General features: G+C 51.6%; 1 protein-coding gene across 1 annotated transcript; it reads right to left on the bottom strand.

Moving 5' to 3' along the window:
- Positions 1-21,630: 21,630 nt before the first annotated feature.
- On the bottom strand, positions 21,631-62,395 carry QSOX1 (quiescin sulfhydryl oxidase 1). The gene is made up of 13 exons (XM_043520763.1): positions 62,055-62,395; positions 52,288-52,388; positions 44,726-44,774; positions 44,151-44,253; positions 41,802-41,892; positions 39,828-39,973; positions 37,019-37,153; positions 34,771-34,900; positions 30,051-30,173; positions 29,744-29,891; positions 28,470-28,646; positions 26,788-27,023; positions 21,631-26,682 (listed from the first exon to the last, which is right to left on the bottom strand). Exons 1-13 carry the CDS (start codon positions 62,293-62,295, stop codon positions 26,062-26,064), a joined length of 2,301 nt encoding a protein of 766 aa, XP_043376698.1. The 5' UTR covers positions 62,296-62,395; the 3' UTR covers positions 21,631-26,061.
- Positions 62,396-68,472: the final 6,077 nt, after the last annotated feature.

Here is a 68,472-nt window from a genome sequence, read left to right as displayed (position 1 = left end):
TTCTGTGGTGACAATACCAGTTAAACAAAGTGGAGGAAGGAAAAAGGATACACAGCCATGGATGTTAAAAAGAAACAAGAGAATTCACTTGAGTAGCTGTGCAAGAGTCTTTTGAGATGTTTCACTGCTGGAGAGCTTCTATGGGTGCTTACACTGGTTCACCACAATGAGAGTAAGCACACCGACATTTCCCCAGTTCCCCTTTAATTCAGGGGAAGGGAGGGAGGCAGACATGAGATCCTAGTCTAAGACAAGGGGTGAAGTTAATTCCTGAAGTAAAATCATTGACGTTTAGTGCAGTTAAATACCAAAGGTGAATTTGGCCCACCCAATTTAAAAAGTGTAGGGGGAAAATGTAGAGAATTTCCACACACAGAACACTTGTAAGGAATATGGCATAACATAACCCATATTGCCATAGATCTGTCTGTCTATCTATCAGAGTCTTCTGCATGAGAGAGGTCTCCAAATGTTGACCTTTTCCTGAGACATAATGTTGAATAGACAATATAACAAGAAAGAACAAAATGCCAAAGATAGTAGGGGAAAAAAACCTCCCATGAGATTCTTCATTATAAACAATGGAGCCATGTGACATGGTTTCTATCAATATTAATAATTATGCTAGCACCCACTATATGGGAGGTTACTATTGGGGATAGATTACTGTAGTGAATTGCAGAAATCAATGCATTAGATCAAAATCTATCTTGTTACATCCATAGGCCATAGATGGAGAACATTTCAAAAGCTCTGTGTCTGTGTATGTTTTTCAGGATTCCTATGGCACATGGCTTCCGGAGCCATGCAAAGACATAATATTAATTCCATAGTATGCACCTACTAAACTGGTACAAAGTCAGGCTATTCCAGATGAGGTCAGATTGACAAAGGCTGGAAGGAAAGCCGTGCAGGAGAAGGAAAAGCATGTGTGTGCAGGGGGTGATGGATAAAATTGCATAAACAAACTAGGGGCAACAGTCAGAGGGAATAACTAAGAGGGTATGGGAGAGATGACATACAGGATCCTGAAAAATCCCTTCTATGGAATGAGAAAAGTGCTAGCCTGCAAAAGACTTGCTCATTGGCTCTGGAATTGTCCAGTCTCATCAGGGAAAAATATACATGAAACAAGTGATAGCTGGGGAAGGGAGAGGGCAGGAGAGGAAGAAGGAAATGGAGTAGAAGTGGCAGCCAAGCATGAGACTTTAAAGTTTAACAAATGTCCAGTATTCGCAGGTATATGGATTTTTCCAGGCCTATGTTCCTTATTTTCCGCAAAGTAAATGCAGGATTAATGGACACAAACACTTCTGCTTTTTGCATCTATCTACTTCTGTGTCCCCATCGCCACAAATAACCGAGTGCTTTATGAACAGCAGTGAATATGTTCTCACCACACCCCCGTGAGGCAGTTCAGTACCATGTGCCCCACGTTACACACAGGGAACTGAGGCACAGCGAGATCAAGTGATTCTCCCAAGATCGCACAGTCTGTGGCAGAGGCCACAGAACCCAGATCTCCTGAACCCCAGCCCAGTGCCTTGAATCACAAATACCCTCCTTCTTCTCTAACTTAATTTATCCCCAGATCCCCGTTAGTGGAAATACAATCCCTTCCATGCTACAGGATCTAAATACAGGAACAAAGTCAGTCAAATGGAGTAGGATCCGCTCATATTCCCTTACCCTCTGCTAACTGAATTACAGTTTAAAGGAACAGTCAGAGATTTTTGTTGGTAAAAGCGGATAAACATTGATTTCACCTTACATGCACAGACTGACAAAAATGATTTCCAGCAATAATAATCCAAATTCATAGACGGGCAAAGTAAGAAAAATGCAGCTTGAGAACTTATTAAAGTTTTATTTAAGGCTATTTACTTTTTTATGATGGTGACAATTTGTGTTTTAATGGTCCTAAACCTTTCACTTTTTGAAGCTCAATGTCTACTGTCGTTCAATAATTGTCTGCTCCCCATCCCCCATAGTTTCCTGCAACTGTGAAAATTTAAATAGATAAAAATTGAAAAAATGCTTAAACCCTTAATTTTGCACAATGGTAAAAATTTAAATAGATAAAAACATTTTAAAATGCATAAAAATAAACATCAATGTTATCCATCAAAATTATTTTAAAAAAATCAAACTCTGCAGAGTATATACATAAGAATATTCAAATAAAACCTCTTATTGCAAGGCAAAGCAAATTATTTAAAAAAAATTAAAGTGCATTAAATAAGAATGCTGCATTGCATATATAGGTCATTCCAGTAGGAGTCTGGTAGTGAATAAGAATAGAACAATTGTGCTTATTAGAACAGGCTAATTTAACTACAGGCTCAAGATGGAGTCTCCCAAAGCTTTGCAAAGAACTCCACCCCTAAAAGATATTGAGTGACAATACACTCAACCAGTGGAGCATAGGCAGAATCATGACATCATGAGAAGACCTCCCTCTGGCTGTACATAACTCTGAGGGTACAATACAGTGTTACTCAGAAGTGTTGCGCGCCCAAAATGCCAACTGAAGTTAGTGAGAACTGTGAGTGCTTGGCTCCACTGAAATTCAAGCCCGAAGCAACTACCGAGAGTTGATTAATCTTTGTGCATGTGTCACATGCATCCACCAACTCAAAGCTGATGATGCAAAGTAGGACAGAGCGAAGCAAAACATCACAGCATTTCAAAGCTATCATAAGGCAAGTTGTGCTATTTAAAACCAAGTGTTGCTTACTTTAAAAGTAGTTAAATCTGCTCTTAAATTGCCCTCCACACACACAATATATTTTCCCACCCTGCAGATATGGGGCTGATATCCATGTGATCAATGCATTTGTCATGCACCTTTGAGCCCTCCTTATAATAAGGATATGAAACTCAGGAGAGCTGGTAAGATGAACTTTATTTCCTGGACTCAGTGACCTGACCTGGGTCAAGGCTAATACCCTGACACGTAACAGGGGTCCAGATACACTGACTCTAGTAGTCACAGTTACACTCCTCTGCATTCTGCCAACTAATAGATACATACAAATGTATATTAGCCAATCTCTATTGGACAGCTCCCAAAGAATGATAACTACTCACTAGAGCTTTCCTTTCTGACGCGCAGAAACATCGTCCAATCAGCACATGGGAATCAAACCACAGTCTCTTCAAGGCAGTAGGCTCTACCTGTAAATCTCTCTGAGAATTACGCCGCAGTCACTGAAAGGCCCTGGGATCTCTGTGCTAAGCCAGGCAGAATCAAGCTGCAGTCTTTCAAGTGCAGGGAGATTTAGAAGTCAGCTCCTGGGGTAGGGGGAGCAAACCACTCTCTCTTCAGCACAGTAGGAATGACACTCCAGCCTAGCCCTGCACCCCTCAACTGGGCCCCGGCATCCCAAGTGCATTAAGACACCCACAGAGTGCGGCCGCCACTAGGGAATGGAGCTGCAGTCTCTTGAGCGCCGTGTGAGCTGCATCTCTGGGAATCATACAGCCGTCTCTGGAGGGTGACTATAAGCACAAGACAGACCGCTAGGAAATTGGAAGGCAGTTTCCTAAATGCAGATCTATAAGCTGGGCTCAAAGCGCAGCAGAACACACAGACTCACAGCCATCACCTTCCTCCCCTCCGAGATTCCCATTCACATTTGAAACCTGTTTCTCTAATTATTCCATTGCTAGTGGAAACCAGCTCATTCTTCTTCCTCTCCAGAACTCTTTGATTTATCTTTCTGTCTGGATAACAGCTTCCACCCCACCCCCTTCTCCTTGGGGAATTCAATTTTCATTCATTTTTCTGCTTTGCTAGATTGATATAGACCCTCTGCCCTGGTCCATATTACTCATCGCAGCAAAGAAAAAGCAAGGAGGGCAATACAGAGCCAAACCTCAAGGGAGCTTCCTTCTTCCCCGGGGGAGCCGCAAGGAGCTGTCCAATGAAAGAACAGGATCTCTCTTCCCCCTTGCGCTCTGACTCTCCATGTCTGACTTTCCAGTCATCCGTCATCCATTCCTCTACCCTCCTAGCCTTTCTTTTGTCTCTTGACCTTTCCCTCTGGCCATCTGGAATGTGTGCTCTTATTTTCTGGTCGTCTGTCTGGCACAGCGCTGTTACCGGGACACAGAAAATCTATGACACAGGTGGCAGGGTGTGGTGGGCCAGAGAGACAAGAGACCTGGTTCTGCAGCTGTTTTCTTCACCAGCAAACTCCCTTCTTTCCAGCAAAACTAAGGGTGTTTTTTGGGGGGGGCAGGGGAATCCCATTTCCACATAAAGTACAAAATAGTTTCAGGATTTGCTTTGATTTTTGAAAAATTGACCTTTTGGAGGGGGTGGGGAAAGCAGACTTTTTTGTGGAAAGAACTGGGCAGTTTGTACAAGTGACAACCCTGTGTCCCTGCCAAAGAAAGGGAGTTTCACTGGGAGAATTGGTGCGTCCTCCCAGGTATCGTGTGTATACACCTCAAAGAACTCCTTGGAAGAGCTCTTTAAACATGATTCCATTAAGGGTGAAACTCACCCCTGTGCAGAGCTCCAGCACAAAGGGGCACATCCTCAGCTGGTGTATTGTCATTGCTCCATTGTGGAGCTATGGCTGTTTATACCAGCTGAAGATCTACCCCCAGAGCCTAAATAATCAGGTTCCAGTGGGATTTAGGTGGTGCACAGGCCAAGTGATAGCTCTCTGCAATGGCAGGAGTTTCACCTGCTCTGAGCTACAGTATATCATTTTCTAGGGAGATGCCCTTCCCTCATTTGTTCGGAATTACAAGAGAGGTTTGAATGAAAACAGGGCCTAGTATTCTCTACTAGTAGTAAAAACTCCCTTGTTCTTGCTGTTTATTCTCCCACCAGAAGTCATAATCCTCTGCTTGTGGTCTCATAAGTCTCTGCTTTTGACATCCGAAGCAAATGTTTTAGCAGCTCATTATGATGTCACAAGCGGAGGATTATGAGGTCGCAAGAACAGGAACATGATTTAAGGTAGGGAATGAGCAGAAGCCCTGTATTCTTGTAAATGTACAGCAGATATAAAACCAGAAACGCTCTGGAAACCCAGAATTATTTTGTTAGGGTAGGGAGTGTTGTCTGTTCTGGGTTTTCTATCGCACCTGACACAATGGGGGCCTGATATTGATTAGGGCTTCTGGGTTCAATACAGGAGTGTAGTCAAGGGTAAATGAAGGTAGACGAAGCTTACCCACTTCTCATTTGGGGACTACATGAAGTTTAGTTGAGGTTAGTTTACCAACTTCTTTTTTTTTACCCACTACACCACTGCTTCAGTAATAAATCAGAAGAAATCTATAAGGAGAATTTATCTCAGAGTTTCCCATGAGGCACTGGTGGCTTCTGATTGCAAATTCTTTGGTGTAGCAATGTATCCAGCCCCGTGTTTGTACAATGCTTAGCACAACGGACCCTTAATGCGAACGGGGATCTCTAGCTGCTACTAGTAATATTAAGGAATAACACAACTAAATAGGACCCTGCCACACCTGTGTACATTTAATGTATATAAACACACACCCACCTTAACAATTTGTGTGTGTGAATGTTAGCTTTGTTCTTTGTACAATCAGAAAACCTTGGCGCCAGTTCAGCAAGGGATTTAAGCACATACCTAACTTTAAGCACTCATAGGAGTCAGTGGGCCTGCATGTGCTTAAGTACCTTGCTGAATCAGGGCCTGTGTGAAGACAACTACACCCAAGGCTGGAAACAGTAGAACCACACAGGGCAGCATAAAGAGATTTGAAACAAAAGGACCCTTCTACCCGCGGTGGCCCGAGGGCTGGTATTCTGATGTCAGCTGGGCTCAAGTTTCATTCATTCCGTGCTAGCATGCGGTGTTGTCGTAGCTGTGTCAGTCCCAGGATATTAGAGAGGCAAGGTTACTCCAGGGTAAGATCCAGCCCTCCAAAAGCACCCCACTAAAGGGCCTTGTCTGCATTGCAGAAAGGCTCACAGACTGGTAAGGAGATAAAGCCCCTTTCACTGCTAGGTCAGCCACTGACATCCAGCCCAAGTCAAAAGACACCACAAGTCACTGATGGCTGTTCACTGGCTTATAGGAAAGGAGCGTGGTGGGTCTCAGCCTGGTTCCCACTGTCGCTGTCAGGCATAAAACATGCTGCCAGTTTGCGCCGAGCTGCCAAGGATGGTGGAGACTGAGCTACCTTCCCATCCCCAGAGGGGGTCTGTCCGTGTCGGGGGCTGGGGCACATGGGTGGGGAAGCTTCAGCGCTGCTGCCTGGAGTGGACCTGTCCTGGTGAGGACACAGGACTCGGCTTCCAGGGCTGTCAGCTGATCACCTTTCACCAGCACTCAGTCCACTTAGAGAAACAGTGCTAAAGCCCAGGGTGGGCAAATACTCCCCAAGGGCTTCCACGCACACACCCGTCCCCTGCCCACGGTAACTAAAGATCAGGCAGGGCCAAAAGATGCCCTCAGTCTGCACTGGAGAGACAACTGATGAGGTCAGCCTGTGCTATGGCCCTCGGGGTTACTCTCCGCTTTCACAGGGGCTGTTTTCCCTTTAAGAGGAGCAGTGGACGGGGGAAGGGGAGATAAGCAATCAGCTGAAAAACCAAACCCGCAAAGAGCGTGGCTCCAGCCCAGAGCCTGCCGCAACAGAACCAATGTGAAAGATCGCCCCCCCCCCACAGTAATGTTCGCAGCCATCAGAGCCGAGAGACAGAAAACAATCCAACCCCAGCCCTTCTAAAGGGAATCAAGGACTGTTCAGAGACAAGGGCTGGGCTGGCAGGATCCCCTCCATTCTGCAGCTCCCCAGCACCCACGAGCCTCGGCAGCAAGCCCTTACTGATCACACAGGCAGGAATACATGAACGCTTAGCCATAGCTACAACACAGAAATGTTTTATACAGAACATTGCAGTAGCCCCTCCCCCACTCCGCCAGTGCTATCCATTCTATACTCCCTCATCTTGCGTACCCCCTTCCTCGAGAGAGATGTGGATCCAGGTACAGAGTATTTACAAACACAGACGAGCTTCTGTACTCACCAGAGGTCGAAGAAAGAGTCTCCCATTTCAGGAACTGCAGAGCAGGAGGATGCTATTTTAATTGAAAATAATTAAACATTAGCTGAATCCATATTTGCTCCAATACACATGCATCAAGGGGCCTGGGTCCTTGGGGGGACTTATTTAAATGCCCCAACAACAAGCTTAAGAGGAGAAGAAAACAAGGTGGAAAGGGAAAGGGAAGAGGCAAGGGTGGCAGGTCTCCCAGAAGAGAAGGTACTTTGATCCCGCTCTGAAGCTGGGAAAGTGACTCTGTGTGTGTGTCAGGGGAGGACGGGCGAGGGAGGGGAGCCTGGAAAAACCACCTCAGAGAAAATTAAATTGCACTTGAGGGCAAATTCTATTAGGGAATAGCGACTGTCTCTCAACAGCCTGTGTCCATTTAGGTAATTAGTCGCAGGCCAGGAAGCTCCATCCAGAAGTTGGTCGGGTGAGGGGAGGAGGGGACTCTCCTTTCTTCAGAGGAGTTTGAGTTGACCCATGCAGGCCTGCCATTATCCTACTCTCTGTCTTACTACTGCTTACCTGGGCCTCATCAGAGACCCAGGTCCCACATGGCCTTGCTGTTCCTCCATGTTCAATCACACCTCTTGCCCATCTGAATCCCACTCCGTCCTACACAGACCGGATACTATAGTATCCCTCTATTCTACCTCTCACCTGTCCCTAATTCCAGACCCAGACGGGCTGTTGTCTCAACTCATACCTGACCTTTATGTTGCACGACAATTCCCTTCTCCTAATCAGGTCTTTGCTCTCATGCTTCCCCCTTTATATTATTATGGTTCCTGATGTCTCTGGATCTCCTGGGACTGTCAAAATGAGTCTTCATTCATCACTAGAATAAGCCCATTCTCCCAGGAAGTCGCCTGGAATCATCTCTTATTGTAAGATGGAGAAATTGGAGGGAGTAGCTCCGATTCCAGCCCAGGGACCTTTTCCATATTCCTGCATGCTCTCTCCACCCATGTCGCAGGGAATCTTTTCCCTTTTCAAAGGGGCTGCCAGAACAACCACACTCCCAGCATGACACCCAGAAAGAACCTCTATTCACAGATTACAGAGACATCCAATTCAGAAGTCGAGCAACCCTTAATAAAACAATGCTACAGTATTCCACAGTGACCACCCCAACACCACATCTCATAGTGTTTCCCACCATTGCAGTAGAATATTGCAGAGTTTTCCTGCGATGTAGAACATACACACAGAGAAGTTAGATGAAAACGTAAAGTACTCCTACTGGAAGGTTGCAGCACAACACTACTTTATTTCCTAGACTACAGAAAGATAACACACAAGGACTCCAAAACAGAGAGAGACAAAGCAGGCTGCTCCCTAAACAGAGAGGCTCAACTCACCCCATCTTGCTCTAGGCTGGCTGTTGACTGCCTGACTGCTGCTAGGCCCAGATCCCACACTTCTCTACAGGCTCCCCCTCCCTCAACAGTCCTGGAAGCAGGAGCAAGAAAACCCATGGAATTTTAAGTGACAGATTACAATGGGAATACTATACACCACATTTCCTTTAGAAACAATCTCTTAGTGAAGACATTGACAGCGACCTCACAACAGTCTGTGCCTAACCTCAATCCAGCAAGATGGGGCAGTGAGTTAATGACCTCAACACAGGGCCATCCCTTGAGGGGTGCAGGGCCCGGGACATAGGTGCCGAGTTTCTAATCTGCTGGGGGGTGCTCCCCTGGCTCTGCACAGTCCCTGCCCCCAACTCCACCCCTTCCCCCAAGGCCCCACCCTGCCTCTTCCTGCCCCTGCTCTGCCTCTTCCCTGCCCAGTTCTGCCCCCTGCCCCAAGCGCCCTCACTCTTCTCCCCTCCTCCCAGTACCTCCTGATGCTGCAAAACAGCCGATCCACGGCAGACGCTGAGGGGGGGGAACGGGGGACAGACACTGATCGGTGGGGCCCATTGGCGGGTAGGAGGTACTTGGGGGAGGGGGGGATTCTGGTATGGGGGCTTCTCCTTGTCCCCTGTCCACCTGCCGCTTGCCTCCTCACCCCACTAGCCCACCCGCCTCACCTCCCTACCCACCTCCTGCAGGGCCCCCAAAGCGCAGGCCCGGGGCGGTTGCCCCAATTCGCCACACCCAAGGGACGTGTGCCTCAATGCTTCCTTGAGACCAGCCCAGCAAGGCAGAGCTGCTGACCTAGGAACTTCAGAAAGAGCTCGGTCTTAACCTTATTCCACTAAGATAGCGGCCCTCAGCCAGTCACCTTACAGAGACCTGTGTCTTCGTATTGCTCCTACGAGCTAGCATTGCTGAGTCGGGTTTAAAGTAGGGGCGTGTGTCGGAAGGGAGCTTAGCTTAGCTCCTCCTCCTCCTCCCCCTTCTTCTAGTCATAGAGGAACTCTGCTCCCTCAATAGCTGAATCAGAATGAGCTCCTGGAGGCCTGCTTCGTATCTGTGTCCGCTGCGAAATGAGCACAGCTAGAGAACCACCAGGTGCCCCCTTATGGCAGAAGGTGGTAGTGCACTCAGCGGTACCATTGTATATTAGATCTCAGGGGGTAGCCGGGTTAGTCTGTATCCACAAAAACAACAAGGAGTCTGGTGGCACCTTAAAGACTAACAGATTTATTTGAGCATAAGATTTTGTGGGTAAAACACCACTTCTTCGGATGCATGGAGTGAAAATTACAGATGCAGGCATTATATAATGACACACGATCCATTGTCTACAGCCAAGCCCTAAGATACAACTGAATTTGCTCCAATCCCTCAGACAGAGACAAACATCAACAAGAGCTTTATCAAGCATTCTTAAAACTACAATACCCACCTGGGGAAGTGAGGAAACAGATTAACAGAGCGAGCCGGGTACGAGAAATCACCTACTACAGGACAGGCCCAACAAGAAAAATAACAGAACACCACTGGTCATCACGTACAGCCCCCAGCTAAAACCCCTCCAGCACATTATCAACCATCTACAACCTATCCTGGAAAATGATCCCTCACTCTCACAGACCTTGGGAGGCAGGCCGGTCCTTGCCTGAAGCAAATACTCACCAGCAACTACACACCACACCGCAGAAACACTAACCCAGGAACCAATCCCTGTAGCAAACCTCGTTGCCTACGCTGTCCCCATATCTACTCTAGCGACACCATCAGAGGACCCAGCCACATCAGCCACACCATCAGAGGCTCATTCACCTGCATGTCTACTAATGTGATATATGCCATCATGTGCCAGCAATCCCCCTCTGCCATGTACATTGGCCAAACCGGACCGGACCTATGTATGGACACAAATCGGACATCAGGAATGGTAACATACAAAAGCCAGTAGGAGAACACTTCAATCTTCCTGGACATTCTATAACAGATTTAAAAGTAGCTATACTTGAACAAAAAAACTTCAGAAACAGACTTCAAAGAGAAACAGCAGAACTAAAATTCATTTGAAAATTTAACACCATTAATTTGGGCCTGGGAGTGGCTGGCTCATTACAAAAGCAGCTTTGCCTCTCCTGGAATTGACATCTCCTCATCTGTTATTGGGAGTGGACTACATCCACCCTGATCGAATTGGCCCTATCAACACTGGTTCTCCACTTATGAGGTAACTCCCTTCCCTTCATGTGTCATTATATAATGCCTGCATCTATAATTTTCACTCCATGCATCTGAAGAAGTGTTGTTTTACCCACAAAAGCTTATGCTCAAATAAATCTGTTAGTCTTTTAAGGTGCCACCAGACTCTTTATAGTATATTAGAGATACTACACACCTCTTATAACATGGCTGACAGCTTGGGCATTGTTGGTGGGACTGAGCCACCCCAGCTGTCTCTAACTTGAAGTGTGGTTTGTAGACACCACCATCAGAATCATGCATGATAAGAAAGTTGCGTGAATAATAACAAAAGATACAGTCAGTGCTTCATGAGCTAATACATTGGCGAAAACCCAGACCCTGCTGGCTCAGCTGCAATGTGGACACTGTACAGGTATGCTCCATCCCAGGGCATAGGGTGACAATCCTGAACTATATCATAGTTATTGAAATAGCAAAACAGATGACGGTAAAAAAGCCCTAAGGAAAGGGTCATTTGTTGGCAAGTCCGGCCTGTTTAGTTTAGTTTAGTTGCTCCGTTCTGCCTCAGTACAGAGTGGCCAGCACCCTTTCTGCTCGCCTTGGCATGAGCCCTGCGTCTGGCTCATTTAGAGCATGAAAAGCTGCATGGTGCATATTCACATCTTGCAGCAGAGCACAAGCAGCAGTTGAGTTCGCCTTTCTTGAGCCAGCCCCGAGGAAGAAGCTACCAAATTGCTTGCGTGTGGTTAAGTCAGGGCAGTTGTGCTGGCCTTGAGGAAAGCCTGGGCCAGGTTCTTAGAAGGAGCTGGAATGCCCCAATCAGGATTTTAGAAAGTCTGGTTATTGGCCTCTCTTTTTCCTGCCTGCACTGGCAGCTGTAGTTCCCTCTGTAAATCTCACTGCTCTGCCTGGCCGTAATGCTGAGCTGAGCAGAACTTCCCTGCAGCTCTGAGGTGACTGGCTTTCTGTAGCTCCATGGCTGTCCCATCCTCTTCTAGCATCCCCCCAGGTGCACACCTGCTAATTCTATCTCCGCTCATGTCCACAGTTGCCCAAAGCAGTGGGGACTGAATGATTCAAAGGCTTGGCAATGGGCTGTGGAGACATAGCTCTTGAAGGGGCTGGCTCAAGTCCAGGAGTGGATGCAAATTGTCATCTAGCAGCTGTTTGTTGACAATTGAGTTAGTTGGTCTCAGTCCAGTCCCGTGTGGACAATTGTCCATAGAACTACAACTAGCACTCGCTGGCTGTCTCAGCAAGAGAGGCCAAGGATGGATGTGCCTGGAGACCCAGTTGCCCGTCCTTATAGAAGTGTGCTCTCCAGGCTAGGGCGGAGGAACAGTGGCTGGAGAGCAGCAAGGAGGAAAGCTTGCATGGTTGCTGCCGATGCACTTTTAAGAGTCTAGGAGGCTGCTGTCAGCAGGGCAGCTGCAAATTTGCGAGGGGGAGAGGTTGCAGCATGTGCCCGAGGGGACACACACACTGTACTCTCTCACAGGGACTTAACAGTGTTCTGTCTTGGATTTTTGTTTCCCTTCAGCTCACTTGGGCTGAGAATGTGTGTGTAGCTGGCGGGGGCGGGGGGGTGAAACCCCTTTGGAGTCTGCCAGCTTCTGGAAAGCTGAACCCAGACTCTGGTCCTAGCCACTGAACTACAGCAACAATGGCTCCATTTCCCAGCCTGCCGAAGGTCTGGGGAGAGGAAGGAGAAGACTGGAAATTCCTACAAAAGCCAATGAGGATGGATGGAGTGATTTATATAGACAGTTTGCTGGGGCAATGGGGAGCCTGGACTGCTCAGTCCCTCAGTGGGAGGGACAGGCTGCCCTAGAGACAATTTTGGAATTCTTACGGTTTCACATTGGGGCTGTTTAGGTTAGGAGCAGCACAGCCTGGGGATACTCAACTCCCACTCTCCACCCAAAGGGAGATGTTGAACTGTTGTGGGATTTAGTAGGCGATCAGGGAGTTCCAGCCCTATGGAGACCAGCAATCAGGGCGTGGGGGCAGAGAGCCAACCTAGTGCCAGCTGTCTTGACCTAGCCGAGACCGCCACAGCACTCCAGCTGAGAGAGGACTCCACCCCACCCAGGGGTGAAGATACTGTAAGGAAATGCCTTTCTTTTTGTTCAAGCCAACCAGCAATCACAGCACTCATCGCAGGATTTATCCTCAGTGTCCTATCTCCCTGGGCCAGTGCTAAGGAGATAGCTGAGGAGTTGTGTACAGCAGTGAATGTAGGGAGGTGTGGAATTTGTTACATTGTTGATGTGTGAGTATTTTAGTTCATCTTAATCCTTTCCATCCCTAGAGCCTTTGTTTCCTGTCCCCAGTACAGTCGCCTGTGTTATAGTGGTCTTCCTGAGTGTGGCATTTCATTCGTGGGGGCCTGTATTAATACATTTTGTTGTTTGGGTACTGGGTTATATTAGTTATTGTCCCATGGACCAGCGCCCCTTGTGGCCCAAGCACAGAGAGGTGTCACCACGGGTGGAGGCACCAGGTGCCAAAATCAAGACCCCATGTGAGGAGACAGGGAGAAGCAGCACTAATTAGCAAACACCAGGCTGGAGGGTGGAGCCGTGCCTCAGGAGAGAGGCTATATGTGGGTGTGCGGAGAAACACAGCACCCCTTTTTCAGCAGCAGCCCCCTTCAGGGGAAGGAGGAAGAATCCGAAGAATGAACCCCAGAGAGCAGGAGAGCTGATACTATGGGTGAGAAAGGGTTGAATGATGTGGTGGGGGAGGGGGAAGAGGAAAGGCTGGAGGAGGATCATGGAGAGACCATGTAATGCAGGGGGAAGCAAGCGGCACAAAGAGATCAGCAGAAGGGTGGGGTCAAGGTGGATAGAGACAACTCAACCTGGGGGAGAGGATGGGGGGATAGAGGAGGGGGATGGATAGCATGGAATGAGGGAAACACAGGATGAGGAAAGAAGATACTACCTTTTAAAGAAGGGTACGGTGCCAAGGGGAGGAGAGAGAGACCCAAACAGGAAGATCTGGAGATGGGAGGGCAGAAGAACAGGAATAGGGCCCAGAAGAGAGAGTTTAAGGCAGGGGTCTCAAAGTACCAGCCCATGGGCCATCTGCGGCCTGAGAACCTCCCCACTGGGGCCCGTGGAGGAGAGACACAGGCAGACGTGCTGCTGGCAATCTCTGCTGCAGGCGCCACCCCCCGCGGCTCCCATTGGCTGGGGGAGAGGGACAGAGATACCATCACTAGTTGCTGGGCAGAGTCAGCCATGGTGTCAGCATCATTAGTTGCCGGGCAGAGTCAGCCATGGAGGCAGCATCACTTTTTTCCACAATGAATATAATTTAATAAGTCAGAATACCGAACACAACTATCTGATGCACCCCTTGCTGCAATCCTGACGGTTTCGACTGCTCAGTCACTGAGGCCAAACATCAGCAAACTGACAGAACTGAAGCTTTGCCAGGTGTCTGGCAAACAGTAAAAACCCTCTGGCAGGGGAAGAATTGTGTAAAGTTGTATGACAGTTTTATTATTTCTAAGAAATTCAAAATAAAAAATACAATATCAATGTTTTCTTTTCTGAACACCTTCTTCAGTGACATTATTGGCTCGCTGGGAGGATTTGAAGACTGGCACTGGCCCTAAGGTAAACTGAGTTTGAGACCCTTGGTTTAAGGAAACACACACCATGCAGGTTAATGAGCCGAGCGCCATCCCTTTCTGCCCCTTCCCCTTGTCCTGCTCCCATGGCAGACATGCCGTCCCTTTGTCCCTTTCAGGAGGACGGGGAGGAGGGCTGTTCTGGGCACTCACTCTTGGGCAATTGCTGCCCACTCAAGATTCTGTAGTTCACTAACTGGAGAAAAAAGGACAGAAGGAATAACCTAAAACACTCCAGCAGGAGGGGGCCCTCCAGAGACTTGAGCTGTTTGTCCAAGACTCGAGCTGGGCAAAGGTTTTTGGACTTGCCGTTTAATTTTGATCGACCCCAAACTATTCACAAATTTGACACAAATCTTTTCAGCCATTTACAAAATGGCTGCAGGAGAAGATGGTGCCCCCACCCACCCATAACCTTTAGCCTAGTGATTAAGGTACTCACCTGAAATGTGAAAGACTCAGGTTCAACTCCCCGCTCAGGTCCAAGAGGTGAACCGCTTGGTAATAGTGACCATAATGTAATTAAATTTAGCATCCTTTTAGGGGGCAAAATACCTAAGAAACTCACTACAGCAGCATTTAACTTCAAAAAGGGGAACTATCCAAAAATGAGGAAGCTAGTTAAATGGGAATTAAAAGGAACAGTCACAAGAATAAAATGCTTGCAAGCTGCATGGAAACTTTTAAAAAACATAATAATAGAGGCTTAAACAAAATGTATGCCCCCCCATAAAGAAGACAGTAAGAGGAACAAAAAAAAGTGGCACCATGAGTAAACAGCAGAATAAAAGAGGCGGTTAGAGACAAAATGACATCCTTTAAAAATTGGTAGTGAAATCTACTGAAGAAAATAGAAAGGAGCGTACACTCTGCAAGTCAAGTGTAAAAGTGTAATTAGGCAGGCCAAAAAAGAATTTGAAGAGCAACTAGCAAAGATACAAAAACTAACCGCAACAATTTTTTAAAGTGCATCAGTAGCAGGAAGTCTGCCAAACAATCAGTGGGGCCACGGGACAAGTAAAGTGCAAAAGGAGCACTCAAGGACGACAAGGCCATTGTGGAGAAACTAAATGAAGTCTTTGCACCGGTCTTCACTGCAGAGGATGTGAAGGAGATTTCCACACCAGAACCATTCTTTTTTAGGTGACAGATCTGAAGAACTGTCCCAGACTGAGGCATCAGTAGAGGAGGGTTTGGAACAAATTGATCAGTTAAACAGTAATAAGTCACCAGAACTAGAAGGTATTCACCCAAGAGTTCTGAAGGAACTCAAATATGAAATAGCAGAACTACTAATTGGTATGTAACCTATCACTTAATTCAGCCTCTGTACCAGATGACTGGAGGATAGGAATGTAAGGCTGATTTTTTAAAAAGGGTCCAGAGGTGATCCTGGGAATTACAGGCTCGTAAGCTTAACTTCAGTACCAGGCAAATTGGTTGAAACTATAGTAAAGAACAGAATGATCAGACATACAGATGAACATGATTTGTTGGGGAAGAGTCAACATGGTTTTTGTAAAGGGAAATCATGCCTCACCAATCTGTTAGAATTCTTTGAGGAAGTCAACAAACATGTGGACAAGGATGATCCAGTGAATATAATGTACTTGGACTTCAGAAAGCCTTGAACAAGGTCCCTCACCAAAGGCTCTTAAGCAAAGCAAGCGGTCATGGAATAAGAGGGAAGATCCTCTCATGGGTCAGTAACTGGTTAAAAGCTAGAAAACAAAGGGTAGGAATAAATGGTCAGTTTTCACAGTGGAGAGAAGTAAATAGTGGGGTCCTCAAGGGATCTGTACTGGGACCAGTGCTGGTCAACATAGTCATAAATGATCTGGAAAAAGGGATAAACAGTGAGGTAGCAAAGTTTGCAGTTGATTCAAAATTACTCACGATAGTTAAGTCCAAAGCTGACTGCAAAGCGATCTCACAAAACTGGGTGACTGAGCAACAACATGGCAGATGAAATTCAATGTTGATAAATGTAAAGTAATGCACACTGGAAAACATAATCCCAGCGCTACATACAAAATGATGGGGGGTCTAAATGTGCTGCTACTCAAGACAGAGATCTTGGAGTCCTTGTGGATAATTCTCTGAAAACATCTGCTCAGTGTGCAGCAGCAGGCAAAAAGGCTAATAGACTGTCAGGAACCGTTAGGAAAGGGATAGATAGTAAGACAGAAAATACTATAATGCCACAATATAAATCCATGATACACCCACACCCCTTGAGTACTGCATGCAGTTCTCAGCCCATCTCAAAAAACCACAAGCATATTATAATTGGAAAAATACAGAGAAGGGCAACAAAACTGATGAGGGGTATGAAACAGCTTCCAGGTGAGGAGAGATTAAAAAGAGTTGAACAGTTCAGCTTAGCAAAAAGAACAGAAGGACTTGTGGCACCTTAGAGACTAACAAATTTATTTGAGCATAAGCTTTCGTGGGCTAAAACCCACTTCTTCGGATGCATCTAAGTCTCTTAGGCACCTTAGTCTCTAAGGTGCCACAAGTACTCCTGTTCTTTTTGTGGATACAGACTAACACGGCTGCTACTCTGAAACTCAGCTTAGCAAGGAGACGACTCGGGGAGGCTATGATTGAGGTCTATAATCAGGAATGATGTGGAGAAAAAGGGTTATTTATCCTTTCACATGAACCATTCATTCATCCAATGAAATGCATGGCGGCAAATTTAAAACAGATGTAAGAAAGTACTTCTTCACACAACACATAGTCAAACTGTGGAACTCATTGCCAGGGGATGTTGTGAAGGCCAAAGGTATAACCAGGTTAAAAAAACACTTAGATAATGTGATGAATGATAGGTCCATCAATGGTTACTAGCCAAGATAGTCAGGGACACAACTCCATGCTCAAGAACAGACCTGAAACAGACTTTTGATTCACCAAAAATTCAGGAACATTTCAGATTTGGTTCACCAAAAACTGAATTTTTTTTCCCAATTTTTTGGAACTACCACCAAACTGAAATATCAGTTCTTCACCCTGCTCTACCCAGGGTCCCCTGCTTGGCTGAGGGAACTTGCAAGGAGAGATGTCACTTACTGCTAGATTGTCCGTTCATAGTGAGATCATGTCATTAATAGATGTTTGGGGGGGGGGCCTATGTGACATGAGCTGCTAGACCCCACAGGGCAGGCGTTTGCATGATAAACACAAGTGGCCCCTTTGGACAATGCAGCACAGTGGACTGTGCACATTGATAGGCTGAGCAAGGATGGAGAGGGCATCATCCCTGTCACCGCCTCGAGGCAGTCTGGCCAGGGTAAAGCAGAGCACGGTGCTCTGTGAAAGCTGTGTCTGAGTCCAGGACTCCCGTCTCCAGGCCTGTCTGTCTAGCATCTCTCACCAGTACTAAATGCACAGGCAAAGACAAGCTAAGCTGAGTCTGCCTTTCTGTTAAATCAGCTGTTGCTTTAAGTAGGACAATAGCAGCGCCCATCATAACCTGCCTTTTCCATGCAAAATGTCGGGATTATAAAGAGCAGCAGCCCTTCAGCAGTGTGAAGCATTCCGGGAGCTAACTGGACTCAGGGTGCAGTTTGCAAGTCAGCCTGGGCACAAGGCAGTGGGCATCCCCTGGCAGGTCTCTGCCATGAAGCTGGACACCAAGCGTAATGCTTGGAAGAAGCCATTAGGCCGTGCGGGGGGGAACTTTGCAGCCACTCCGCTGCATTGCCCTGACACTAACAGCAGCCAGCACAAATGGTTCCAACTCTTAGCCACGAGCACGTCGCTGTGAAACAGCCCATGAAAAAGGCAGCTCAGGGACTGTCCCCTGCAGCTGGCTGGGAGATGCTTGGAGCTGAACTTGGGGTATTTCACTCTCAAAGCAGCCGTCCTTTCCCCTCGGCCCTGCCCACTTGATGGAAGAGGGGACCAGCTGGTGGGGAGGGGAGGACCCCTTAGGTTTATAGATAATGCTCACAGGCGCCCTGGGGAAATCAGGGTGAAAGGCGACAGAGGCAGCAGCAGCCCTGCTAATGACGAGGACCCACCCCATCTATCAATCACAGGGCCGGGGAGGGGCAGTGACGGACATGAATAGTGTCTGGGGCACACAGCCCCTGGCAGACGTTCTCTCTGGATACAGGGCAGCCAGTGTGTCCACGGGCTTTGTGCAGATGTGCCAAGAGCTTAACATGATGCTCCCATGGGAGGCTTCCCTTGTGGCCTCCGGCAAACCCTAAATTCTGGGGGAGCAGTGTGTAGGGGGGGGGGGGTGTTGCAAAGGGGAGATTGAGGCATTTGCTTTCTCCATTTCATCAGGATGATTTCCCCACTGGCAGAAGGAGGGCAGGCGGAAACAGGCTTAGATTAAATACCTTTTGCTGGAAAGGCTGATACTTTATCCCCAACCCATACAGAGGGTATTGATGGTACAGTACAGGGTTCAACAGGTGTACAGTTATGTTGCGGGTTGGGGAAAACCTCCTGGCAGCTAATGGGCATAACAGCCTCCACTCAGGATCCATGCAAGAAGCACGTCCGCTCCTTTATGGAGTGAGATAGCTGAAACAATAGGAGTCACTGCACAGCCACAGGCAACTTTCGAGGCTGCTCAGGAATCTGAGTTATGTGGGCGGAGGGTTTCACTGGGGCAGAGTGTAAATGCAGAGGGCTGGGTGGGTGAGGTTTATATGCATCTGAGAAAGAATGAGAGAAAGAAGCACACAGAGAAAGCAGCAAGGGAGCCTCAGAGAATCAGGGAAGCGTGACCCTGGTGAAAAGCGTAGGGAGAGCTTTTGGGCTAAGTGTTGGCTGGAAAGAGGCTTGGAACGGTGAGCAAAGAAATTGTCTCCTGAAGAACAGAAACTGTTTGATTCCTGCTGTGTTCAGGGAAACAGGACTCTATGATTTTCTCAAGGCTACGCAGGGAGTTGGTGGCAGAGCAGAGAACCAAACCCAGAACACCTGAGCCCCAGGCCTGTGCCTTAACCACATGGCGACCCTTCCTTCCCCGAGGAGGGGGACCTCCTGTGCTGCTTTGAGTGCGTGGGTGGGGGCAGGCACTAGACAGAGCCCCCAAGAGGTGGGGAGCAGAGAGAGAGATGGGAAAAGGGACACAGGTGGGGAGTAAGGATTTAAAGAAGAAACAAGAGTGAGAGAAAGGGGCAGGTGGAGAGAGAGGAAGAGAGAGGGGAAAGACTCTTCACTGCTTGTCCCTCCCATCTGCCTTCTTCCCACAGCCACCAGTGGCCCTTGGCTCCCAAACAGGCCCTAAGCAGGTGTGAGGCACAGAGTGAAGGAACCAGGTCCCCTTGCCACCCATACCACCCAGAGCCAGCGCACCCTGCTTTCTGTGGTACATCTGGGTCTCCCCTACCCCCACCTGAGCAAAGTGAAGATGTCAAGAAAAAAGGCTCCAAATCGGATTGACACCCATTGCCCCCCTTAATAAAGTTTATTATCAGCCGGTCTCTAATCCTTTTAAATCCCCCACAGCGGGGGGAGGGCCAGGATTAGAGGAGGCCGGCGTAATCCCAATGAATTTGTTACAGGAGGATTTAGCCAGCGCCAGGGGAGCAGATGGCCCGGGACCAGCTCTGGAAAACAACCATTTTCCTTAATGATTTGTAACAAGGATAAAAGGGCAGGAGAAATGGGGCCAGCAGCTCTGGGGAGAGGTGGGGCATGGGGAGAAGGGGGCCACAGTGCAAACAAGAGGAGGCAACATCAGTTCATTCAATCCCTTAGAAAACAAACCGAGACAGTCAAAGCCCCAGCAAGATGCACAGTGGGGAGGGAGGACATGCTGCCTGCCCCAACCTCCACGCTCAGCATCCCGGGAAGAAGCACACACCCGTCCCTGGAGAGAGGGTACTAACAGCACCTGGTGACAACAGTGCCCAGCATGCCCACGGGGAGATGGGGAAAATGGTTTCTGGTGTTTCCTCACCCTACATCCAGGCCTCTACACACACACACACACACACACACACACACACACACCATTTGGGGCAAGGGCATTTGATTGGTCTGACAGGGCTGCAGAGGAGCCCATACGCCAGGGCAGAGCCCGCTCTCAGGTGCCGCTCTGAAGCGAACTGGTGAAAGGGACCAGAGGCGGCCAGCCTGGGGGGAGGGGGAGAGAGAACTCCTCTACTTCCCTCCACCACAGCTCCAGGAGCAGAGGCAAGCTTCCCCCACCCCACTAAGGTGCCTCACCACAACCTGCAGGACTCATGCTAGGGTGGGCGCGTGGCTCAGGCCAGGAAGCCCCATCAGGATCTGGCTGTGCTGACAGTGGTGACATGAATTGTCCATCAGGAGCTGAATGGAGCCCCACCAGCTCAACGGACACAGGGCCATGAACAGCGGGCAACCAGGTGTGGCCCCAACAGCCCCCTAAAGTAGAATCAAGCTGGCAACAGGTGAATGGCTCCATAATCCATTAATAATCCTCTCCCCTTTCTCATTCCCTGCTCATCAAGGACCAAAGACACCTGCGTGCTAGTCTCATATTCAGGAGAACCAACTGCAACAGCCAACCTACTGCTCCAATATCAGGGCAGCACTGCGAGCACCTGGCAGCCAGGGAGAACAACTAGAAACGGCCAGGTGAGGTGACTGTGCTTAGTTCAGTGCTGCTGGGATGCTAAGGGCTGGAGAGCAATGGGCATCCGAGTGCCTTGAGCTCGTCTCCAGCCAACCAGGATGGAACTCTGAAAACAGCTGAGCCATCCTCTCTCTGCCAGGCCAGGCTAAGTGATGCAAAGCTTCTGCTGGATTCAAACCAGGCAACAGGGAGGGAAAGGAAATCTATTCCTGGCCCTTCCCGGGTGGAGTTGGTGCATGGGGGAAATAGGACTTTAAATTCCTTTGGGACAGAACATGGCAGAGGGGAGCAGAGCATGGGGGGGGGGGGGGAATCAAAGGCTATGCTCCTTGTAAAAGGGTTACTACTTTAGATGACAAATGATGCAGTGTGGTACCTGGCTTTGAGCGAAGGCTTGGGTAGGGAGGGCCGATGCACTGGAGGATCCTGCACAGACAGAGGAGATGTAGAGATGTGCATGGACTTCTTTTGACAGAGGGGAATCAGAAGTCTTTCCTCAGACCCCCACCCCCAAGCCAAGAAGGTGGTCAGTAGCACACATGCACTAGGGATGCAAAAAGAGGTGGTCAGAGGGCCAGGAGGGGGCTAGTGGAAGGAGGCCAGGAACAGGAGGCACAAGGAGAGGTGAGGTGGAGAAGAGATGAGTAAAAAGGGCATGAAGGAAAAGTGGGCTGGTCCCTAGCCCACTCAGCTCCTTGGCTGGCCCCACTGGAGTTCAGCAGTGAGGGTCACGTCCTGTGTTGCTGTTCTGCATCACAGCAGGTCAGACCCACACTCAACACACTTTAGACACACGTGATCCAACGCAGCAGAACATTTATTAGCAAAAATAATTTATTCCATTAACACAAGCAGCCACCGCGTTCAGAGACCCCAGTTCCTTCTGTCGCAGCAGCCTGGCACCAGGAACAGAGCACAAACCAACCACCACTTTGAAAGTGAAGAAAATGAAACCAAACCAACCTCTTGTGACAACTACAGAAAAATGTTTCTCCTCCTCCCATCCTGGAGCAGAGCGTTCCACAGACCTCAGCCTGGGGGCAACACACTGAGGTAAAGGTCTGGGCTGGGGCAAGCAGCTCTGCCCCTTACAGCAGACTGGCTGAGATAGATAATGATGCAGCACCCCTCTCCCTTCCCAAAGGAATCTGTTCTCTCCAGTGACACACAAAGACCCATAATGCCAGGCAACATGAAAGGGCATGTGTGACCCCATCATGTGATGTCAGAATTCCTTTGAGTGGCTATTTTCCATCCACAGACACCAGCTCATCAAGGACCAGGCATGCAGCAAGCCACTCCAGCGGGTTGAGGGATGCCCATTAGTAGCTCTGAGTGGGCTAGCATAGCTCCTCATGGGCACAGTCCTGGGAGGCTCAGATACATTCCAAGCCCCATCCAAAATCCAGCAGCCCAGCAAGCTGGTCCCCCAGCTCCAGCCTGTAGATGGCAAAAGGAAGGTAACCTAGTGAAAATCAGGGAGGAATCCACAGGTGATCTCAGAGCCAATGTTTTGTAGCTCAGGAGTCCAGATTTTTTTAAAAGGCACATTTCGGAAAGGAGCAAAGAACTCATCTATCCCACTCTGGGCTTTAGAAACATCCTGGCAGGCTTAGGTCAGATCCATCAGGAAAGCACAAGCCCAGGGAAGGGAGAGCCACAGGAGCCTCACCACTCCCAAAAGCAAGTCCAGGCTGCACTGGAAGAAGCAGAGAGGCTCAGGGCAGGAGATGTTCTCAAGCACCAAGTAGGGGATGGGGAGAGTGATCATAGGTTGCTCCCCCCCCCACCCCATATTCCAGGGCAGTCCCCATTTCCAGGCACCAGTCTCTCCCCTCCTCCTCCCCAGTTTTGGGATGCAAAAAGAAACAAACAAAAAAAGGGGGGGGGGGGCCGAGATGATAAAAACCTAGCTCTTGTCCACAGGGGGGCAGGCTGGCTGTCACCCATCGTTGCTGTAGGAGCCCCACCAGTGGTGGTGTAAGTACAGATCGGCCGCTAGCATTTTTACAGCTATCTGACCTGGGTTAGATGCCACAGTGGCAGAAGCACAGGCAGACAATCTACATTGGCTTTCCAGCTGGCGATGGAGCACAAAACCACAGCACAGACAAGGCCTTAGAGCAAACCCTGCAAACCTTGCCCTAAGGGACCTGCTAAGGTGACCAGTGATTTCAGATGCTAAACTGGACATACCTTGAAAGGGGCGGGATTTTCAGCCTGTGACAGTCAGGCCCTTTCGAGGCCTCTCAAAACAAAATCCCTGGCTAAACAAAATCCCTGGTCACTTTTGAAAAGCTTGGTCCTAACTTGTAACTAGTTGGATGCACCCTTTGAAGAAAGCCTACGGGTACCTAGGGTTACTTGGATGGTACCAGGAGCTATGTTCAGAACAATCAAAAAGAAATGCTCCTTCACCCACTGGGCAGCCAGCTTCTGGATCCCACCAGCCCAAAGGTCATTTGCACAGTGCTAGACAGTCCCTGCCCTGCAGACCTCACTCAAAACAATGCACAAACCAAAGGACAGGATGGGAAGCCACAAAGAGCTGGCGAATGACTGGGGATAAGTTAAGCAACTCTTGCAGTGCCATGATTTGCATTAGGATTCCCTTTCCTCAGCTCAACAGTGACTCCAGTACAATGGGTTTCATAGAAAGGTTGAACAAAGTGACAAGCATCTGCAGGCCGGTGAGGTGCGCTAACACCAGGGGGCAGAGATCAGATGCTCCGGGCTGATGGTGCTCACTATACAAGGATGTGGGCGGGGATATTCCCAGTACTGAACAAGCACCCAGGTGCATCTGGGTGCTGGGATTGCGAGACCGAAACACAGCACCCAAATGCGTGGCCGGGAACCCTAATGGAGGCGCCCATACGTGCATGCTGAAGCAGGTGGGAACAGAGTGGGGTAATGGAGCAGCACAAGACTTCCTGGTATGTTCTATGGCTTTTTATTGTACAAGGGGAATTTGGCTCTAAGGCTGGCCCCACCCAGGGTGCCAAAAGGAAGAGTTCCAGTTTCATAAACACTATAATATGTGGAGGGGGGAGACGGGCAAAGCTCCCCACCTCCTCCCACTTCTAACGTTAAAGCATGAGGATAGCAGCAAATCTGCCTGACAGACTTTCAGAGAGATGACCCGTTGGCCCGAGCATGTCCCCAGCAGGTGAAACACAGCACAGGCTGACACAGAACCCTGCCAGCACTAATACCCTCCTCCCCCACACCCATACGCAGGAGAAGGCTGGGGACAGCCTCAACCACATGACAGGCCAAGGTGGCACAGAATTAGATGATCCAGCAGAAAGGTCTGTGGTCAGACCAAGGGTCCATGTCCTTTCCCACCCACCTCTGTGCCCAAGCGTGCTCTGGGCTGCAGGGAGGCTGGATGTAACAGCTGTTCTCAGTTAATACAGCGACTCCTCCCCTGCGAGCTCTGAACTTCAGAAGCCAGATGCCAATTGGTGAGTCTGACCCCTGTGGCCATTTCTCTCGGTCTCTCTCACGAATGCAGAGCCAGCATAGGAGGAAGCCAAGAGTGTGGAGCAGGTGGTATTTCAAGATAGGATTGAGATGCATTAGTCTAAGGAGCGCAGTGGCTCGTGACACAAATAGTACATGGGGCGGGGGGGAGGGAGGGGGAGTGTTTCAGGTCAGGATTAAGGTGAACTGGCTTAACTCTGGCTACACAACTTCCTCAGCACCTGTCTGTGTTACGCATATCTCTAGCCAGTGGCACCGCAGTCCCTTATTTGTGGGGGGGTGTCACCTACACCAAGCATAGTGCAAGAGCACCTTGGGGTGAATGGATTAGTGATCCTGGCCTACAAGAGTGAAGGAATCATCTGGCAAAGGGAAAGTTCTGCACCCTCTGCGGCAGCCTGGGCGCTTGGGGCTGGATTCACCTTCACCACGGTGCAGCAGGAAACAGTACCAGGGCATGCAGCTGTGCTATTCCCTCTGCTAGCCTTGCACCCCTGGGCCCTCACTGCTCCTGGGACTTAGGGGGCAGCCTCCGACAGATCAGGTTTTCACTCTTTCCCTGCCCTCCCGCTGCAACTCAGGATGAGAACTCGCAGAGCAGGACTGACACGTAGGCGGGAAAGCCCAGCTACTGCAGTGGCGATGGGTGTGCCAGCTCTCACAGCATCCCCTAACCCTGACCACGTCTAGAGGCAAGTGATGAGCGTCGCATCTGAGCCCATTCAACCCTTTCCTTCTCTGCTGAGAGCGCTAAGGGTGCAGTTACTGCTGGGGGCTTTCTGTGGCGGGGATCCCGCTGCGCTTGGAGCTGCACTCAACCCCCCTGCATGGAACAGCTGCCAGACGGCAATCGCCGCTGAGCCGAGATGGACTAGAGATGGGGGCAGAGGCTGTGCAGTACCCCTACGCCATCCTGGCCCCCTACTCAGTGGTACCAGTTGGTCTGTCTGACCGGTGGGAATTTGGAAAGGAGTCTGATCTAACTCTTGGCCCAACCGATCGCAAAACACAAGAAGCATTAGTGACCCCACAGCGATCTGATCCTTCCACCGCCCAACGCCTATATTAACTAAGCCTGGCTGTCCCAATTCCCCCTCCTCCCCCGCCCCAACTCTAGTGGTTTAACCCCAAAGGGCTAGTTCTACATGGGGAAAACTGATAGCGTAGCTGGAGCTGTAGTGCAGGCCTGGTGTGCGCTGAAGAGGTTTTGAACCCAGTTCAGCAAGAACAGGTCTGGCCACCTTCTACGCAGCAGCTCTAGCTCGCTTTCAGAGGGGTGGTAAGTTGCGCCCAGGGCAGATAAATCAGCCCAGAGAGACACCAGTGATCAAAGGCAAACTGCTCACAGCCCCAGACCAGAAAGGAGGCCCCCCAGTCCTTATTAATGGCTGAGCTACTGTAAGCAGGGAGGCAGCTAGAACTCCCCCCCACCTCTCCCAGTTCACTCCATCCTCCAGCCCTCCACCCTGACCCGAGAGCAGCTCCGCTTGAGGTCTCTGAGGAGCTCGGGTGGCTTGGTAAGGCTCTTGGATCCCTGAAGAACACCCTGCCACATCTATCTGATGGGCGGCCCCATGTCCGTGCAGCCAGCAGTGGTGAGATCCAGAAACCGTCCAGCTGCACCCACTGCCCTAGCAACCCTGGTGGAGAAAGTCTGATGCTCCTCCAGCCACAGAGCCCCGGAAGGAATCGTTTGCACTTGCCCTGTACCATCACCCCCACCCCGCCAGCACCCTCGCCAGCCTCAAGCCGTGGGGAAGCCGGGGCGGCCCTTGCGGAGCCTCGTGCGCATGCGGAAGAAAGTGTACATGCCCAGCAGGCACATGGAGGAGAGGAAGTATAGGACAATGCACAGGCTGAGGTCCAGGCGGGAGAAGCCCACTCCCAGCATGCGGAACCAATGGTTCCTCCTCAGGGCGTCCCCTTCGTCTTCCTCCAGGGCCCCGATGAGCTGCTTGGAGCCCCGCCCCCGCCGCCTCAAGCGCTCCCAGGCCGCGGCATAGTCAAAGTCCTGGTGGCTGTCGTCCGCCAGCAGCAGCGGGATGGTGTCCCTCTTGCTCAGCCGCCACCGCTTGTTGGCCGCCACGGCCGCAGCCTTCAGGGCTTTGCTCTTGTAGTGCAGCTCACTGAAGGAGTCCAGGTCCACAATGTCCTCCTCCAGCTCCTGCGTCTTGGGGTTCATCCGGACGATGCTTGGTTTCCGTGGCCCTGAGGAGCCTCGTCTCTCCGAGCCACCCACCTCCATTCCCACCTCTGCGGCCTCTGGTTCCCCTGGTCTCCTTTCTTCTCCTTCGTCCTCCTCTTCCTCCTCCCCTCTCCCATTATCCCCTCTCTCTTCCTCCTCCCCTCTCCCGTCATCCCCTCTCTCTTCCTCCTCCCCTCTCCCGTTATCCCCTCTCTCTTCCTCCTCCCCTCTCCCGTTATCCCCTCTCTCTTCCTCCTCCGCCTCTCCTCTCTCTTCCCCCTCACCCATGGCCCTCTCTCCAGCTCCCTCCTTTGCCTCCCGGCTGTGCCTGACCACCAGCACCATCTCAGGCTCCGTGTAGTCTAAGATGATGTTGGCCGGGGAGAAGTGGGCCTTGAGGAAGCGCAGCACGGCTGCCTCGTCCCACACGTGGCGCCCGTTGACCACACCGTGACACAGAGGGCACAGGTCCGGGGGAGGCCACTGCAGCTTGGGGAATTCAGGGTCCTCTGTCTCGGTACCTGGATAAGTCAGATGGAACAAAGGCCTCAGACTCAGTCCCACCAGGGGCTCCAGCAGCAGGACGATCCCAGTACAATAACCACAGCATTTAACACCCTCCCCCTAAGCCCTGAAGGAAGGGGAGCAGCCTTTGTGCCTTACGGAACTTACAGACACACCCCAAACCTGCCCAAAGCCCTCCAGCCTTAGCCTGCTCGGCCCTTGCTAGTGTGAGACTCTCAGCAAGGGGCGCAGTTCCAGAGGGGTCTGCACATCACCCTGACTTGGGGGTCATGCACAACTCACCTGCAGGAGCAGCTCAGCTTGGTCATGTGCCCTTCAGCCATCCTGGGGGTCAGGGAGCGGGCGTGTGAGAACCCCCAGCCTACCCTAGTGCCAAGAACAGGCTCTCGTAGCCAAGAGCTGCAGCCCTTGGAAACTTGGGAGTCTCCTCTCTGCCCCCTTGCCCCGCAAATGACCAACCGGAGCAGGGACAGTCACCCCACAATGGGACGAATGCTGGCAGGTTCCCCCAGGCTTCAATGGCCTCTGCCCTCTCCCTGGCAGAGAGTCCCTGGGTGTCAGCCCGGGCCACATCCTTGGGCCACGGGGGTTCCAGGTGAATGCTGTGAGCTGGAGTGGAGGGTGCTATGCCCCCCTGCCAGGGGAGGCTACACCGACAAGCAGGAAGTCATTCCCTGCTTCCTTCCCCTGCCCGGCCACTCTCGCTCCCTCTTCCTTCTCAGCTGCCAGCTGCTTTCGTCCCAGCTCCCCTGAATTTTGCTCTACAGGGGGAGGGGCAGCATCTGCATGCGAATGGAGCATTTGGAGAATCATCTTGGGAAGAGGGTCCTCCCAGGGCATGTGGCAGCTTTTAAAGCCCCCTGTGGGAAGCCGGATAAGATTTAACTGCTTCTCTGGGGCAGTCTCTGGCTCAGCACCACCAGCTGCCTGTTCCCTTCACCTCGGGGGTCTGCGATCCCTCCCCACGGCCTTCCACCAGACCCCTGCCAGGCTGCAGAGTTAACCCGTGGCTGCCCGCCTCCTGCTTTCAAAGGAGAAATGAATAAACAAAGCCGGCCCATGGCGTGCAGGCAGAGCGCTCTCACAGCTCTCTGTGCCCCAGGCTTCGCCCTTCAGCCCAGCTTCCCCTGGGGTTATCAGCCTGTGAGGAGAGACGCCCCCTCACTGCGCAGTGGTGGCAGGCAGGCACAGTGTTATCGGGGAGCTGAGTCAGGCCCGGCCTGTGCTTTACAAGCCAAGGGACCAGCCGGCTCACAAGGTTCATCTCAAATTCCAACCCCCCCCCCTGCATTCAGCTGTCCCCATGACCCTGTCCCCCATCCCTCCTCAGATATGGCCAGAGGGTCTGGACCCTCTGCACTGGGGGCTAAATTCTCCCTCGGGCGCCTCGCACCCCTCCTTCCTTGGTCAATGCCAGACTCGCCAGCACGACCCCCCCTTACCTGCCAGTCGAGCGTTGACCCTGTTGTGTCTTGACCAAAGCCAGAGGACTGCCCTGTCCACGCTTCTCACTTTGTCCATGGACTCCGCTGCCATGCCCTCAAAGTGCTGAGCGCACTCCCGGCAGCCAAAGAAGGACCAGACGTAGCCGCGCATAGCGCCAAGGACCTCGAGCGGGCCTGGAGGGGGAGGCGAGACAGCTCAGCTGGGGAAACCCTGGCACGCTCGGCTGGGGAAACCCTGGCGACTCAGAGAGGCACTGCGCCTGCCAGGTTCTTGCCAGAGTGCTAGCAATCCAAGGCCAGGTGGGTCCACGGGACCAGCCAGCTCAGGATCACAGCACCACGGAGCAGGGGGCCTCAGCTGCACTGAGAGGGCTTTGTGGGGCCCAGCACGGGGCTTTCAGTGGAGTGAGACACGCTTAGAGCATTCAGCCTCACCTGCACTGGGAGGTGCTGGCACAGCACCATGGGACACCACGGCACCATGAGCCAGGCTGGGCAAGGGGATCCTGAGGGAGACCAGCAGAGACGCCAAAGGCTGGCTCTGCAGTCAGACTTGTATGTCCTGTTTAAGACACATCCCCTGTGACCCAGCAGGCCATGGGGCTAGTGTTCAGCTGTCACTAGAGAGCCACACTACGGAAGAGCTAGATACTATTGTTGCTAGCTGTTGTCTGGTGCTCCCTGAGCCAGAGGGGCTAGCTGAGCTGAGACAGCAGCGCCCTTGGCCCTGGGGCAGGATAGAGCGCCGTGCACAGCTGATTGACGATAAGGTGCTAAGATTCCACAAGGGACCACGACCCCCTTAGCCGGCTGGGAAGCTCAGCACTCTGACCCACGCGTGGGAGAAGCGGCAGCCAGCCACCTGACATGAGAGCAGCAGAAGGTTCCTGCTGGGGGGATCCAGCAAGCCACAAGATACAGGCTTTAGATACAGGCACTAGGCATGCAAGGTGGGGTGAGAGGAGACTGGGGCATTACAATGGGCCACCTAGTCTGGGGCTTACTGGCGTCCTGGCTACGGGGGATGGACGGAAGGGCTTTCCCAACCAGGGAGTACAACCCATCTAAAACCCCAGGACTGCCTTCAGCTTTCTGGCCTAAGCCTACCTACCCTCTCCCCATCCCATTTCCCATGGAGCAGCAGCTCCCGGAAATTCCGAGCTACGGCCAAGGGGAGCTATCATGGTGATTCCCATACCCCTTTCTCTATGGTCAAGAGCTAGACCATCCAGCACATTCAAAGTGGGACATGCACAGGGTCACCTGTTTACCTGTGCCCAGCCTGCGGTACCTAGTCGCCTGCACTGTCAGGAGGTGGAAGAGGGTCCAGAGGGAGCAGGGGTAGCCTCGGAAATGAGGTTTGCTTCCCTGGCAACCCACCCACGTTATGTTGTTCGACAGCACTTCCGGGGCTTGACCCTGATGGGGAGAGAGACAGGCAGACAAAGAGTAAACCTCAGGGCTAACACGGGAGGGCAGGGGAGGGAGAGCAGAAGGGGACTGAGAGAAAAGGTTAGGGGAAAACAAACACGTGCACATGCTGCAGGGCTAAAGGGAAATCATCTCTAAGTGACCCACCTCTTTTCTGTTGGTCAAGACCCGCTCCAAGGCACTGTAGGGAATCCTTGATTCTCTCATGTTCCTCAGCCACCTGTCCACAGAGCGCAGGAAGTTCTGGACAAAGGGGCGGCCAGGAAAATACTGCGGCAAGAACAGAGAGAGGAGGAAATACATTTAACGACAAAAGCCTTGCTACCCATTATGGCCGACGTGAACCCAGGTGCGAGAGACATTTCTGCTTTGATTCCAAGGGACATTTTGAGACCTTTACTGAGCATGCAGGCTAATAGGACACAAATCATCCTACAGCGATAAAGTCAGGTTTTTAGCAATACTATCATGTTCCCATATGCCCTTTGCTAGCCTCTCCCAGGTGGGAAATGGGGCGAGACCTGGATTGTGGACAACTCTCGGCGACTGCAATGCCAGCCTCTCCCAGCAGGAGTCACTACAGGGAATGGTGCAGGTGCACTGGTTGTGGGGAGCTCACAGCTACGCTAGTCTCAGGCTGTCCAGCTTGGTACGAAGCCTCCCCCCGCAACAATCCAAGCAGCCAGCACTGGGAAGCCCTTTCATTTGTATTCAAGCTGCCACCATTGTGAATAAGTCAGCCCTGTGGGCCAAGAGCCAAGATCCAAATCTCGATCGTAACTCCAAATAGTCTCCGAGGAACACGAAAAGCTACTTTGACAATAAGTCAACACAAATCCGATTAGTATCAGCACTTTAAAACCGCAAGCGCTTCAGGGAGGGGGGAAAGCGAGTGATGGGGAGGGAGGGTGGGGAGACCCACCTCAGGGACAAACACAAAGAGAGGAGACAGTGTAGGTGGGTAAAACCAGGAGCGGGGGACCCAGGAAAGTGCAGGGGGAATGAAAGAAAAAGGGTCTAGCCTCCATGGACACCCCGTTATGCTAGACAATAAACAAACACAGGGAACTGACATTTCTGATGGGGAGCCCCACCCCCAATCTCCTTTCAAAGGCTCCTGCAGGACACTGGAGATTTGGGGTGAAGTTTAGCAGGTGACCTGTTTTAAAATAAAGGCTTCTCTCCCCGCAGGCCTACACGTCTTTGGGAAACGTGAGATTTAAGGATCAGAGTCTGGACATGCAGAGAAGGCAAATTCCCTGCAACTGTCAGGAATGTGGGAATCCTGGTGACATTGCTCCGTCTAGTGGCCTAAATCTGAAAGAACACCTTGCACTGAGCACAAAACTGTTTCCTCTAGACTATGGTACACACCCAATCACCAGAGGAGGAGGCAGAAGGGAGAGAGGTTGCAAGAGAATCATTCCCCTCCCCATCTATACCTCCACACACACATTCCCCTTCCCCCCCACCCCACTCCCCATTCCCCTCCCTCCCCACACACCCATTCCCCTTCCCTCGCACCCACACCCCATTCCATCCACACCCACCCACACTCCATTCCCCTCCCCATCCACACCCGCATCCCATTCCATCCACACACACATACCAATTCCCCTCCCCATCTATACCTTCACACACACACACTCACACTCACACTCACACTCACACTCACACTCACACTCCTCTTCCCCTCCCCACCCACATCCCATCCACATCCACCCCATTCCCATCCCCCGCCCCCAACATCTCTGAGCTTTGCAGGGAGGGAGGGAGGGAGGTTGGCTGGTGAACTGGGTTCCTTGTGCTATTTCAGTCTTGGACTCTGTTCCCTGCATCTGAACAGCTTTGTCTCCTAATCTGGAGCTGACATTACCAGAGCTGCCTGACACCAAATGCATTTCACAGTATAGACTGGTCCCCTGAAGCTTTCAGAGCCTGGGGGACTGGTGTAGCAACCCTCCCACCCCCAACACACACACAGCCACCCTTCAGCTGTGTGAGGGTTGAACACAGCCTGCACTCTCCTGGGGGACTGTATTTTGAACGGGAAGGTGGCAGGGTGGGGTATTCATTTAACAAAACCTTCCGCGCTCAGGAAAGTGAGGGAGACTGAGAGCAACAGCTAAAGCCAGGCGGCAAACAGGCTAGGTGTTAAGCAGGCTTCAGCACAGCCATGCCAAAGCACCTCAGACCTGACTCACATGGCCACCGGCTATTCTCGTCCTGCCCTCCTGACACACTCCTTCCAATGCACCTCAGTCCTGCCCCGCACCATCCCCTGCTAGTCTAACTTCTGGTCCCTTCACAGGCACAGCCTGCCAGTTTTGTTAATCAGGCAGCAGCTGGGCAATTAGGGAAAAAGTAATAAGGGTCTAAGCTGAGAACCCAAGACTCATTGCACTAGTGACCCACATTTAGATGAATAGATTTTAAGGCAACAAGGGACCATTACAACCATTTATCTGACCTCCTGCATAGCGCTGGCCACAGAACCACACCCAGTAATCTCTGCATCAAGCCCGAAACTTGAGTTTGAGCTAGAGCATCTCCTTTAGAAACACATCCAGTCTCGATTGAAAGGCTTCAAAGTGATGGAGAATCTACCCTGTTCCCAGAGAAGATATTCCAGTGGTGAATCACCTTCATTTCCAGTCTGCACGTGTTTAGTTTCTGACCATTGGATCTCATCAGCCCTTTTTCTGCTTCATTAAAGAACCATCTATGATCAGAAATGTCTTCCTCAGATAGGCACTGACTCCGGGGCTGGCGCACCCTCGGGAAAAAAATGGCGGGTGCTGAGCACTCACTGGCAGCCCCGCTACCAGCACCTCCCCGAGTGCCTCCTGCCCGCCGGGGGGCCCTGCCGATCAATGCTTCCCCCTCCCTTCCAGTGCCTACAACAGATCAGCTGTTTTGTGGCATCAGGAGGCGCTGGGGGGAGGAGTGAGGGCACAGAGCGCTCAGGGGAGGAACTGGGTGGGGCAGAAAGAGGCAGGGAAGAGGAGGGGTGGGGTGGAAAGAAGCAGGGTGGGGATGGGGCCTTGTGGGAAGGGGTGGAGTGGGGGCAGGGCCTGGGTGGAGCCAGGGGGAGCATCCCCCTGCAGATTAGAAACTCGGCGCCTATGCTTCCTCATCTTTTAGACCAGGGGAGGGCAAACCACGGCCCACGGACTGGATTTGGACCATCAGGGCTTGCAATCCGGCTCGCAGGATTGCCAGCCCTGTGGTGCAGCGGGGCTAAGGCAGGCTCCCTGTCTGCCCTGGCCCCATGCCACTCCCAGAAACAGCCAGCACCACGTCCCTGCGGCCCCTGGGTCGGGGGAGAAGGGTTCTGTGTGCTGCCATCGCCTGCAGGCACCGCCCCCTGCAGCTCCCATTGGCCAGGAACAGGGAACTGCAGCCAATGGGCGCTTCGAGGGTGGTACCCGCAGGCAAGGGCAGCGCATGACAGAGCCGCCTGCCCCACCCCACCCCCAGGAGCCACTACTGGACATGCTGGCCACATCCAGAAGTCAGGGAGCCTGCCTTAGCCCTGCTGCACGCCGCTGCCACTCCGGAGCCAGTCGAGGTAAGTGGCGCCGGGCTACATCTCAGCCCCCAGCCTTGAGCCCCCTCCCGCACTCTGCATCCCCTCCTGCACCCCAACTCCCTGCCCCAGTCCTACATTCATGGCCCTGCATGCAATTTCCCCACCCAGATGTGGCCCTCGGGCCAAAAAGTTTGCCCACCCCTGTTTTAGACCATGATCAAGTCACCTCTCAGCACTCTCATGGAGAAACTAAGACTGAGCTTACATCTCTCACTATAAGGCACATCTTCTAGACCCTGAATTATTCCGGCAACTATTTTTGGAACCCTTTCCAGTTTTTCAAATCAAACCCAAGTTTCCAAAGGAAATGGACTCATGTGCAAGCCCAAGGAGTCCAGACGGAGACTGCACATTTAGAAGAGGTCCTTAGTGGTCCCTTGCTACAACAATCGCATTGCATCCCACGTGAGGAGAGTTCTTTCATCCTGTGGAAGAGGATTTCCAAAGGTAAGTTCTGGAGGATTGTATAGGAGACAATATACGGTCACCAAGCCACATATCTGCCATAGCAAAGCAGAGGTGCCCACGACACTTCAAAGCCGCTCACTGCAGAGGGCATTGCTGTGTGTGTATTTACCGGTGCAGCCAACGCAGATGGTTAAGGTAGAGGTGGGAGCAGGAGGAAAGAAGTTGCATCAAGGTGGGTGGGGGGAAGAACCAGCCACAGAGGTGCCATCTTGCCGGAGGTTCAGGGGGAAGTGGCTATGGTGAATGGCTGAGCATGGGTGGACGGGGTTTCCAAAGGCGTGGTTCATGTCTAGGCTCAATGTGATTGGCCACGTCACCAGCGAAGGTTTGGGAAGGGCACATATAATTTTCATGCCCAGCCCAGGGGACGATGCAATTCCTATTTCCCATTTATCTAAACAAAGGCCCCGTATTCACAACTAGGGCTCAAGCGGAGTTAGGGACTGGGGCCAAGCAGCCATAACTGAGGGGGTTTGTTAGCGTTCGCCTCAGGCAGAGCTGCGCTCGAGCCAGCCAGAGTATCGTCATAAGGGCTGCTACGCAGGCTGGAATGCGGGGTATGCAAACGGCATGGAGACAGGCTTCCCTGGAGCCCTGTTCAAGCAGAGCGTGTGAGGGGATATGCCCAGCTTCATTCACTACAGGATTCATTACCAGCCTGCCGCTCCTCCAATCCATCCGAAGGGGAGGCCCAGTGACTGCCACAGTGGCAAGTGAGGCCCCAGCAAAAGCCCCGCATCTGCTTTCAGCATGAGGGGGCTACAGACCGCCCAGGCCTTGCCTGGCTGATGACTCCCTAGCGCTCACCTTGGCCAGCACTGCCACAAAGTCTTTCAGGGCCCTCACGCGCTCTCCCGTTAGGACAGAGAACCGGGCCACCTCTACCCGCAGGGCATAGTGCAGCGCGGACTCCAGGTCAGCCATGTACACCTTCGAGCTGGAGAATGGGGGAGAAAAACAAGGCGTTAACAACCGGCTGAGCCTGCCTGCAGAAAGGGAGTCCTTCGCCCCTGCTCCAGTGAGGGACCTCAGCTGTATCCCCCCACGATTCGCCTGGGAGGAGGAGACTTCTCATTACAGTTGCGAGTCCTGGCCCCTTCTCCCACAAGGGGATGACAGAATTCAGTCATGACCTGCAGTCTGGCTTCATCCCCAGAGAGGCCAAGGTTAACTCAGTCTCCAGCTTCATTCAGCCCTCAGAGGGCCCTCCGCATGGCGCTCACCCCAGTGGGGCTAGGGTTGAAGGCGCCTGCTCTCTTTATTTTGCAGCAGCAAGAGAAGCAACAATGGTTGTGTTTTACACCACTCCTCAGGTCCCCACATCACAGCAACACCAACAGCAAAGAGCCTGCCAATCCACAGCTAAAGCAAAGGAGGGACAGCGTGCAGATAGAAACGGGGGGAAGGGGGGGCGGGCGGGGAAGAGAATACACCAGGACCCCAACACGGTACAGACGCCAGCAGGATGCACCCCACCACAGAGCCTGCAGGCCTCCTCTGGGGGGAGAAAGGCAATGACCTCTTCCTTCCTGCAGCAGGGCAGGGGAACACCTCCAGCGTCCCTGGCCAGCGAGGTGGGCTAGGGGGAAGGGATGGGGCAAGGAGCAAGCAGCATGACCACATCTCTTCCTGCCGCTGACCCAGCTCACAGCCTCACCCTCCAAGCATAAGCCCCCTGCGGTTCCTGGGGAGCAGCAGCCCAGACCTACCAGTGCCCAGGCCCTTACGCTAAACTCAAACAGCAGCAGCCTGGGGCACAGGGAGCCTGTCCCTCATTGTGGGGCTCTGGGGAGAGTCACCTCAGTATTTGGGCTTTGGTCATAACTTACTGCAGAGCGAAGCAGAGCCCTGGAACCATCTCGGCTACTTACAGAGCCCCACTAAGACAGGTTATCACCTCCATCCTCTCCTGACTTCCCTGTGCCCCCGACTGTCCCAGACACAGGTGATCCTGTGTCTCAGCAACCCCTGGGTGGCCATCATCTTCATCTGTCCCAATGCCAATGCTCCCCAGAGCCAGGGAATCCAGGACAAGAGCCGCTTGTTCTGGATTCAATCCCCAGTTCATACCGGCACCTCAGTAATGACTGAACTCAGAGCCAGGTTCTTCACTGCTCTCCACTGACCTGGGGTGCGAGATCACAAGCTGCCACCGTGGCCTGCGAGCACTTTCTCCAGTCACCCTGCCCTGCGTCACCTCTCCTGCACTGCATTGTCTCTAGTCCCACCCAGCAGGGTAAAACAGGTGAGGCTTGCAGCACGGCCTGGATGTTGACCGGCCTCAGCTCTGCTGAACGGGGTATGCGTCCAAGAGCAAGTTCCAGAGCAGAAGGTCCCTCTGGAGAAAGCCCCAGCCCCTACCCTTTCAAACCAGGGGGCCGTCAGCTCCACCGATCACCCCTGTAATGTAAGGGAAGGTGAGGACGACACTCTAGGATTTCATAGGCCAATGCCCGAAGGTCCACTCATAAAAGGCAGCCAGTGCAGGCCATGGGAGCACAGCTGCTTCACACGCCCTTGGAACCCAGCATTAATAAGCAGCAGGCCCATCCCATGCTAACTTCAGAGTCTCAATGGTGCCACCCCACACAGAGCACAGCGCGTGGATCTCACCGCCAAGGGACAACAGCACAGAAAAGGGCAGGAAAGGCCCAGCCCCTCTCACCAGGCCCAGATGGCAAGAAGCTGTTGCTGTCTGAGCATCCAGGAGCAGCTGAGAGCAACGAATGAACCCCTGCCCCAAACTGCAATATGGTACCCACGCTCCTCCGGCTCTGCCACTTTGGCCAATTGCTTGCCCCGGCCTTGGCGTCATATCCATCATTTCACGCCTACCAAGCTACCCTCCTCTTACTGCCCATCCCTCTGCTCCACTTTTCTACACACGCTCCTGCTGGCCAGGCCTTCTGGAGCCCCCCACAGGAAGCATCAAGTTCCCGATGCTGGTCATAATGCTGGAGGCCCGGAGCTTACCCAGCCAAGGGAATGGAGCGGGGGTGCGTGGACAGACAGGAGCGGGGGTGCGTGGACAGACAGGAGAGTGGGACCTGCTCACCGGTCTGCAGGCCTCCGCGGGGTGAGGGTCGACTTGATCGGCGCGTCTGGCGCGCTGGTCGGCGCGTAGGGGCCTCGCGTGACCCCACGCAGCCTCCGTAGGAAGTAGGTGTAGAAGGATCGCGCCTCCATTTTCCTGTAGGGAAGGAAATGGGAACACGTGATAGAAGCCTCTTCCACTTGCACAGGGGGTCACCTTTTCACCCCCATTAACCTTTCTATCACCACGAACACAGCTGCCTGCGCCCCTGAGGTATGTCACACGCAGGCAGGAGGCCAGACATCTCCTTGGGGATGGGAGTGGGATTCCTGGCATAACAATGTGCGCTGTGCCCATCTGCTTCCCCACTCCCATATACACTGGCAGGCCCCACATGCTCAGGGGGTCTCCTCGGGTGGGAGAGTAGCTGCACAGTTAGCCGTGTGGCCCCAGGGCGCCCCCAGCTCGTAGTGGCCTCCCTTGAATCACTAGCTCCCCGCTCCAGCTGCCTAGAAAGGGGATGAGGTTCTGTCCCTGACAGGGGCAGAGACATGCACACAAGCCAGGCCTGGAAGGGGATGGGTTTGCCTCCTTGGTCTGCCTGGTCTGGAACTGCTACCTCTGGCGCTTCCCACTCCCTGTGCTCAGCCCACACGCCCCTCCCTACTGCTCCCTTTGCCTCTCTCATCCGTCCCCAGCTATGCCCCTCCGCTCGGCCCAGCCAAGCTCCCTGAGCACCCTGCCTGGTCTCCTTCCTAACATACAGCCGGAGCAGTCCTGCTGCCATCAGCCTGAGCCTGCTCCACACAGCCCCACTCCTCCTTGGGACTGCCCTCTCTGCAGGGCAGGGTCTCTGCTCTCCGCTCCTCCCACCACCTCTACAGACACGTTCTCAACAGCCATCAGCATGTGCCCTGAAGAGTCTGACGAGGCAGAGCCAGCACCTCCCCTGACTGCCAAGACTGGGCACCCACTGGCTGCAGGGAGCGTCCCTAATGGGGCTCTGGCCAGGGGGAAGGGAGAGCACTGGAAACCAAACCATCTACATAAAGAGAACTCAGGTTCTGACTGGGCACCGCGTGCGTTCCAGGCCAGCTGGCATGAGGAAGGGCATGGCTCTCATGGGGATGGGCAGCCCCAGGTCACGCAGCCATTCCCCCAGCTTCTCTCTATCCCTTGCAGCCTCTTCCTCGCCCTTCTGTGGGAAAATTCCCAGTTCTGCCAGTGTGGGTTTTACCCTCTTGGAATCAGTAACGCCCTTTAACCTGAGAGCTGGGGGTACGGATGCACTGGGATCTGTGCAGGATAAACCCAGCCTGGCAGCCAGGGGACTGTGGGAGGTTTTGCTGTCTCACAGGACAGCTTGGCAAGATGGAGGGAGCAGGGGGTGGAATGCAGGACTCCCTACTTAACCCACACAGAATGAGCAAAGCTGTCAGGCTCTGAGAGAGGCAGCGGCAGGAAAGCCCAGGAGAGCCAACAGCGAGAAGCCATCGCTTTCCGCTCTTTTTTCACAGCCCGATGTTTGCCCGCAAGCAGATGGTGGAGAGACAGCATCGTCACAAGCAATTTTCCCCTCCACCAGCTCCGCGGCAAGGAAACAATGACTCTGCTCTTGGGTGAAGCTGGCATCATCAGAGAGCAGCCCTCCTCCCGTCAACCTGGCTCACCCCATCCCCCGCATGCCAAGCAGCACAGACAAGCTTTGCAAATGCCATGCTTCCCACTAGGAAAGACCCCCTGCTTGGCTATTACCCAGGCAAGTGACCCCCCCTCCACGACCCTTCCTAGGGAAGCCACAAGTGTCTGTTTGCCCCCTTGCCCCACCACACTCTTGCCTGAACTGCCAGCCTGACATCAATCATCCATCGAGGGTGCGAAGGCACCATCTGGCTGCTGTTACACGTGCCATTCAGGAGCAGGAACCCACGAGAGGGGCTGAGTCCCGGTGCTATTGTTCTCTGCCAGCATTTCAGAACCAGCCATTGTCTGGTTCCTAATGAACTTTTCCGCAATTAGAAAACCAAGAGGGAGGAATGGAGTGGCTGACTGAGGCGGGCAGAAGGTCAGGGACAACTTGACTCCCTGCCAGATTTGCAAAGTCCACTGATGTATTCCCCAGCCAGCAAGACACCTGCAGGCTGGGCTGAGTTTAGAGGGGCTTTCAGCCGTTTGTAGCTGTAGCTGGTGGGGTAGTCCGGGGAGGAAAGCCAAACACAGCATCACAAAGCCACACCCAGTGTCTCAACATGGGGGAGCAGCCCAGTACAGGCAGGGAAGTTTGGAGATGGGCAGCTCCTGGACAGGAGTTGGCCTTATCTCCATGGGATCTGCCCACCAGCACCAGGATTCACACCCCATCCCTTAGGGAAGGGTCCCATGGAGTTTAGCAGAGAACAATATTCTCTCGATAGACTATTTCGAGCCAGAACTCTCCGGCCAGGATAGGAGAGGAGCTGCCATAAAACCCTGCGGGTTTTATCCCTATCAAACTCCACAGGATCTCTCTCTAAGGGCCATGGGCAGGGGAATCTGCGCACAAGCACTGAGGTTCACACTCCCAGCCCCACAGTGCCAGAACTCTCCGGCCGGGATAGGAGAGGAGCTGCCATAAAACCCTATGGATTTTATCTCTATCAAACTCCACAGGATCTCTCTCTAAGGGCCATGGGCAGGGGGATCCGCGCACAAGCACCGAGCTTCACACTCCCAGCTTCAGTGCAGCTAATTCCCTCCATCATCAGCCCCACAGTGCCAGGATTCATCCTCCCACTGCTTAGGTACAGGGGGATCCACCACCACGTCTGGGTCGCAGCAGGGAAGGACTCACACAGGGATGCGGCTGAAGGTCCCGTTGTTGATGAGCAGGAAGCTGGAAGGGAAGGCAGTCACGCCATACTTCTTCACTAGCTCCTCCTCGCTGCTCAGCACTCTCCGGACAGCGACGTTCTCGTACTGCAGCATGTCCAGCGTCACCTGCAAGGCAGCGCGCTCCATGGGTTAGACTAACTATGGAACAGAACGTCCCAGGGCCAAGCCCGCTTACAGCAGCTCTCTCCTCTGGGGGGTGGCGTGGGACGCTCATGGCTGCTCCAGCCCCAGCCTCTACCAGCAGGAGTCAGGACACAGCAATATCTAGCACTGAGGGAACACTTTACGCCTCCCAAACCATTGTACAAACACGGCCTGACCGTCACAACAGCCCCGAGAGGTGGAGAAGTAGGATCTCCATTTTACAGACAGGGAAGGGGAGTCACAGGGAGACTCACTGACTGGCCCAGGTCAGTGGCAGAGCCAGAGCTAAGTTAAAAAAGGTGAACTTTCCCTGAATGAACAATGCCAGGAATTCCTGGCTCCCAGCTCTGTGCTTGACCCGCCAGACCATGCAGTTCTGGCTACAGGAAAGCTCACCACTACTTGAGCCTTAGCCTCACCTAACTGCAGCACGTGGCACTTGATGGCTATGGAAACTGGAAGGGATATAAAGAGTCAAGGAACAATTAACATCTTTGTATACGAACTCCTGAGGGGCCCAGGGCGAGAAGCAGAACTCGCCTCTCCACCCATCTACTCAGACTGTAAGCTCTTTGGGGAAAGGGTCATCTTTTCACTACATGTACATACAGCGCATAATGGGGCCTGGCGACATGATGGGATTAAAATAGATCATTGTTGCGGCCACTGTTATACGGTTGCAACAAATCTTGTACAAAATGTGTTATGTGAGGTGTCAATGGAAAAGTTATGGCTTGCTGAATATGATTATCCTGTTTGTATGCATGTATCATTTTGGTGTCTGAAGTTATGAATACTGACTATGTACCAGTATTTTAAATGTGTTTGCTCCTGTGGAAACACCCACAAGGTTGTTAGTTTACATCCAGTCTGGTCAGCACATTGTGAATGGACTAGTCAAGATGATGGCCCACTGAAGGACACTTGCCTCACACAACAGGCCATAGAAGAAGCTGAGGACGCATCAGCCAGAATATGGGTAATGGCTGCTCTGACTCATCGAAGCATGCAAGGACATGTGACTTGCTCCTGTGACCCTGAACTTCATCTTGTGCCTGGACTTTTCCACAAACTAAGACTGAGAGTTTTCCCTCCACATGGGAGAAAGTATAAATAACCCTGGTAGCCTCTCCCTTTTGCCTCTTTCCTACATTGAACTATGGACTTACACTAACAGAAGCATTCCAACCAATGGACTGAGGACCTTCCAATCTTTTGGATGTTACCAGAGACTTTATAAGCCAGCAGCTTATTCCATCCCTGCTACAAACCTGATCCAAGAACTTTGCAATGAGTGTATGTATTTGATTCCTTTGACCATTTTTACTCTCACCCCTTTCTTTTCTCTTATAAATAAATCATTAGATATTAGATACTAAAGATTTGGCTACAGCGTGAGTATTGGGTAAGATCTGAGTTATAAATTGATTTGGATTTGAGACTGGTCCTTTGGGATCAGGAGAACCCTTTGGTTGATTAAACTGGTTTTAAATAACCATTCATCATAAAGCCTAGTGTCTGGTGGTGAAACAAGGGCTGGGATACCTAAGGAGGCTGCATTTCTGGCTTCTGGTTAACCAGTGTGGTGAAACAGAAGTTTACTTTTGTTACTCGTTTGGTATATCTTATGGAAGAATAACCACCAGTTTAGGAGTGAGTCTGGCCCATTTCTCAGCAGTTTGTCCTGAATCCGACATCCTCAGCTGTGACCCACTGAGGCACGGTGACAGGCCACAACCCAACCTGGTGCTACAGGAATACAAATACTGAACCAAACAACAATGCCCACCTCTCTTCCCACAAAGGAGTCGTTCGCCTCGAAGATCAGTGCCAGGTACATGACATTGTTTGTTTGAAAGAACCCACGGATCTCCTCTATGCTACAGGAGAAAACAATGAGGCATTCTCAGTGACATGGAGTAAGCAGGTGAATGCACCAGCCCCAGCAGCGCAGAACGTGCTCCCTGCCAGCACAGCACACAGCAGCTTGGCAAAGGGTTGGGTGTTTGCCCTTCTCACACACAGCTGAACCCAGCTGGATTTGTTGCCCAGGTAGGTGGCTGAGATCAGCTCTGCTTATCCACTGTTCAATTCACATGGAGCTTGCCAGCCTGGTTTTCTGCTTCACTTCACTGGCTCTATGGTAATCTGCCAGGATCAGCCAAGGAACAGGAGATGGGAGACTGTTTGTGGAAGGACTTGAGGTTAGAACCCTATCTAATGTGAAAGCCAGCATTGAGACTAGAGCCAGACCAGTTTAATCAGGACACAGATCGGGTCACATTAGAGACAGCCTGAACCCTAACTCTGAGCCCAACGTTCCTGCTCTTGGGGAGTGGGGTTTAAAATGAAACCCCCAATTTCCCCAGTGGGGCATCAGACGGTGGGGAGAGCCGGAACATGAGGTTGGAATGCTGGAGTTTGGCTGGGGTTCATTTCCCCATCCACACCTTGGCATTTGATTAACTCTGCCTGTGGCTTTGCAGTTTTCACTGGGGGGGGGGGAGGGGGGGAGGATAAGTGCCTACAGAGCATCAAGAGGTGCAGTAAATCCACCTTTGCCGAGGAGCAGTGCTGTGCATGGCACAGAGTTTGAAGCCGGGAGAGATCAGGGGTACAGAGACGCATCTTTGGAAGGAGGGGGCCTTGCTGGGGGTGCAGGCTGGAATGCTCAGACAGTGGGGAGGAGAGGGTAGACAGACACCTGCAGGGTGGTGTCTAGCACCTGGTCCGGGGCTGTCCTCCTGCTCCTCCACTGAAATGTGGATGGGGATGGCTGGTGTGCAGTGCAGCTCAAACCCTTTTGTTTTGTCCAGCCCAGCCAGGCCCAGCCCAGGTGACTCAGACCCAGGAAGAGCCAGGTCAGCCCCCTTCACAGGCACAGAGGAGAGCGCAAGGATGTGGTTACCCCTGAAAGGGGTGTGTGTGTGTGTGTGCTCACACACTTCCCCCGGCAATCACCAGATGCAGATCTGAGGAGTTTCGTTTTCATCGCTGATCTGCAAGCTGCCTGTCTGGCTTCACAGATCCATTTCTCTCTCCTGGTTTAACAGCTTTCTCCACTGCCACCAGCGTTAACAGGTTATAGCCACAGGGGCTTTCCCGCGGGTGCCCCGCACTGAACTGTACAGCAGAGTCCTGGCTGCTCTATAGGTCTGGCAGGTAAGGCTAAATGCTCCCGGATCTTACACTAAACGGGAAAGACTCAAGCCAGGGCTTTCAGTCAGGGAGGAGCCAGAGGGCAGCAGTGACTCCAGGTTGCAGGGCAACTTTAGGATTTAAGGACATGGAGGAAGACCAGGGACAGCAGTGGGCACGGCACCTCTGTGCCACCAGCCATTCCCCCCCAGCCATGACGTGGACCATCAACTACCCCGCACACATGCAGCCCAGGGGAAAGAACCCAGCCTCCTGCTCCAAACACTCAAGGGGCATCTGTTTGCTGTGGCCAGCACTAGGGCTCATCTGCCCTTCCCAGGCTGTCAGCAGATCTCATTCGATACAGCAGAGGGCACCGACACTTCCCCCATACAAGCAATACAGGGCATGTCCTTCCCCCGGTGACGAATAGGAACAGCCACCACAGCGGGGTTGTAGTTACAGGCAGGTGTGTTAGATACGAATCATGGGAAAAAACCTTGCAGGTAATGGAACCCGCCCCACACTGACAGCTCTGGACGCGTCACATGGGGAGATACACGAACGTTACCGAGGAGCAAACTCAAAATGTCTGTGCCCATTAATCCCTGGCTAAACAGCTGCCTGCCTCGTTTGGTCCACGTGCTACTATCACAGTCACTCCAGTTAGTCGCTCTGGCACCAGGCCATCAGGTCTGCTCACACCTCTGCAGTGCATGTCACTGTCCTGAGAGTAACCGGGAGCCTCCTTGGGATCGCCTAGGCAAAGTCTCCAGCCCAACCCGCAGGAATTCAGTTCCACACAATGACAGGGATTGAACCAGGGCAGGCCCTTGAATAGAGTCATCATCCACATGCGGCAGAGGTCTCAGGGGGGCAGGACTGCTACTGGAGGCCCGGTTAAGCATGAGTTCATTCCTTGTCGTTTCTCTCACCCCAAGCCCCCTCAACACACACACACACAGAGTTACATTCTGCTATTATGTCCCCCTCCAATAACCTGGCTGGTTCCAGTGGTGGACAGGCAGGTGGCCACGTCTCCTTGTGCATCTCCAGGTTGGTGATTATGCTCTGCCTCAGGTTCTGAATGCTGTCCCCAGGATCTGTAGGGGGAACAAAATACACAGAGCTCACCACCAAAGCACCATGCACAAAAAGCCAAGGACTGTACCCAAGGTAACAATGACCCATCCCAACCATGCTGGACCCCTGCAGCCATAGCAGTGTCACATGGAGACTGAGCACTACTGGACCATACTGTACAATATATCTCCAACCCACCCTGGCAGCCCCTCCAGTGGCTGGTTAGTGGCGCATGGTAGAAACATCTCTTTTGCAAAGTTTGATATGCCTTATTCATTTATCCCCTGCCGGGAGATTCCCTGTCATGAGTCATCCTCCACCAACACCTCTTGCCCTCCCACCCTCACCTGGGGAAACCACTCGCTGACCACACCCTACTCTAGAATGCAGCAGGTGCGCAGGCCACAACGGAAAGGAAACCGCCACAGCACGGCGAATTCCAAAAGGGGAATCCAGCAAGGATTAAAGAGCCAGGAGGTTTTGGATACTCACAGAATACCTTCGTCCCGTCCTCAGGGCTCTTGGAGAAGGCCTTGAAAAACTGAAAAGAAACACAAGAGAAGAGTGTCTGCAGGAGCATCTGGAGAACATTTAACAACATTCATTGCAACCCACAGAGCACTGGTGCGGCTGCATGGACCAGTGGTTAAGGCATCAGACTGGGATTAAGGAGCTCTGTATTCTATTCCCAGCTCTACTACCAACTTGATGGGTGATTTTGGGCCAATCACTGCCTTTCTCTGCCTCAGTTTCCCCATCTGTAAAATATTTACCTGCTTTGTAAAGCGCTTTGAGAAGTGGGGCTGAAGAATGCTATAGAGAAGGTAAAGCTTATTACTTTCCCAAGTGAGTTTAATCATGCCTAATACTACTACCTAGCTCTTATATATTTTTTCAGCAGTAGATCTCAAAACATTTTACAAAGAAGATCAGTATCATTATCCCCATTTAAAAGATGGAGAAACTGAGGCACAAAGTGGCGAAGTCACTTGCCCAAGGTTACCCAGAAGGCCAGTGGCAGAACCAGGAACAGAATCCAGGCCTTCTGGGGTCCCAGTCTCATGCTCCATCTACTAGGCCTTGCCAATTTATAAAAGGTCTCTAGGCACCTGCAGAACAATCATTAAAACAGGCACAAACCGCAATAAATAAATCGACCCAATACAGAATCAGTGAAACTCCCCAGACACAAATCTGCTCAGCAGCCTACCCCACCTCCTGGCAAATGCCTCAGGGAGCAAACAGATCTTGCATCTAACCCTGAAGGGCAAACCCACATGCTGGCTCTGTCAGACTAAGCAAGGGGCTGGGAAGGAGGAGCGGGCATTCGAGAGTCAAGGTCTCTTCTCCAACTACCATCCAGACACATGTCTTGCAACCTTCCCACCATCAGCTCTCAGAATTCCTATCTGGGGGCTGTCAACAAGTCTGTCAGTGGATCTGGCCTGCAGGGATGGTGCACAGGTGCAAAACTCTTCTCGGTCTCCCCTCTCCAGATGCCAAAACTTCAAGGTTGCCCTGCTTGGCCAATTCTGCAGCACAATGAAAATTAAAAGCATGTCAGATGAATGACATTTAATACCAAGGTCAATGGCAGGCAGGGTTCTGTGCCAAAGTACATCATTCATCTTCATATTTCAATCAAGGAAAGTCCACCTTTTTTAATTCCTCTGAAGCAGACAGAATTCCCGGCTGGCTTCCCTGGGGCACTGTGAAATGCAGAGATTGTGCTGCAGAATTTACATCACCTGGCTACAGGGTACATCGGATTTCGGTTATAGATCAACCCCAGCCCCGTGAATGGCACCCATAATGGAACGGCTTGGATGACCAGGCTGTTTGGAGTGTGGGCGTGACATCTCCCAAAGGCCAGGCCTGCTCTGGAAGTGGGAGGCCACCCTCTGTCCTAGGCGAAGTCCCATAGTGCAGCAATGCAGTCTGGAGAGGACAAGTGCTCGGCTCACTGCGCTCAGTGCAAGCTCCTCACCAAAGAAGGAAACAAAGAGCGCTCTCAGCTGCCACCAAGCAGGAACAATGGGACCCTTCAACAGATCCTCATAAAGGCAGGCAGACTACCCCAATCGATGGAACAGTTGCCCAGCCAGTCTGAATGTTTTCCCTAGACTACCAGCTTTTCCAGGCTGACCCTCTGCCAACTAGCCCTTGTCAGAGCCCCACTCTCAGCCAGACAGCGGGGAAGCAGAAATCACAGCCTGTCTGAATCCAATGAGTGAAAGGGGCAGAGCTGAGTGTCCCCAGCCCACTGTCGGCATTGCACGCCAGCTCTGCCTCCCCCGGGGCCTGGTGTGCACGCTGGCCGGGGGTATGGATCAGAATCACTTATTGCAGGGGCAGGGCACAAGTGTGTGCCTACCATACGGGTGGCAGAGGAGAGATCCTTCCATGGAGGAAGATGCCCCATCCCAGCCTAGGGCTCCTGCCCTTTCCAGGAAGCTCTGTGAGGGTTCAATACGTGGCCATGTTGCGTTTGCTGGCACCAGAGCCTGGGACGCGGCAGTCAACTGTGACAGGGATGAGGGAGCCGCCGATGCTCTCATTGCAGTTATGGCATTGGGAAGCATGGGCAGCAGACCCCACAGCCCAGCCTTGCTGCGGGTGGGGGAGAGGTCGCCATCCTGCACGTGCCAAGGCACTGCAGCGACATCCCCCCAATGGCTGTGTTCAGCCAGGAGGAGAATAGCCAGGCTCAACCTTGTAAGGGCTGCAGCCCATTGGACCTAGCAGGTCCTGGACAGGGAGAAAGTCCTGCTGTTGGAGGAGCCAGCCAGGCTGACTGACCAGCTGCCTGTCAGCCCTGGGAATGGCGGGTGCGTGAAGCCCTGCCCTGGGACAAGGGCCGCAGCAAATTGGCAAAGAACGCAACGATGCCTCCAGCCCAGAGGAGGGCTGTGCCAGTGCAAAGGCTACAGCACCACATGGAGGAGAGGGGCCAGCCACTCAGGCTGCTTATCGGATGCAGCAGCACCCCTGGAGAGCTCAGCCCCCTGAGCACAGCAGCGAAGGGCCAGCAGGGCAGGCGGGAGGGTTGGCACACGGGGGCTGCGTGGGAGATAAATGCCCACGTTCTCCTTTGGCCAGGGCCCAGGAACGCAGCCAACCTCATACAGCCGAAGACCTCCCAGCCCTGGGGATCATTCATCCTGCCTCTTTGCTAATCCCTTTAAAGGCTCACCAGCAGAGGGAAGCCTGCTCTATGCAGCCATGGCAAGATACAGGCCGCCCCACAGTACGGGCTGCAAACAGTCACGCGCCCTCTGTGTTTGATGCCAGCTGTGCAGTCTCCCCCCTCCCTCCATGCAGGCGGGGCAGCAGGATCAGTGAAATCTCATGGCAAATGTTTGCCAACCAGGCTGGGCCGGGAGTGAAAGCTGTTTGCAGAAGGTGCTGTGGAGGGCAGGGGGGAGGACGACACAACACCAACCCCGTGCCAACCAACAGCCTTGTAGCACTGCCACATCAGCAGGTCCCTCTGGGCTTTGGGAGCCTTGTTGAAGACAGGCTCTAGCGCTGTATTTTGGGTCAGGCGAGGGGATTAGCCCATCAGGCCCATTCCTGTGGCATCTGAGGTAAGGGTTATTGCTCCAGCACTCGGTTCTATCCCGTCAACAGCCAATTAAAGTACCCAGCGGATTGAGGGGTCTCACAGGACCCCCCAGAGCGGGGAGCATCCCAATCCATACCTACTAATTTACACCTAGGTTTGGAGCTCTTTTTAGGCTGATCCCAGGACTGTAATTACCCCAGGAGTCCGGGAAGTTTCTTTTTCCAGCCAGCCACAGAAAGGAACTTTGGGTGGATTTTTACAGTCACCCTCTTCTTGGCCACCAGCCCAGCCATAGGGCTCCCCCAGTCAAAGCTAGGGCAGGTAGGAGGCAGAGGTGGCCCCCCAGGTATGCAAGACGCTGGGGTTAGTGCCCATTATTATGAGGCCTGAGATGGCTCTTGTGCATCTGCCGTTTACAACACGCCCCACCCCAGAGGGAACAGAAAACCAAACCAAAGGGACTTGACCTGTCATTACAGACCCAGACATGACAACTCTCAAATGTGAGATTTTTTTTTCCAGCCACCTCATTCTTTATTGAAATTATAATCTTGAGTGGCTACCTCTAGATGGCTTACTGCTTCCAAAACTTGATTGCTCACTCTGAATTCCTTTGAAATGCTTTATCTGAATAATAAACAAAGAAGCTCAGCAAACAGACTCATTATCTTGTTAGACTTTGTCTCTTTTGAGAGGTGTTTCTGTCAGGCCCTCTTAATTGTTGCTTAACTACTCAGACTTCTTTAGCAGTTGTAAGGTGTATAGCTGGTACATCCGAATCCTTTAAACTTAGAATTTGATGATTGAATAATTTATTAAAATAAAGTTATTTTTATAGTAATATCTGTGGGTTAAAGGTCACAGATTTCCACCAGCAAGGGTCATACATTAGCGCTCCCACAGCCACTACCACAGGTGCAGCTATACCAGGGGGAGATTTTCAGAAAAATACAGCCCATATTTCTTGAGCTAAAGTAGGTGATGTGCAAATTCCCAAGTTGCTGATCCTTGATTGGCGCTGCTGATGGCTCCAATCCATTGACCCGAACAGAAGTTGGAACAGACCCTCACTTTGTTATCTTTATCGAAGGAAAAGGGCTGGAAACGAACTTAAAAAAATTTAAAAAAGCAAAAAAGAGATCAGAGATTTTCCTTTACATTTTGAAATTTCCCCAAAGCAGGAGAGCCCTAAGAGGGGAGTTTTGCTGGCCTTAGAGGCAGGTCTCTGAAGGTACAGGCCAAGGCATTTAAATAAATAAGCTCTTTTGGGACTAAGTCTGTGATTATAGACCCAGACATGCCAACTTGCAAGACACGTGATTTCTTAATAAAATTAAGCCTTACTCATCATCTCATGATAGAACTCTCCAATTTCAGGATTTTTTTTTCTTGGGGGTCACCTGCTGCTGAAACAATGGAGGCCTGGCAGAGATTAATTACTGGGCAGGAGACAGGCAGATGTGGGGGTGACAGCACCTGTAACAGGGGCCAAAATCACCTTATCCAGTGCATATGGCAGAGCAGGCAACACTGATTGTCACATGCACATACCCTGGGCTTGGGTGGGGGCAGACGGGACAAAAATCAAGAGACTGATCTGAAAAACACATCTTTAAAAAAAAACAAAAAACTCATGGATTTTTTGGCCTCTCTCATGATTTCTGATCTCTTGAAGTTGGCAATCCTGCAGACATCACACTGAAACATGACTCACCACACGGCTGGGGAATGGAGGGAATTGCTAGTTGCGGGCATTGAGTTGGCCAAATTCTGCCGAGCTGGGAGTGAGTGTGTATGGGGGAGGAAGGTAGGTGATGGCATGAGGAGCCTGACCCCGTCAATGGCTCCATGCTACTGCACGAGGCCCGGAAAGTCAAACTCACCAGTCTGGTTTCACCACAGGGTTCATGTGCACCTGGGAAACGAGTGGCGTTTTGAAACATGTCAGCTAACACGTTTGAATTAACATATTTCTAAACACCACTCAGCACCTGGTGCAGGGCCAAGCCCACCGTGTTAACATTCACATTACAGTGTATAAAGCCCTAGGGTTAGCCCAACCAGCGAACGTTCTTAAACATAATTGTCTTTGTCTACACTAGGTGCTGAGTAGTGTTTACACACCATGTTTGAATACCCCACTCATTTTCCCAGTGTAGACAAAAACACAGGCTGTTTTCACTGTCTAAAAGGGAACGAGCATTAGCGATCCTGCTGCAAACTCCTAGTAGAAACAAGGCTCTTTAATTTTACTATGATGTAGCTAGGTGAGGTGAACCCCAGGTGGAGGGTGTACAGCTGACCTCATCCAGCTACATCGCGCTAAAAACTACCTGTCCCTTGTCTCCAGCAGGGTAACTCCCATGCCTTAGTTATCCCACTGTCAAAAATCCCACACACCTCTTTGCCTGGCAAAGAGACAGCCAGAGATTTTGGTCCAACTGTGACTCCAGCTAGCTGACTGCCCCTTAACTCAAGTTTATGACTGGCTACTCATAGTCGTTAAGTGTTCGTTTCAGGAGATCTGACCAGGAACCAACACTAGGGAATGTCAACCCTGGAGTCTGGCATCTTGTTAGTTAGCTGGCAATCAATTTGCTTGGGTTACAGCTCAGCCAAAGCAAGCTCACCAGCTAGCGCAGAAAGTAAACAGTAAAAAACAAGTCACAGAATTCTTCCGGCTTCAAATAATCCAAAGGGTCACTGGAAACACAGTGATGTTTGCTGAGAAGAACTCACTGACACTGTCTCTTTAAAGGACTTTGTGGGAACTGCACTAGGTCTGCCTCAGGAAACGTTTGCGGCAGAAGCATTCGAAATGGTCATATGCTGTATTCCCCTTTGCACCAGATCAAAGGCACCACACCGTCCTCCCAGCTGGAATGGATTCAGGCACTTAGAGTCCCCGTTCCTTGGGAAAGGAACACAGCCAGGACAAGAGTCGTGCTGGGAACTTGAAGGGAGGAGGAGCGGGGACATTCTGATGGAGTCTACCAGACGCTGGTTTTGCTCTCCCTTACTACGACCTCAGAGACTGCTCATTACAGGGAGTCCCCAACAGAAATGCAAGAAAGAAAAATGGAAGGTACCTTTTACTACTCTGGTGCCATTCTCCTGCCCTGTGCATGTCTGGGCACTATACAAATAATAGTTAATATTTAAGCCCTGCATCTGAACTCCAAGTTATGGGAATTCATTGCCTGTTAGCAAGGCATCTCCGAGGCTTTTGCATTATTGCTTATGTTGGACTGGGCTTTGTTTGCATGAGGAAATATTTAAATTATATATATTTACACAATTTCTGCTGGGCGCGGGACCAAGGGGTGGAATCGCAATTCAACTGCCAATAACAACAGAGCCACCCAACATGGGAAGCTCTCAAAGCACTTAACAGATGGGAATGAAATCGCGCAGCACCCTGGCAGCCTAGGGAATAGACACAAAAGTTAAGTCACTTGTGGCAGACCCCCATGGTACTTTTTACAAGAGTTGAGGTGTTAGCTCCAGCCTCCTGGCCAAATTCCTCTGTGCCTCACTACATTCTGCCTGCCCAGATCCCCACAGCAATCTCTCTCGGATATGGTATTCTTCACTGGCTGTTCTAGTCACTGGAGAAGGGATGCTGTGCACTGTTGAACAGCTGCTGTGTTTCACTCCAGAGGTGGCTGCATTTCAGTGCTGGGTGAAACGATTCCTACGTGTATGCCCAGGAATGTATTTGAGGTGCTATATAAACAGATGCAAGGTCAACATTCAGCTGAACTGACAGGGAGAGGAAACAATTAAAAGAAACAGGAATAAAGGAGAAGGAGAAGCAGGAGAAGCCACAAGAATAAAGTGCTCTAGGAGGCACAGAACCCATCTCATACAGGAGTTGGTCCTAGAGCCCTGGGTTCAATTCAAGGCTCACTCCTTCCTCAGGGGCAGCGAGTTGCACATCTGGGACAAAAGCCAGCTGGGCTTCAAGTTCAAAAGGTTGCTGATTCCTAGAAGCACGCCAGTCAGGTTTCCCTCGTCATGCCACTGCCACGGTCTTACAGGGACAGAGAGATTGCACACACAAAGGGCTCTTTTCCCCGACTGGTGTGGTCAACACCCCGTATCCCAAACAAACACAGTCTGCGCTGAGATAAACAGGATGGGGGTGGTTTTAGATGGCTTATGGCCAATGCTGCCAAAACCAAAACACAGGCTGAGACCAGGACCACAGTAGAACTGATCGGGGGCCTCCTGGGGTACCAGCCCCATGGAATGTCACAAGGTGTGTCTACACAGCGTTTCGGAGTGAGCCTCCCTGCTCCCACGGGTCCTCCCATCCCCCTGCTAGGCTTCAGACCCCGAGACTCTGTTCAAAGCACTCCCTGTGCAGGTATTTTTAGAGCATTGGTGCAAGCCCCACTGCAGAACGCTGAGTACACACACCCCTACAGACTGAAGCTGGACCAGCTCCGCTTTCCTGCCACTCCACTCCAGCCTATGCTCACTTTACCTTCAACGTTGGGAACCCAGTTATCCCAAACTTCTTGCACGCTTTCTCATTGGCTACGTCAGCACAGTTGACGACGCCGAGGTTCACCGCGGGGCTCCATTCTGAAAGGACACACAGACAGACAGACGTTAGCGGACCTGAACCTCCCACTCCAGTCCCGGCCACTCTGCACTGAGAACAGGAGCAGCCGCTGGGATAGAGCTAACTCTGAATTCAAGTGGCAGCTTTTCCCCGAGAGCCTGTCACAGCTTCACTGCTCATGGGGAGACCCCCAGCCACGCCAGCCCCAGGAAATGGGGCAGGAGCCACTAGGACATGCTAGACGAGGACTAAGTTGGAGGAAGCCTCTGTTATACCGTAGCTCACAGGTGAGCAAACTATGGCCTGGGGACTGCATCTGGCCCTCCAGACATTTTAATCCGGCCCTCGAGCTCCCGCCAGGCAGCGGGGTCCAGGGCTTGCCCCACTCCATCTGGGGAGTGGGGTCGGGGGCTTGCCTTGCTCTGCACGGCTCTGGGAAGCAGTGGCATGTCCCCTCTCTGGCTCCTACACATAGGGGCAGCCAGGAGGCTCCGCACGCTGTCCCCACCCCAAGCGCCGCCCCCGCAGCTCCCATTGGCCAGGAACCACAGCCAATGGGAGCTGATTGGGTGGCACACAGGGCTGCCTGGCTGTGCCTCCCCGTAGGAGCCGGAGGGGGAGCATGCCGCTGCTTCTGGGAGCTGCTTGAGGTAAGCACCCCCCAGAGCCTGCACCCCTGACCCCCTCCTGGGCCCCAATCCCCAGCCCTGCTCCCCCTCCTGTTGGATCATATTAAAGAAGTTCTGTATTAAAATCACAAATGAGTTTGATTCCCCATAGTTTAAATTCCAGGGTATTACTAATTAAGAGGTCTCTTGGTTTTTGGTACTGTTTCTCTCCCTCTGTGTGTGAAACTTGCAAGCTGCTAATTGTGTTAGTACATTCTAAGACAGAGTCTGTTCTCAAAGCAATTCACAGAGACTCAAAGCAATACTCTAACAACAGAAACAGCACCCAGAGACTCCCCGCCCTTTTGTTGTATTAACAATTGTGATTTAAAATAGAGATGGAGGATGTATGTGGATGGATGCTTGGTGTGGATAATAACTAAATGATCAGGGAGGTGCCAGCCTAAGAATCCAGTGTCCATCGGCTGAAGAAGGCGTCAAGTGGAAATAACCAGAGGACCCCCGGAGGGCAGACTGGAATCCACCCAACAGCCTCAAGAATGGGAGAACCAAAGAACAAGATAACATCTTGGAGCCGTCAGGAATGTGCTATCTGCTGATTGATTCAGCAACAGCATGATGCAGCAATTCCCATAGACTGGCATAGGAAGAAATTCCTATAAAAATAGACTCTAAAAAGTCAGAACTTTGGGGTCTGATTCTGCAAACCAACTTCCAGGAGCATCAGATGAGCATCTGACAAGGCCCTGCTCCCTCCTCATGTCCAGGCCACCTGGCCAGTGGCTTGGCATGAGCAACTCTAAGGCTGGTAACTATGATAACAACTTTGCAGAACCTGTGTGTGTGTGTGTGTGTGTGTGTGTGTGTGTATGAATGAATGTGTGAATAAATGAGATTGTATGGAATGTTATAGCTGTAACTAACTGCTTACTATGATTCTTTCTGTATTCACAATAAATGTGGTATTTTGCCTTTTTCCCTTTAATAAGATCCTGCTGGTTTTTATTTTATTGGTACAACACCCCCACCCTCCAAACCCCTCAGTCCCAGCCCGGAGAACCCTCCTGCATCCCAAACCCCTCATCCCCAGCCCCACTCCAGAGCCTGCACCCACAGTCGGAACCCTCACCCTCCACACCCAAACCCCCGGCCCCCACCCAGAGCCCCTCCTGCACCCTGAACTCCCCTTTTCTAGACCCACCCTAGAGCCCACACCCCCAGCTGGAGCCCTCATCTCCTTTTGCACCCCAACCTCCAATTTCGTGAGCATTCATGGCCCGCCATACAATTTCCATACCCAGATGGGGCCCTTGGGCCAAAAAGTTTGCCCACCCCTGCTGCAGCTACTGCTCCCTACTGCAATTACATAATAGCTGCCCTTCAGTGTACTGGACCTGTTTCTACTTGTATCTCACTCCCAGACACTGCTGAGGACTGCATAGACTTCCAGCATTACCTACATATCCCTTGTGAGCAAAATCTTGCTCTTTCCACTTGGAAGAAATGCATTATGGGTAACCCTCCAAATCTTTCCCACAGTTCCATGGCCAGAAGCTGAATTCTATCCTCTTCCATTGCTAGAGCACTGCTCATCCCAAAGCACTTTCAACACTCATGCACAGGAGCCTTAGAGCCACCAGTGAAATTCACGGTACGGCATGGCAGCCGTTTACCAGTGCAGAGTAAGCACAGAAGCTTAGGACAGGAAGCAGAGCGGCATGCTTTACACAAGTCAAACCACTTCATTTATATAGGACCAGGAATGCGCAGGCCACTTCACAAGCAAATGCTATGGGGGTATTTTAGGACTGGCTGAATGTAATGCTCAGAGCTGGAATCCAGTCAGGAGACTGGGGCTCAAACCCCTTTTCTTACAAAAAGTATTCATGTGGGGAGCTGGGGAGTCAGGAACTCAGTTTTCCATCTCTCCCACCCCACTGCCCGTCTAGCTGTCCAGTGACCCAGCCACCATGCTGAGGCTGTGTTGGGATGCTCACCTAGGAACAGTGTCATCAACAACGCTTCCTGCAGCACCCGGCCTTTTCCTCGGAGGGCTCATCTCCAAGGACAGCCCAGGCCCACTTGGCTTGCCAGCCACAGTTTGAGGGTTGCAGGGAGTGAAACATGCAAGCATTGCAAAGAGGCGGATAATACCACATTGCACGTGTGTGCACTTGGGGGCTGAGAGCTGAGCAATTCACGCTGTGCTCGGCATTCCCCCCACCCGCAAACTGGCATCCTCACTCTGGCCCCCAGCCTCTTCTCTCTGGGCTGCAGTCACTGGGTGAGGGTAGGGCCCAGAACCAATATACAGCTCAACAGAGCTCACAGCTTCTCCCCCTCCCAAAAGAGAAGCCCCCTAGACTTTGCAGAGACAGGAATCCCACAGTAGTCATGGGTCAGCGCAGTAAACTCACAAGTCTCATCTGTGGGCAAGGTGCCAGGGAGGGAGAACTGGGCCCTTTTGTTCCAGGGACCTTGCCTCCTCCACTCCAGGCACAACAAGAACACCCTCCTGGCCTTTCACAGTGGCAGGCTGAGCAGACGATCCTGGGAGACCGGAGGAGGAACACAGGGGAGAGCAGCTCCGGCCTGGTGCCAGGGGCAGAGCTGGGCAAGGATCCAATGTAGAGCTGTTAATCCCTCTTCCATAAACACTGTGGCTCAGAGGCTTCTCTGGCAGCAGTTGTGAGCCCAGAACACTCTCTCACCCTCCCCACATGTTGGCACAGGCAGGTCCTTACTCCCCAACGCATAGCAATGCTGTCCTCACTCAGACAGGCCAGCTCCAGGGTCCATCTCACAGTCAGTGAGTGCACAGCTGCTCCATCCATGCCTCTGGCTCCTCCTGACACCACGGCAAGTAGCCCCCGCGCGTTTGTTTGAACAGAGCATCTTGCTTAGGAAGCTAGACCCTGCATTCACCTCCGGAGACCCCTGGGGATCCATTCTAAAATGATGCTTGACTAGAAAAAATACACCCCCCTGAAAACTCACAACTCAGCTCTTCTGAGCTGTGAGCAGCAGCCAGATACTTGCAGGCGCCTTCCAAGCACGTCTGCACGGGACAGCCCACCCCTCAGAGGGAAGCGTATCTGACTGATACAGCAACTTCCTCCATTTGCTCTGGGGTCTGGTCCATGGAACATGCTCGAAAGGATGGGAACAGGAGCCAAGAGCTCGGAGGTGGTGGCTACAGCAGGGATGGAATACAGTGGCATCTATTAGCTATTCTTCTGGCCACTGCAACCAGGTGGCTACATCAGCTAGTGTGGTTGATATGCAGGAGCTCTGGCAGGGACAGAGGTGTTACTGCAGGCAGCCATCAGGACAGGTCACACGGTACTATTACTTGTGCCAGCCACACAAGAGAACATTGTGCAACAGCACGGAGGGGGTTGGAGTCCAAGGGAAATACCAGCCCCAGCCCCACCCCACCCCCAATATACTCCAGCCCTCAAATCACTGCACAAGCTCCACTTGCAGCTCTTAATTTAAGAAGCAGTTCTCTGCATTTATTGTCGCAGCAACCCCTGCTGGCCATTTGAGGACAAATGCAGTGCTCCAAAAGGTGCCCGCTCCCAGCAAATGAGCACACTGGCAACGATGCTGCTATCTGTGCTTGAAGGAGCAGGGCAGGTGTCAAGGCTCATGCAGACAGTTCCACAGGGCAAGAAGGAGCCAGAACCAGGGTTTGGGGCAGGTTGCCCTTTAGTTGCACACCCAGGCAGTGCCGGGGTCCTGGAAACGTTCACATCCTTTACTCTAGTCTCTCTCTGCAGAATCCCCAAGATCCAAAACGCAACATCCCTTCCACACAGCACTGAATAGATCCCAGCCACTGAGAGCTTCCCTCCTGTCCCAACAGTCTGCTTCTATTCAGCTCCTCTGTAGCCATGCTACAGCTGCTACACAAGGACTGTGTCGGGGCTCCCTAGAAACCATCCCGGCGTGCACACACTGGCCGTGGAAGCTGGCCTCACAATCAGACTGAGGGGTGTTTGCCTCTCTCTTATTGTGTGCTGCCCTGGGGATGATCCATTTGAAAGCACAAGGCTTTCCTTCCAGGTGGGTTTCATGCTCCGCGCCAGTGGACATAAAAGGCTCAGCTCACATTAAGGCAGCGGATGGTTTAACACACATTTTGGGTGGAGAAAGCCAGGAAAAAGCAGCACTAGCAAGGGCCAGGCTAACGCAGACAAGTGCTGTGCAAGCTGCCCTTATCCTGCAACACCCCTGAGCTCTCAGACGTCTCCGCCAAGGCAGCTCAACTCTGACCTGCAACACCCCTGCTATTCCGGTTATTCCAGTGCCGGGCTCTCATCCCAGCTTTGCTAATGCGCCTCAAACCTGACCTGCAGCACTTGCTCCTATTTCCCTGCTGGGATGCAGATCTGTCAGGGCTCCTATGTTCTGACCAGGGCTTAGGGCAAGAGGCATGGAAAGACTTCCACGTGAGCAGGCAACGGCAGGGCTGTGGGGAGGAGACACGTAATGGGGATGTGATGGAGGCATATTAAAGCATAACTGACACAGAGCAGGTAATCAGGGGGCCTGCTCATCTAACCCAAGAACATGGGGACAATCAGTAACATTGAAAGGCAGCAAAACTAAAACCGATCAGAGGAAATCATGCTAAAAACACAATTAACGTGTGATCTCACTACCACAAGATTTCATTGCGGCTCAGAGTTTAGCAGGATTTAGAAAAGGCCTGGACAAGCGGACAATATGGCTGAGAACATTCAGTTACATTAGACAGGAAAAATTAGAAGGGCTCTAAACTCTCAGGCCTCAGGACGTAAGTCAGACATTGCCTGGTAGACACTAGAAATTAAGTTCCCCTACAGGCAGGATATTCCGTAGTGTCCATTAAGGGGATTCCTGCTGGCCACTGTCAGGGACAGGGTGGTGGGCTAGATGGGCTACTGGTCTGACAGCTCTATGTCTTTAATTCTCCTGAGGAAAAGTTTCCAACTGTAACCTGCTGCATGACGACTTTATGACGTGGGGATTACAAGGAAGCAAAACTCTTCCCCACGTGGGACTTAAGGGGACATTTACCAAGGCACAAATGGGACGCAAGCACCCAACAGCCCTTTTGAAAATCTCCCCCTAAGCCAGATTGGAGCTCAGGGCTTCCCGAGTGCAGGGAAAGGGGAGCGTATGAATTGCACTGATCAGCTGAGAAAGGGATTTGGGTGGGAGAAACACAAAGGAGAAACAATTCTCCCCTCCCATCCAGGCAAGGTCTCTTCATACAAACTCTCCATCACGTTTTCATACGACAACCCAAGATGGATTTGGCAAGCCAGGCTCTTTCCCGCTCCAGGAGGTTTCACTTTAAAGATCAGCATTTGCCCAATTAGATTCATGGAGATTTTCCAAGTCTGATTTATGGGCTTCTGCAGCCATCAGTGAGCAGAGACAAAATTCTCTAGTGTCCTGGCCTCTCCTGCCAGAATTGAAAAGGGGGAGGAAAAATTGCAACGACAAGCAAATCCAGTCCGGGGCTGTTGTGAGGGGCTGCAAGGGGCCAGAAGCTCCCTGCTTAGATTGTATCAGTGCACACCACCATCGAATGCTGCACTAAAGGCACGTTTGTACCTCTTCAGCCTTGGCATGTGGGTGTGTGTACTTCCTCCAGCTGCATGAGCTGGGTTCTGTCAACACACGTCAGAGGGGAGGCAAACATGGGTTCATAGTGAAGACTCTTCTGTGATTACATCAGCAGGAGAGCTCTGCACAGAGTGTGTGTGTGACGCCCTGCTGGCACAGAGTCAAATACAGATTTTTGGGCCAATGGGAGGCCATGTGCCCACAGCACCCAGAGTCATCAATTCCAAGGCCAGGAGGGACCACTGTGATCATCTAGTCAGGCCTCCTGCGTAACACAGGCCACCAGCACATGGCTCCTTTCCCCGCTGCCCACAGGACACCAGCCCCAGTTGACAGCCGTCATCACTAAGTGTCTTCCTCCAGACAGGGTTGAAGGGCTGTGAACTCACCCCAGAGAACTGCAATCAGCATCCTCCTCCTCTCAGCTCCAGTCATTGGAAAAGCACGTACAGCCTGGGGCGTGAGACCCTACTGCTTCCATCCCAGCTCAGAGGATCTTGGCCTTCCCATGTCTGTTTGTCCCCAGCCCTGGGCATGTCACTGTGCAGGAATCTTATCTGGAGCATACTATAGAGGGGTCCAGAAGGTACAGGCAATTATAGCAAAGGGTCCCTAAATGATGCTCTTAGGGGGACCAGATACTGGAAGTTCAATCCCTATGGTAAGGTCACCAGAGAGACATGGCTGGCTTACAGCATCAAGCCACAGGCTGGCCCACAGCATGTGGGATCCTGCTCTGTGTAAGCCCAGATCCCATGCAAGCTTGGCAGCGGATGGCCCACCCTACCTCTCCCTGGAGGCATATCTGGAGAGGAAAGCAATAAGTCAGTGTGCCTCTCCTCTTCTAGCAGCCGGGGACCTCACTGTCATTGTGGTTAAGGCATAGGAATGGGAACCCATGGATCAGAGGCCTGGCCCTAGCTGTGCCAGTGACTTGCTGGGCGATCCTGAGCATCACATAGCCTCTGACAGGTTATCCCTTCTGAGAGCCGGGAATAATGCTTCCCTCCTGTGGATAAGGAGGGTTGGAAGCTGAATCCCTGACTGTTTAGGAAGCACTTTGAGATCCCCAGATAGGAGGAAGCAGAGGGAGTGAAAGGTCATTTGATCCTAAAGCTGGTCCTGGCCACCCCATTATCATAGAATATCAGGGTTGGAAGGGACCTCAGGAGGTCATCTAGTCCAACCCCCTGCTCAAAGCAGGACCAATCCCCAATTTTTGCCCCAGATCTCTAAATGGCCCCCTCAAGGATTGAACTCACAACCCTAGGTTTAGCAGGCCAACACTCAAACCATTGAGCTATCCCTCCCCCCTTATGGCAAGCTCCCCCCAGAACCTTCAGGACGATGCACACGGGAAGTGTTGAAGAGGCCTTCAAGGGGATGACAAGGATCTCGAAGATCCCTCCTGGCCTCCCACTAAGTCACACAGTCACATCAGCGCTGTTCCACCAGCGTCTAGAATCAGGGTACAACACCAGAAAACACCTGTGAGCATGAACCAACACTCTTGTCATCCAGTTACACAAACCTCAGGCTGTAATCTCATCACCAAGGCTGCATAGTCTAGTACATAGGTAAGGGAGTTCTACTCACAGCTCTGCCACTGATTCATTGGGTATCCTTGGGAAGACCCTTAGCCTCTTTCCCTCAGTTCCTTGATCTGTGCAATGGGGATAATTATAGTTACTTACCTACCTCACAGCAGCTGCAAAGATTCAGTGCTGGGAAAGCCCTTGGAAGGCACAAATGTAAATCCTTCTCCTATCTCGCATACTAAGCATGGCCATGCCAAGCAGATACTGAGACCTCTAAGGAAACAAATACGCTGTAGGAAGTGATGTGAGTGGCTTCCCCATTGGCACGTTTCCTTTTGAGTCGGTCCTGAGCCATTGACACCCCAGCATACTGCTAGGCTGCACAATGCTAATGCCTCTCGGGTGAGACACAAAATGGCTTGTCTGAGCTCATGGCACTTTGGGGAAGAATAGGGGTGTTTCTTACATTGGAATTTGGCCAGAGTATCTACAATTCCCTCCGCACATTTCAAATGTCCACAATATTCTTCACTTCCTTCCCACAACTGCCATTCAGTGCCACTGCAAATTTCTGAACAGCTGTCACATTCTGCCTGCAGGGCGGCTGCTGCTCTTCAGTGGCTGGTGGAGTGATTCACGTGCCTCTAATTGGGCAATCAATTACAATTGTAAACACACCTTGGGATCCCTCAGGATGAAAAGTGCTCAGACCCCATCTCCCTGGGCTGCAGGCCCCAAACATCACAGTAGGGCCCAACTGGGCAACCACTATGCATCCGATGAAGCGAGCTGTAGCTCACGAAAGCTTATGCTCAAAAAAATTTGTTAGTCTCTAAGGGTGCCACAAGTACTCCTTTTCTTTTTACTAAGCACCAATTCATCAACTACTCATTGATGGAGCCACCTGTGGCAACAGGAGTTGTCCCAGCCCATGCTCAGGCACAACGCAGCCTTTGATCTACAGAGACTCCATCTGTGACCTTCAAACACACACGCCCATTGCCCAGGGCAAAAAGCCAGTGGGGAAAAAACCTCCAGTTCTCTACCCCCCACCCCGCCCCGCCCCGCCCCCTCCAGTAGCTCCCAGACCCAGTCTGTATTAGGGCCTCAGCTGATCAGATCAACACTTGCTGGCCTCCTCCACAGCCAGCTGGAGAGTGCCTGAGCCCCGGGCAGATGAGAAAGGAGCCACAGCGTTAGAGTGAACCCAAAGTCACAATATGAGAAGGAAAGCCTCCCTGGAAAGTGATGTAGCTACAACGCAGAAGCGAAGCGAAGCGAAGCAGGAAGAGGCTTCGTTTGTATGTGGTTTTTTACAGCAACTTTAGGGAAGTTGCTCAATTAACTGCTCAGCAACGGGCACTAAAGCTACAGCGCAGAGTGCTGCTGGGACCGGTCAGCCACGCACAAGAAACGGACGCAGCAGGGGACGGCCAGGCGGCCTCCTTTCCGCACTCTGCAAGGGACCCGGAGCAGGGATGCTACAGCCAAGGGTCTCGGAGAGGCTCTGACGGGGGGGGGGAAGGGAAGGGAAGGGAAGGGGGGAGGGAGGGACGAGACACACACACACACGGAATTAAGAGGGGAAAGGAGTGTGGGCGAATGAAGATGCCAGGGAGAAGGCACAGCGATAGCCAGAAAGGGGGCTGAGGGTGCAGAGAAGAGAAGCGAGGACTCCGGAGAGCCGGGACAGGGCCCGAGAAGGTGGGTGGCAGAAAGGCCATGGGGCGGCCCCAGGACAGCGTGGGCCCTTTCTATGGGGAGGGGCCCAAAGGAGGGGCCCGGGGCCGGGCCCAGGGCTGGCCCGTGGCAGGTGGCCAAGTGCCCACGCTAGGGGGGCCAGGCAGAGGGCGAGGGCTAGGGCCGGGGGGAGCGGGGCTGCGGTGGCCCGGCCACTCACCCTGGATGTCGGCGGCCAGCGCCCGCCAGGTGGGGGCGAAGTGGACGCAGTGGCCGCACCAGGAGGCGTAGAACTCCACGAGCCAGGCGCTGCTGGAGTTGAGGACTCTGCGCTCCAGCGTGTCCACCTGCAGCAGCACCAGCGCGTCGCCGGGCGAGTAGAGGCCGCCGGGCTGCGCCCCGGCCAGGGCGGCCGCCAGCAGCAGCAGCAGCGCGGACGGGGGGCAGCGTCGCCCCGCCATCTTCCGCCGGGAGCCCGCCGCACAGTGGCTGCCGGCCGGGCCGCGGGGGAAGAACTTTGCGGCCGTAGCTGCCGCTGCCTGGCCCTGGCCGGCGGGGGAGGAGCTGCAGGCGGGCCCCTCCCGTCCCCGCCCCTTCGTTGCGGCGGCCACCCTGGCCTGGGCCAGGGCGCGCGCGCTCAGCCGCGGGGGGGGGCTCGGCTCAGCTCCCCTCCCGTCCAGCCCCCGCTCCAGAGCCAGGGGGTCCAAGGCTGGCTGGGCGGCAGCAGGGGTGGGGACCCGGGCACGGCTGGCTTCAGGCATGGGGACGCCCGGTACCTGGAGAGCCCCTTCCCCCAGCCGTGGTGGTTACCCCGCCTCTGCTGAGCCGGGCGGCAGGTGGCACCTGGGAGCAGGGTGCCACCCCCCACAAAGCGAGGGGTTTAAAGCAGCAGCGCCCCTGTAAAACTTTCCCTCGGCCTGCAACAAAATGTTACCCGCGCAAGAACGACCCTGTTTCCTACTGGCATAGGGAGCCTCTCCCCTTTTACACTCTGCCCTGGTGCCTCTTAAGTGATTAAGATGCCCCTGGACAAAGAAGCCCCCCTCGCCCCTCCTTGTGGGCGAGTCCCTGGTGGGTGGGTCTGAGACTCTTGGGCAGCGGCAGGTAGATTGGCACTAGCTCCCAGCCAAGGGTCATGGGTTGGGTTACGTTTCCCTTTTTGTGGCAGCCTGAGCAAAGGCAGGGGTTAGTCCCCACTCCCCACAGTGCAGCAAGGGAGACCTCCTTCCACCTGAAAGAAATGCCCAGCACAGCTGCCTCTCCCTGTCCTAAGACATTAGGGAGATGTGTTTCAGGCCATTGAAATGCATTGGACGTAGGCCGTGGTAGTGAAAGAGAGGCATCTCTGTGCATTAGAGGGGGCATATGATCCTGTGCTCCTCACACTGTTTAACTACATAGCCGCTGCCAGAGGCCCTTGTTCTACACCCACAGATTTTAATACAGATGTGAAGGTGGTTGCTCACATGCAATGCTAACATACAGTATAAATACTTCAATCTAGACCTGCCAGGTGCCAGCCATGCCCCGCAACACGTGACAAAGACGCTTCATTTTAATTATCTGCCAGAACACAAAACAGCAGCCAAAACACACCTGTTCAAAGATCAGGAGAAGCCACCAAAATCATATGCAACAAAAAAAAAAAAAAATCATGAGATGGATATTTAAAAAAAAACAACAAAAAAGCTTGTCTGAGGCTTGGCTCAGGTTACACCTTTTCAAGCATTTCTTTGTAACCATGACACCAGAAACATACTGTAAAGAAAAGAAACTGGAAATTCTTACGCAAGTCTTTGTCCCCAGGAGTTGGGCTTTAAGAAAAACATCAGACAGCGTGAGACCCATGATAAAATCATAATGGGGGATTCATTCATTTAGTGTAAATAACTCTAACCTCAGGTGCACGAAAGGAAGGACGGTCCAGCAGTTAGGGCACTCACCTAGGACTGGGGAGACCTCCCTGTCAAATCCTGCTCTGCCACGAGCTTCTTGTCTGACCTTGGGTAAATTACTTAGTCTCTTGTACAATGGGGAGAAACAGCTCTGTCCTGCCTCACAGGGGTGTTGTGAGAATAAATACATTAAAGACTGTGAGATGCTCAGTTGTTACAGTGATGGGAGCCAATAATATTCAGCAATCAAAATGAGAGACCGCCACCACTGTGGCAGATAGGAAACTTTGGGACAAATGTGTGACATCTCTTGAAATGAGGGGAATTTGAGAGACGTGCCTAGATAGAAGGGAATTTTACCTTGGAAACCCAGAAGTAAAACTGATTTTAAACACTAACCATATTACACAGAGCCCTGCCATGAGCTGGTAACACACACACACGAAAGAAGAGAATTCAATTTGGTTTTTTTTTTAAAAGACAAGATTAGATAGGACCTACCTAGTTATTCTAGGACAGTGTTTTTGTTCAGGCCTTTTTAACTGTTTAAGAAAAGCCAGGAAATGGAAACAGTCAAAGTCAGAAGTCACAGGCATTTTTCTGTATCCTATTATTTATTTTCCAATTTTGCTGCAAACTACTAAAACTGTATTTGGGCTGTAATCAATGTGCCCTCTAGTTTTTGACAGGCCGTGTGCGCAAAAAAAATTCTTCTGTGCAAATTGTGCTTCTGTGCAAATCTTTGTGCGTGCAGTGTTTTGCCGTGTGCGCAGGGTTTAGGATGTGTGTGCAGCGCACATGCGCACAGCTTTGTGCGCACAGTGGCTGCAATATGGAAATTGATCTGAACAAAGATATCACACAAGAGCCAACCAACCGTTTCAAACTAATTCCACACTCCATGTTTATTCTTTCACTTGCTGGAGAAAAATTCTCTGCGGGTGTCACCTGCAATGGAACTGGGCCAGTTTACATCACCAGAAAATTTGTCTTGCAAATATCTGACTGAGGGTTCCTTGCTCTGTTCCGTTGTGCGAGCATAACGTTGCTGACCTTTTTTACTCTTTACATTAGACTCCCATGCAGCCCAGCTTTACCTTGGCAAAACAGGTTTCAGAGTAACAGCCGTGTTAGTCTGTAATCGCAAAAAGAAAAGGCGTACTTGTGGCACCTTAGAGACTAACCAATTTATTTGAGCATGAGCTTTCGTGAGTATGCATCCGATGAAGTGAGCTGTAGCTCACGAAAGCTCTTGCTCAGATAAATTGGTTAGTCTCTAAGGTGCCACAAGTCCTCCTTTTCTCTTGGCAAAACACTAACTCCTCAGTGAAATCATTTAACATTACCATCATATCCATCCACCCACCCACATGCAAAAATTAATGGATAAATAAAAAAAATACATGGAAAAAATCACAGAAATCAGGGCTCCAGTGACAAATGGAATTGAGTAGTTACACTTTTGAATTCAGAACCACTCTTAACCTCCATACTCCATCAACCACAAGAAAGCCTGGCCTTAGTCTCTGAAACCTGCTTATTTACAAGCATTTATATAAACCAATAGCCCCTCCTTTTCTGAAGCTCATTTGTCCCTCTCCTCCCCCATCTTTACAGTGGTGTGCATTGGGAAACAATTCAACAACTAAATACTTAGTATTTATTGTTCTCTGTGTTAATCTTCCTTATTTTATATGGACAAATATGGGGGGAACACTTAACAGAAGCATCAGGAGAGCACGTCTGTGGCTAGTCACCACGTGATCTTAACGCGGTCATTCTTATCCTGCTTTCCCTCAAACCCTCCCTATTCCTGGTCACCCACTCCCCCATTGCAACACTATAACAGACGTTGCAAGCACTCTGGGGCAGGAATCGAGTCAGCCTCCTCCATTAGAGAAGCACATTGCAGGGCACTATAAAGTCACACACAATAATACATAAAAGCAGAGACGAAATTAACACCTTTGCCTTTTGACAGTCTGTGTTTCAGATCCACTGATCTCCCAGGAATCGTCCTCGTTAATGGCACTCCCCTTTATTTATGGCTTTGTTTATTGGTCCAGGTCTCAGAAAGCTCATCTTCCCAGAGCTACACCTAGATATTTAATGCAACTTGCTCTGCTAGAAGAACAGGATTCTGAGACGCCATTAGCATTCCAGCACTTGACAAGAGACCCAGCCAGCTCTTGCAAGGAGCATTTGTACATGATATGACTACTCTGCTTTCCTGAGCAAACCATCTTCACGCAAGAGGGATGTTTTTACAGTGTCTAACCCAGCCCCAGTCCTGACCTGTGCCCTTAGGTGCTATGATAATAATCAATATTACAAATACAAAATTACAAAGCTTCCATCTAAATGAAATACTGAGGAACTTCAGTGACTATCTCACTGTTCAATGCTTTAGTTCCCAGGAAGGTTAGTGGGGAAGACAGTGGGCACTTTGGTTGCCAGAGGTAAGACTAGAAATGGGTTTCGTGTGAAAATTCCGGTGTATTTATGAGACAGTGCTTTCAATGCACAGGGATTAGCACAGAGATCCTAATGCATTCTAGCAGTTTTGGGTGCATTTCACTGGGGAGTGGGATTAGCATGTAGCTCTCCCTACTCTTTGGTAGCTGTGGTTACGTCTCTTGGGGCTTTCTAAACATTACTGCCCTCTAGTGTCTATGGATGGATTTCCAGATGGGTATATCATTTATTTTATCAGTGGCAAAGAGTCCTGTGGCACCTTGTAAGACTAACAGACGTATTGGAGCATAAGCTTTCGTATTTTATGGCAGTCCTAGTGACCATCAGACTCCCAGTGTACCAAGTGCAGTGCTAATACAGATAAAGAGACAGTCCCTGTCCCAGTTGAGTGCTCAGAGGGGTGGGGCAGATTAGAGTACCCAGAGAGACTTGCTCAAGTCCCTGTGTCCCCAGCCCAGAACTCACCCCCCCATTGCAGATATAATTTGTGGTTACCTTTTCCTCACTGCTAAGGCCATCAACGGCCCTCGCCTATATTACAAAAATAATCTAATTGAACCATGGTGGTTGTGGTGATGGGTGTTTATTGCTTCTCTAATGCCATCAGAATGATTCAACATTTCCAGGAAGCCTCAGCTTTTTTACAAGACAGCCTTATTATGCTCCTCACCGTGCTTACTCATTCTTCAAGACAGGACATTCTAGTCCCACCGTACGAAGTGGAAGGTGACTCAGGTTCACTCAGCCCTGTCAGGCTTGCAATAATTTTATTTGATTGGTTAAGCTCTCCTCCACTCTAGCAGTGGCAACAGATGGGTCCATCTCACTTGGCATTAGAGTGCTATGAAAACACAAGAGCTGCATCTTTGCTCGCAAGGCATTGACAGATACTTTGCAATGCCCCATCTTTTCTAAGGGGTGAGTTAGAAGACTGAGTCCTGACTTGGGGCTTCCACTTTTCTGCCATAGAAATGACAGCCTGGGCTGTTGCTTTACTGTATTGATTCTTTCCCCAGGGCACATCTGCTTATGTCATTTTAAAGAGACAGCAACTTGATTTCATTAAGTTACTCTAGCATCATGAATTACAAACGTGTAAAAAATCAATTACTTATTCTCTGGCAATCCTGCTAAAAAAAGCCACATCATCTACTCTAATTAGTCCAAATTTGTTGACTCATATTCTAGCTGCAGCTAACGCATCTTTGTACGTGTAGCAGTTATGCAAAGTGAAGGGAAAGAGTCCACACCCCAAATGCTTCGACTCCTTACAAAGTGACGCTCCACCGTGCTGCGAGTTATTTTCCACGCTTCCTGCTACCCTAGAAGCTAGATTCATGGAGCTTGTTATGACCATCTCCTCATTAGTCCAGAGGTAGCTCCTTACACAAAGATGTGGGAAGGGAGGATGGCACGCACATCCTCATTCACTGACAATGCGTGCATGCTTTTCATTGTGTAATGGTGCTTGAATAGCATTTTTTAAAACCCTACCCTAAACAGGAGACCGGATGTTTCCTTTCCCTGGAATTGAAAAGAGCTCAACTGTAATTGTAAACAATAGCAGCCATTGTGCTAGAAGAATTAACGAAGGATCAGTTTCTTTCACACCTTTTACTTCCGGAAGAACTTTTATAAAATATACGTATTTTAAGAGTCTCCTGGAGAATTGTTTTAAGATGAAATCAAGAGGAGGAAAAATTGGTCCCTTAGCTCAATGTCAAGGTCAGATCTCATAGGGCCCCTGTTCTACAGGTAACTGAATAAACTGTTTTTCCATGGACTTCAATGAGCTTTGGACAAAGCCCATATTGCCAAAGATCGATTATTCTCATAGACTATAAGAGCCTCTATTATGGATAGTATACTAGATTGGAGAGGAGTTAAGAAAATCCAGACTGATTTACTTGTATTCAGTCTTTGACTTAGCTGAAGGGACTTCATGAAAGCAAGCATTACAAGATTCCTTACCTGTGTAGCACTTTCAGACAGAAGGGTTCAAAAAGGCATGAGTTGGCCTCAGATCATCATGAATGACTTTAAAATGACAGGTTTCAGAGTAGCAGCCGTGTTAGTCTGTATTTGCAAAAAGAAAAGGAGGACTTGTGGCTCCTTAGAGACTAACAAATTTATTTGATTATAAGCTTTCGTGAGCTACAGCTCACTTCATGTGAGCTGTAGCTCATGAAAGCTTATGCTCAAATAAATTTGTTAGTCTCTAAGGTGCCACAAGTACTCCTTAAAAATAATGTGATTTTAAAATTCATG

The sequence above is a fragment of the Chelonia mydas genome, chromosome 8, assembly GCF_015237465.2.
Source record: "Chelonia mydas isolate rCheMyd1 chromosome 8, rCheMyd1.pri.v2, whole genome shotgun sequence".
Lineage (NCBI taxonomy): Eukaryota > Metazoa > Chordata > Testudines > Cheloniidae > Chelonia > Chelonia mydas.
This window is presented reverse-complemented; position numbering and strand designations above follow the sequence as displayed.

Excerpts from the sequence above, each read along its gene's own strand:
- QSOX1 (XM_043520763.1), bottom strand. The coding sequence starts at position 62,295 with ATGGCGGGGCGACGCTGCCCCCCGTCCGCGCTGCTGCTGCTGCTGGCG. Across the intron at positions 41,893-44,150 it reads CCACCACTGGAACCAGCCAG|CATAGAGGAGATCCGTGGGT; the intron begins GTTATTGGAGGG and ends TTTCTCCTGTAG. Across the intron at positions 39,974-41,801 it reads ACTCCTTTGTGGGAAGAGAG|GTGACGCTGGACATGCTGCA; the intron begins GTGGGCATTGTT and ends GCTGCCTTGCAG.